Genomic DNA, 57778 nt, shown 5'->3' with positions numbered 1-57778 from the left:
TGTGCATTTAATGCACTCGTGCAATCAAATTAGTAGATAAAAAAGAGAGTGTAATATTCATAAGAGACACCAGTGTTTTTACGTGGAAACCCCTAAAAAGTAAAAAGGGGGAAAAACCCTTGGGCCTTACGAGTTAAAAATTCCACTAGTATTTGTGGTTGATTATATGTGTGCCCTCATCGAGGAATGTGTTGGCTCAGTGTAACAAATATACATTATATAAGCGCAATAAATAGTTGCAGTTGGAAGAATTTGGTGACATGAGAGTTATTCTCAGGAAAGTGTTGGTGAATAACTCAAATATGTGAAATAAATTTCTGGAAAAATATGAAAATTTAAAAGTAGAGTGCTTTATACTAATCTGACGAGCATTGTGGAGTTAGGCCGTAAATATATAACTCCATAAATATATAATATATATTATATATATATATATATATATATATATATATATTATATAGTATATATATATTCACTTACCAAAAAACAAGGCCCTTCGCAGTGTTCTTTACCTATAATATTCCACTACCATATATATTGCGCTTGGCCATGGAAGAAATTTTAAAAGACGGGAAGAAGAGAGAAGAGAGTGAAAAAAACCTTTGATCATATTTGTTTAGTCATTTCTATTACATATTTTATTTTTATTTATTGTAAAAGTGAACAAATCTCTTACTTTTGGTTTTCAAATAATCTTTGATTTCTAACTAATTTTATTTCTCCTAATTTATTAATAAATGCATTATCTTCTTGGATTTCATAAGTTTTCACCATATAAATTTGGATATATTATAGATTATCATTCTGAATGCTTCTGATATGATTTTTGTATTTTAAATTGAAGTACTGAATGATATCAAATACAAATATGCATAACTTGTTACATGATATCATTGCATACTAAGTCCGAGTGATTCAATGATTGAGAGTAATAAGGGAGCTGGAGATTGATTAAGAGTTATAAAGAATCGGGGCAGACTTATTCCATGACATTCAACGAGAGTTATAAGGAATGAATATTTGATGAGAGTTATAAGGGTGCTGATTTGAGTTTATAGTACAAGAGCAAGATACCTTTAACTTGCACTCATTGAATATCTGAATATTGATACGACCACTGCTGGCAAATACTATACTGATAATATCACTGACACTTAATATTATTTATTATCTCTACAGAAAAAATAGCTCATTTCCGACAGAATTTTTCGGTGGAAATAAATTTGTCACAAATTCCGGTGGATGTTTTCGAAGGTTTTTCCGCAAGTTTTGTTGATTCAATTTTCCGGCGAATTATTATTTCTGATGGAATTTCCCACCGAAAATTTATTCTTTTTCTTAAATACATGACTTACATAATAAAATTGGATTATATTTAATATTATTATATTATTTATTTTTTAATCATTTTATATATCTTAAGTAAATAATTATATAGTAACTGTATTATCAAAACAAATTAATTACATTAGATATTATTAAATTAAATTAATTAAAATAATAATTAATATATTCATTATTTAGTTTTTTTCTTTTTTTTTCAGCATAAAATAGTTTGTTGGAAATTTACCGACCAAAGGCGGCCTATTTTGAGACGGTATGACTTCCGACGCGTATAGTACCGTCGAAAAAAAAAAATTCACGAAATACTAATGTTCCGTATAGATTTTGAAGTGTTTTCGATGAATTATGTCTGTCGGTAACAAAATGAATTTTCTTGTAGTGTGTAGTAAAATATTATTTAATGTTATTGATCATGTTTCTAATTATGTTAATAAAGCAAAATTAGTATTATTAACAATTATTGCTACTGTGATTAATAATATGATGGATCTGATGTCATGAACTATAGAATGATAAATTAAATATGAATAATTGTGTAGGCATTTGATGCATATATATTTTTATATGATTTATTAGAATTGTTCTGCTTTTTATCTTTGCATTATTTTAGTTGTTTGCTAGACTATGTGGCTGCATTAATGTGATTTATACATATTTCATAAAAGGGTAATATCCTATGATATAAGGCTTTGGATATAACGACAAAAGATGCAAGTAATATTTTTTTTCTTTTGTGTTATTTGTAAGCTATAGTTAAATGGTTAAAATGAAAGACGTGATGCAAGTTCTTCCAATTATAGAATCATTGGAGTGTGATAGTTAGCCTACATCGTTGGTCGGTAGGACCATAGTCGAGCGACGGTGGTCGGAGGGAATTGTAGTCGGCATGCGACACGTATTTGGAGGTTCGAAGGGATCATAATCGACATGCAAATAGAGGTCAGGAGGATGTTCAGATGGGATGGTGGATCGGCAGTAGATTGTAATCCGACAGGAGATGGTGGTTGAGAGGGACCGATAATTTTCTTTTAAAGAATGAATGTAAAAAGGTTCATACTACTCTTCTTATTTATACGGAGGTCCAACTGTGCATCAATGATAGGTCCGGATGATGGGTTAGCATAAGTTTTTTGGAGATCCAGTGACTAAGCGGTGGTCTAACGATTTGTCGAGTCTAGGTGATGGTTCCAACGATGTTTAGTTGTCGTCCGACGAACTGGGAAAGGTCGATGATGGTTGAGGCAAAATTTTGGCATGAGGTCAACCGGGCCGACCTGGAAGTCCAACGGGGTCGGTGTTCAGTGTCGAAGTTAGCAGTCGGCACCGAATGGTGTACAATGATGGTCAGGTGGAAGTTCGACAAAATTAGTCAACACGAGTGATGACCTCAACATGGTTAGCAGAAGTTCTAGGGGTGATGGCGCTGGAGAGTGATCCGATAATGGTCAAGAGGAAGTCCATCGACGGTCAACAGGGTTTTCATTGGGTGGTGTTGCTTGGGTGGAGCTCAAGGATTCCTCAAAGCTGTTAACTCTTTATAGATCTCGTGTCGAGCCCCCATCATTAATAGAGAGCGGGGTTTATTGTGTATAGATTTTTGTGGAGGTCACACCCTCTAAATATGGAGAAGATCCAGAGGTAGGTCGAATGCTCAATCGAAATGCCCACCGCTTCCCCGATCATAGAGTGTTGTGAACCATTTATGTTGCCTAAATGATGTCAGAATTAGTGAACTTTAGCCTTGTTGGATTCGTCACATCTAAACGCTTGGCCGACTATAAGCAAGTATTTTTGGATATCATTTGATCATCCAATTATGCTTCTGAATCTTTTCAAATGTGCTTTCAAGCCCCTTAGTTTGGACCCATTGGGTTCAGATTGGACCGATTTTGTGTCATTGGTTGGTCTCCTTGCGATGTTGAAATTGGATATAAATTTGTTGGAATCGGAGAGAGTTTGGATGGTCCGCAAAATTTAGTTTTAAAAGATTCTAACTTTGATATGCCTCAAGATTTGTGCCGATGCAAGCTGATTTTTTATGGATTATAGTTGCCCTCTTATTTTTGTATCTCGCAGTTAACAAAGTCTAAAAATATGTGTTAGAGTCTTTCAATTTATTTTTTAGTTTTTGGATAATTATGAGTCATGACTGCTCCCTAGACATCAAACATGGATCTCCCCTAGGGTGTGAACCAAGAAAAATATATTTTATCATAATTTTAACTTTCCATGAAGTTTGGGCGTCCGATTGGTGCAAAAATGTTAAACCAAATTCGCTCTAAAACTCTTGTAGAATTGTTTAAATGATTATAAAGGCTTTTTTTACTCTTTGAAGAGTATCAATTTGATCTGAAACGTCGAAAAAAAAAATTTTTAGGGACCCCCAAAAATGTCCAAAAGAAACATCCAGGCCAAAAAAAATTGCCCAGATACAACCTGGTGGCCGAAATGGTTTGAACACCCGGATAGCGGCGCGTGGCGCACTGACCACTACCCGCGCACTGCACGTGTTTGAGCGCAAGGGATTTTTTAACTATTATTTCATTTAAATTTTTCAGGAAAGAAAAAAATCATTGAAAAAATTTTTCAAAAATAGAATAACCTGAATCATATATATATATATATATTATATTATATATATATATATAATATTATATATTATATATATATATATATATATATATATAATAATTGTATTTTGCTAAAAAATTCAAAAAAAAAAAAAAAAAAAAAAAACTAAAAAAATTAAGGAATTTTTTTTTAACGGAGATTGTCCCCCCCATTTTTATCTATTAATAACTAAGGGTGTCAATATTATTAACATGACGTGAAAACTCGAAATAAAATATTTTGGGTTATTGTCCAAACTGTTTCATAAATGGGTTCCAGGATTCGAACATGTTTAAAAAAAAAGGTGGGTCCGAGTCAAAACCGTTAAGCCGAAGTTTGATATGGTTCGACCCGCATCCTCGTTTGATAATTTTGCCCGAAGCTGCCAACCCTAATCGACCTCCTCGAACAATGACGCCTTCTTTCGACGATAGCCTCCTTCGATAGTGACGCCTTATTAACGACAGCCTCCCTGTCGGGGCTCGAAGTACTGCCGAACTCTCCTTCAAAGAGGACAAAAACCCATCCTGTCTCCTGGCTTCACATGACAATGATGCCTCCTTCGAACGACGATTGATGCCTTTTTGTGATGACAACTTGGCCTCCATCTGACAGCCCATATTGATTCCCAAATTTATAGAGCCTTTGTCAAGCCATTTATATGCCCAATAAGATGTCAGGATTAAGCAATCTTGGGCAAGTTGGTTTTGTCTCATCAAGCCCTCGATTCACAAAGCATGCTATTATTTTGATATCATTTGATCATCCAATTTGCTTTTGAATCTTCAAATGCATTTTGGCTCTAATTTGGATACATTGGGCTCAATTGAACTTTTTAGTGGTTGTTGGTGTCATCTCCTTGAGATATTCAATATTGATATTAAATTCGTGAAATCAAAGTTCGGATAGTCCCAATTTTAATTTCAGAAAATTTTTTAACTTTGATATGCCTCGAATTCATGCCCAAGGTAATTTTTTGATGTATTAGTTGGCCTCCTATTTTTGGGATTGTCACACCTAGCGAGGTCTGGAATATCAATTGCCTAATATTATCAATTGCTAAAATACCAACTGACAATTACTATTTTGTAAGTAATGAATCGTAAATTATTAACTTCTAAAATTATCAACTTTCTATAACTATCTGTTTAGCATTTTGATTTTTTAGCAAGTGTTACAGTTTGTCATTTGTTAATCCAAATTAATATTTTGTAACAGCCAAAGATAAAAAAAGAAAACCATTATTAGTGTTATGATAGAAGAAAAGAATTGTAAGTGTGAAGAATATTTTTTATATCCACCGTTGCTTCTAGCTGATTGGGGGCGGTTACGCTGTTGGAACCCCCCAACCCGTGCTCGAATCCCTCGAGCGGCAGTGCCTCTTAAGTGGGGCCTAATCAATTGCATGCCAGAGTGCTCCATCGAATGATTAGCGGACTACCGAAGCGCCTCGCTAAAGGGGTGGCCTGGTAATAACCCGTTCCCAAAAAAAAATTATATATATTTTTTATGTAAAGATTAATAATATCTAATGAGTGTGTCCATGTTTTCAAAACTATCGCTGGAATTGGTTTCGGCTGAAAGGATTGTAGCTAAATAATAAAACTATTTAGAACCATTATCTTAATTTATATATCTTTATGTGTGTGTTAAATATTATTTTGATTTAAGGCTTCAATTGGCTTGCCCGTAAATTTTCCGTTTGCCGATTGAAATCGGAGGAAATAAGTGTTTTAATGTTTGTTTGCGTCACTTTTTCAAAAGACTTTTGGGATAACTCGAATTTTCACCGAATTTTGAGAAGGAAAAAAATTCGCGCTTTCTCCGTTCTAATACCTCCGTTTAAGAATGAAAAAACGTCAGTTAAACCAAACGAAGCGCTTTAGTAGCTCCAACTATCAAAAATATTCTAAAAATGGACACAATCAAGTTAGTCCTACCTTAAGAGAGAAAGTATGTTTCGTTGTGACAACTTTTTTCATAGATTTTTCTAAAAATAGCTTTTAGTTCAAAAGTTCTAATTTCAAGCAAAAATAAAAGTGCTTTAATAAAGAAAGCTGTCTCAAACGAAGTCATAAGGATGAAATACTTGCAAACCTTGGTGATGTTGTTCAACGGTATTTAAAGGGGTAATCGCAGCTGGTAGCGTATCAATTCCCATTTGGTGGATTTTTTATATTTCATTATGAAAATATAATAAGGGGATCACCATTCACCACACAAAAGAAGAAAAAGGAAAATGAGTTACAATTCTTTCGGGCAAAGAACAAAGCTGTAGATAATGTACAAGTATATATAGGAACAGTGTCCCAGTGTTATATTATTTAAATTAATTATACTTTTTAATTATAGTTTTTGCCCTTCTATAATAGGCTTACAATGGTGGCATTTTAAGTTTTTATTTTTTATTTTTTTATAGGAATTATCTCTTGTTGATATTTACCACAGTGATTTGCATGAATGTGGCCTAAGTTTACATTCTAATGGATTCCATATATTTATTAGGGTCAAAAAAACGGTAAATTAAAGAAAAAAATTGTCAATAAATATAGGAAAACATATAAATAAGAAAAAAAACAACTAATAAATATAGGAACCTATTTAAATAGAAAACAAAAAAGTACATCAATAAATTATATAATCAATAAATATAGAAACAAAAAGAACAATCAATTAATATGAATTATTCCCTTTTTTGTTTTAAACGAGTAATATAGCCCATTAACTATTACTTAATTTATTTTTTTATTTTATAATATATATATAATATATATATATATTATATATATATATATATATGTTTTTGTTGATTTTTAAAGTTTTAGAAGTAGTTAATTAATTATAAGTTATAACTAGTTAGGCAAGTAAAAATCTTTACTATATGAATAATTTTTTTGGTTGAGTTTTTAAACTTTTTAGGTCTTAAAAAAGGACATTAACTTATTACTTAATTAACTATTGTTATTTTCTTGTCATTTTAAAAATTTTACAAGTATTTAATTATAGTTTTAATTTAATTAGGTAATTAAATTGCTATGAATATTGCGGCGGTAGAAAGATAAATGGCTTAAACTTTTAGCTTTGAGCACGTGAATAAAAATTTAAAAATAAAAAATCATATTATTAATATTTTAGTTATATTATCATTATTAAAATAAAAGAAATATTATGTTTATAACTTTTTTTTTGCATGTGCATTAAATGCAATTCATTAAAAAAATGATTTTACCAAGAAATTAAAAAAAAAAACATATTTCGCATTATGAGTCTATATAAGAAATTATTAGTAATTTTTTCAATCCAAAAACAAATAAAAAATAGAAAATACTTTTATATTTAACATACCAATCAAATAAGGAGGTGAAAACTAAATTCCATGCAAATATTTTGTTAAGTAGTTTTCAAATTCCTCATTTGGCGTTAAATTATGTAGATGCAAAATGAATGAAAACAAAGCTAGCATTTCTAAGGGATGTTTTTTTACCTAAAAATAATCAACTAAGCTTTGGTTTATATATTTAATAATTTGTGAGTTTATGCTCAAAGATTCATACCTCAAGAAATGGAAATATTTTATTTGCAATGATTCCAATTAGCAACCTCTCACAATGACCACCAAACAATACTACTTCGAAGCATGCAAACAAATAATAATATTTGAATTCGGTAACAATTTCATTTAGAAAATTATGAAAATATTCACAAGTTAAGTGCTGCCACAAAAGTAAAACATGTTATAGTTGGTATCTTGGGTGGGTGTGGAAAGAGAGTGAAAGTGTTGTGATTATTTTATCCATGACATCTTGTCTTAATCAACAACATTAAATCACATCATGAACATCCATATATGTGCATGCATTTTGAGCAAAGCTCCACAAGAATACAACCCAGATTTACTAAATCCTACTTGTAGCCAAACAACCTTTCATTCTTATAGAAAGACATCATAAAAAGCATACTAAAAATGGTCAAATCTAGCGCAATGCACTATTATAGATTGAAAATTTTTAGATGATAACAAATAGGAATTGTTGTAGCCAAAGTAATTCTTGATATAACAATATTATAGGGATTTGCACAGAGTCTTTTATTTTAATATCACTCAAAATATTGAGGACAATATAATTTGATTCCTTGTTCTCACTAATCGAACTTCAATGAAATATGATGACTATAAAACAACAAATTTTAAGATAAAATTTTTCTCAAGTTAATTTGAAAATTTCCATTCATACCAAAAAAAATTTCCTTGGAATTACAGCCAAGGAAACCTTGAGTAACATAATACCCTAAATATATAAATTATAATATTAATGACTAAAAAATTTCAAAAAATTGGAGTAAAAATGAGAGGTGATAGCCAGCATGGAAGGTTCACCTGTTGAAGAGCATGCACTTGAGTAGTTAAGGCTTAAAATAATACTCCTATCATCCATATATGCTGCATTTGGAGGCTTTGTTTGTTGAAATGGTCATACCTGTTAAAGAAGTAGCACTTTAATCTACATGCGAAATCCATAAGTTGATTGGAATATCTTTTTATAGCATTTCAAATATACTATTAAGCAAATTATATTCAAGCTTATCATTCTGAGTTTCACCTCATCAGCATCCCATGAAAAATGTACCCAGCTCATTTTAAATAATGCAAAATCTCAGAATAAAAAGGCCTTTAGGACAACTGTATCAAAAAAAATAAAAAAGTGTTAATTAACTAAAAGTAAAAGATGATTACTCATACCTGGCTTGTAATCAATGTACACTAAACTTTCACCAAATGAGCCTCAAAAGATGGCAAGAAGAAGATAGCAAGAAAAATTTAGATAAATTTGTTTCAACAAAAAAAAAAAATCCATTAGATTTTACTCTTTTTAAATCATTCCAAAAAAAAAAAAATGATCTAAGAAGAATAAGATTCAGAGTTAATGAATCACAAAGAGGTTCTATCTCCAAGCATTTTTGATCTAAGAAGAATAAGATTGAGACCTCAAACAAAAATAAAATACATATATAAGAAGAAGACGATTCAGGACATAAGAAGAAAAATATTCATACATCTCTCTTGACTGAAACAGGGTTGGGAAGCAGGATGGTTCTCACGTGAAGATCGTTCGAGAACAAAAAAAGAAACCAGAGAGTTATACACAATTAATCATTTCTTATGTGTGATAACTGCCAAGCATCCAAACAATATTATGTTTCTTCCTTTTTCTAAAGAGATAGAAAGAGAGTGAGGCGTGTAGCTGATTCGTGTCCAACATTTTATGAAATCAGAAAAATTGAAACATATAAGGTACATCGCAGAAGAACTGATCCAAATGCGCGCATCGGAGGCAAATTAAGATAAAAAATCAGCACCGCCTCGTTCTTCTCATATTTTTAATGCGAGCAAGGGAACTGGATAATTGGACAAAGGTTTGCGATTTATATAGTTGAAAGTGGGAATATGAAAGGTTGAAACTGAGAATATGAAGGGTTGCGCTTGGATAGCTTGGATTTACGTTAAATGAAATATTCGCTTGGATTTACGTTAAAATAGTTTTCGATAAAATATGTATTAAAGAAAGCACTAACTTATTAATTAATATGAAACGGATGGAGTGTAAACGAAACATTAATTAAAGAAAACACTAACTCATATCTACGTTAAATGAAACGAATAGAGCATTTAAATAAATTAAAGGGGTTTTTACATGTATAACACTTAAAATTATCATATTTACCTATTAAACACCTAAAGTTACTTATTTACTAATATATCACCTCAAAACCTTTAACTTAATCAAAAAAACCACTCCGTTCATTCCCATTCCCCCCTGTGACAGCAGACGTCGCAACTCCGCCCTCTTCGCCCTCTCCGACCTCGTTCGCCTCTGTTAATAATCTCTCAGGTGAGATCCCTGTTGAAACGCTCTCTGAGATCTCTGATCTAAGGATCCTGCAGCTCTCATTCAACAATTTCTCCGACGAGCTACCCAAATCCCTCTTTAATCTCACCAAACTAGAAGTTCTTGACTTCAGCTCCAATGCCTTATCTGGCTTCATCCCCCTTTGATTTGAAAGCAGCTTAAGGGAGATTCATTTGCAGAGCAATCTCTTCACCGGCCCCATTCCAGCAACTCTGAGCAACTGCTTGAATCTTGTTTCCATCGACCTCAGCTTTAATTACCTCACCGAGAAGATCCCTTCCTCCATCACTACTCTTCCTTTCCTCCGGGATCTTATCATGTGGCAGAACCTCCTTGAAGGTGAGATCCCTACCGATTTCGGCCGCAGCTCTGCTCTCAAAAACCTTATCCTCAACAACAATGCTTTCACCGGCTCAATCCCTTCTGGTCTCAGCAAATGCACCGATCTCAACTGGATCTCTCTCTCCAGTAACCACTTCACCGGCGAGATACCGTCATGGATCGGCCGACTTGAGAATCTCGCCATCCTTAAGCTTGGAAACAATTCTTTCTCTGGTTCCATTCCACCGGAGCTTGGTGACTGCAAGAGCCTCATATGGTTGGATCTTAACAGTAATCGGTTGAGTGGTACTATCCCATCCACTCTATCAAATATACAAGCAGAAGATGATTAATTAATTGATAAAAATCAAATATAAATTTTAGTATAATATTTTAAAAATCAAAAAGCTTTATCTTCAATTTTGATTAATTCAATAATTATTTAATAAATTATTTTACACTAATTATATTACAGGTTGAGTAAATTTCGAGCGAGCTTCTTTTCTATCACTGTATGTATACATGCGTTAATCATCTTACTAAACCAATAATTTACTTTTGTGCTAATTAAGAGTTCAGAAGGAAAGCATAATCTAAAAAAAAAACAAGAAAGCATATTCTTCTTTTTTTCACTTCATTTCCATTTTTAGAATTCAGCATTTTTTTTTTGTCATTTAATTAAGACGAATTCATACACATAAAAAAAATAAGATAAATTCATACACACCATATTCGTAAAACTCGAATTCAAAACCTCTTGATTAGTAGCCAAAGCTCCCAATCAACTAACCAAAATAATGAGCTGTGTAATTCACTATCTTTATTATCAACTACCACTACAGGAAAACCCGTAATTACCGGCGGACACAATCCGCCGGAAAACATAGATAATCCGACGGAATCATACGTTTCCGTCGGACTTTTCGGCGGAAATTCATACGCCGGTTTTGGCCGCGTCGATAAATAATTTCCGACGTATAATCCGTCGGATATATTTCGTTGAGTTTAAATAAGCCGGCGCACTATCCGCCGGTACCGTACGCAGGAATAGTTCCGCCTAAACATGCGACGGAAATGGTTCAGGCATCCCTATACCGTCGGTTTTTCCGGTGGACAAGGCGTCGGTGAATTTCCGACGTATGTTGCGCCGGAACAGTTGACGCAAACCTTACGTCGAACAAATCCGCCGGTGACTGCGCTGTTTATTACCGTCCAAAAGTTTCCGCCGGTATTCGCGTGTTTTCCCGTAGTGTACACATTCAAATTTTTTTACTAATGATAGAAATTCAGTATTGGGATGATCATCTTCCTCAACGTCGCTATGCTCGGGATGATTCTGCTAACTGTCACTCTCCTTTTTCATGGACACAAGCGCTTGATTATACTCGGGTGGATCTGTGTTGTCTTCTCTGTGAGAGTCTTTGCTGCTCCTCTCAGCGTTATGGTAATTAAAAAATTTTAATTTTAATTAGTAATATTTTTCTACAGCATATAAAGCTATATGGAATTTTATTATTGCTTAATTTTCCCTGCACTGCAGACTGCAGAGGGTGGTCATTCGCACAAAAAGTGTGGAGTTCATGCCATTCAACTTATCTCTCTTCCAAACAATTAACAGTGCCGTTTGGCTGGGCTATGGTGTACTAACGAAGGATAAATACGTTGTGGTACGGATATTTATTTTTTAAATAGCGCTATCTTATTTATATCAGATAATTATTTTCCGTATTAATAAAACTTAGTTGAAAAATACACTGCCATAATTATTTTCTTATGCTTAATATTTTACAGGAATGAATTACAAAAGTAAGATATTTTAATAAAAAGAAACCTTTAAATTATTGAATTTATTTTTAAATTAATATTAAATATGAAGAATTTTCATTTCACTAATCGTAAAGCAAATTTATTAAAATTTAAGCTTAACCTACCTAATAATTTACACTAGTAGTAGCTATTACAGGCCGAGGGGAAGAGGTAGACGGGGGTCTTGATTGATTCCTACTGTGAGAAGCAGGTTTGTTTTTGGGCTTTCTGCTGTGGCGCCTCCCCCTATTACCCGCAATTTCTTTGACATGATCAACATAAGGCAATTTTGGTTTTGACGGGCAGGAAGAGGAAAAATGCATTAGAGACTTACAGTGCTCACAGGGATTAGGACGTCATTCATATTGAACTTTCAAGGTGACAACATCACCATCAAATGAAACTTGAATTTCCTCCGGATAAGAGGCAAGGTTGTCAACCAGGACACAAATACAAGCAAAAGTGATTGGACTTTTGCTCCGTCAGCTTGTCCGCCCCCGCTATCGGAATTCCGATCTTGCTGGCAATACGCAAGATACCCTCCGAATTCTAGCAAGCAAGCGGGAGGTCGTGAATTTTCACCCAGATAGGAACAGAGGAAAATTCTTCTTTAATAGGTTTGAACTTCGGGTGCCACTTCTGAAGCACAAAAGGCTTACCCAACAAGAACCAGACACCCCTCGACCACGCCATGTCAAAGTCTTCTTGGCAGGAGAAGCGAAGAAGGAAGAATCCATCATTTAGGGAAAGTAGCTGCAACGAACCCTTTAGGGTCCAAGTCTTGTTGATAGCCCCCAACAAAGCTTCATAAAATGGTCTACGCCCAATAGAGTAGCCGACAAGGCATAGCTTCCAATCCTCACCACCCTCGCTCAACTTTTTTTTTAATTAGGTTTTGTCAACACAAAATATTTCATTTAGTTCGTATAATAATGAGTCATAAACGTCTCTTTTATAACATTAATTATGAATTTAAATTAGATGTTAAGCTGAGTGGTTAACAACTTAACATCAAATTTAAATTCATAATTAATGTTATAAAAGAGACATTTATGACTCATTAATATACGAACTAAATGAAATATTTTGTGTTGACAAAACCTAATTAAAAAAAGTTTATATTAATGACTTTTTTTCTATTATTTGTAGCTACCAAACATTTATGGACTGTTGTTCGGTATTATACAAATTGTGCTCTACTGTATCTACAAGGATGCCAAGCAAGAAGGCAGTGGTGATTCCTGAAATTACACTTGTGGTCTCTGAGGCCGTGAAAGTTGTGTGCCATTTTAAGTCTAGAGAGAGAAAAGTTTGATATATATTGTAATGAGAATTAAAATGGCTGTATAAGTGGAGGCTTTCTCACGACTTTTTTTACTTCTTGACTCATGTGAAAGGTGACTTATTAGCTCTGATTTTATTAAAAATTAGGCTAATTGGCGGCTTTCTGACGAGAAATATGTTAATGAACTAGTTAGTCAATCATCTAAAGGTGATGAATTTTAAATTTTTTAGAGGATTTACATACATACCACTCTATATCATTTTACTTATATATCTAACACTTAAAACTTTAATATTACATACATACTACCCAATATTATTTTAATATCAAATATGTCACCCATATTTCATTCCTATCACACATATATTTCATTTCTCCCGTCATATTTGCTATGAAAGTGAACTATATGTGGTATGTATGTAATATGAAAATTTTGAGTGTCAGATATGTAAATAGAGTGGTCACTACTAAAAATTTAGACTTTCGCAACACTTTTTGGGACCTATCTGTGTTCACAAGAAAGGCTATAGCAGCGGTTTTATAAGTGTTGCGTAGGAAGGCTTTATGGGATGGTATGTATATAAATATCATTTTTTTATTTAGGCTTTCTTTGAAATCACGTTTATTTTTATTTTTATATTATTATTTTATTTTAAAAAGATTTTCAATTTTCTTTTTATTATTTTAAAAACCAAAATTATTGTTTAAAAAAAATTGAGAAACTTCTTGAATCGTGGAAGGAATATAAAAATATGATGAAGCATAAACGTGATGATATTTTCACAAGAAACTAAAAAAGATGATAACAATTGTTGTTGGTGGTGGGTAGTGGTGTTGTTTGGAAAATACTATAGAGTTTTTTAGTTCACTCAGCTCTTTTTTCCCCTCCTTATGTAGAGAATGATGCCCTATTTATAATTTTTGTGAGAAGGGTATTTTGGTAAATTTGATCGGAATCAAAAGCTCTCCATTGTACCATTCATATTAATCCTCTTGATCATAGATCATTTCTTAAACATTTAAAACACCTTAATGATGTCAGAATCAAGTGATCCTAGGCTCATTAGACTCATCTCATCGAGCCGCTCGATTTGACTATAATCATATTAGAATTTGAGATTATTTGGTCTTCACTTTATGTTCAAAAGTTTCAAATATACTATATATGTTTGATTTGAGCTCCTTCGGAGTTGAATTGAGTCACCTGTGATGTTTATGGGTTCGTCTTGTCAATATACTCAATTCAATTATAAACTTGTTGAAATTTATGTTTAGACGATCACGGATTTAATTCCATAAACCTTCACAGTTCAAATATTTCTAAGAGATTCATATCTGTCAAGCAACATTTTGAAATTATTTAGTGCTGCAAATAATATTGTTGCGGGTTAGAAATTACGCGGCGATACAGATTTGATTCTACGTCTTAGCGTTGTACGTATAACTAGCACACACAGAGAACACAAGATTTTTTACGTGGAAAACCCTTAAAAGGGAAAAAACCACGAGGCCTAGCCCAGTTGAAAATGATTCAACTAGACTTTGAGTTGGTTACAAAGGACTGAATCACCTCCAAGGGTGATCAGGTTACAATCAGTTACTTAAGTAAGACGTCAGGTCTTTGGGAGGACGTAGGGACTGAATGTCGGGTCCTGAGTAAGACGTCGGGTCTTCGGCAGGACGTAGGGACTGAGTGTCGGGCCTTGAACAGGACGTAGGGACCGAGTGTCGGGCCTTGAACAGGATTTTGGAGGCCTTAATGATGTCGGAATTCAGTGATCTTGGGCTCGTTGGATTCGTCTCGTCAAGCCGTTCGATTCGAGTATAAGCTCGTCAAAATCGGAGACCGTTTGGTAACTCAAATTGCGGTTTGAACCTTCCGACAGCGCTTTGAACTCTTGATTAGGACTTATTTGGGCTCGGATTGGGTCGATCTTGGTGTTGTTGGGTTCGTATTTCCGAGACGCTCTGTTTGATTATAAGCTCGTTGAAATCGGAGTTCGGATGCTCCTGGATTTAATTTTTGAAGTCTCCAACTAGTTTTTGCCTCGAGATTCGTGTCTGATCAAGCTAATTTTGTGATGACGTATCAAATATAATATGTATAAATATTTTCAAACGTATTTAAATTTACTGAATTATATTCAAGTGAATTACTTCCAGATCTAAATTTTCAGCACAAAGTCGACTGAAGGCGGTGCTGCAATTTGAATTCTTAGCCCTGCATTGGGCCATCAGCTGTTTAATAATAAATAATAGTAAAAAAAAGTAATCTCTTACGGAATCACTTCTTCCCTGTTTTCCCGCTGCTTCCTCACGGCCAACCGTTTGCTTCGACCTTTTAGATAATAATAGTATGCTTGTAAGGTCAAATCGCTCAGCAGCAAAAAAATCCCAATTTCATCTCCGGTCTCTCTATCGCGATCGCTTCATTTTCCTCGCCCCTTCATCTTTGAATGCGAGGGGACGAGTGTGGGGAGAGATTTTCTTCAGGGTTACGCACTCCATTAGGGAAGAAACTTATTAGGGTTTAGTTTCTGCGGGAAGACAGGGAGACGGAGAGAGATGAGGCCGAACTGTTGTCGAAGCTGCCTTGTTTTCCTTCTTAAGATGCTCAATTTCCTGCAGACCTTCGTTGGCGTTTCGATACTGATTTACTCGGTTTGGGTCCTGAATCAGACGATAAAGCATGGTCTTTCCTTTAGCCTGGATCTGGATAGGCTTCCGGCTCCCTGGTAAGCGTTAGGTTATCCTTCTTTTCATTACCTGGAGTGCTTCCAATATATTTTGTTCTTGTACTGGATGGGTTTGTTTTGATGTTGTATCGGTTGGTTTCTCGATTAGGTTCGTCTGCGCGCTTATGGGAGTTGGGATCATGCTGTGTTTGGTGGCTTTTACTGGACATATTGCGGCGGAAGCCGTCAGTAGCTGCTGCCTGTGCTTTGTATCCTAATTAAGACCTCATATGTTGTTTTTCCTTTGTTTTTTTTTTCTCCACTCCGTTGGCTTGGTTTATAATTAATTTATGCCGTCTGTAGTTTCAACATTTTATTTTTATAATCTTTAGTTAAATTTTAAATGTTTTAAGTTGATATGGAAATGATAATTACCGAAATCATAAAATTGATTTGAGAGAGTGGTGCATATTTGGAGGGCAACTTTAATGGAATATATTATTTGTGAATTTTGCTAGTACAGACACCCTTGGACGAACAGCTAAAGTAAATAATTCAACTTCACTATTTTGGCAGTTCATTCATTCTTTCAGAATGCCACTTCGGCTCCTATTGGATTATCGTTTTCAAACATTATCTATTGTGTGGGATTGGAAGGTGACTTAAATGCATTTGATTTGCTTCAGTTATCATGGGGTTTTTTGTGAGATTTCCCTTGCATGGATTGACATTGAGCCTATATTTCTCAAAAACTCTTGTTGAATCTATTTTAGCTTCAGTTTTCAGGTTTCGATTATCTGATGAGTACTTTTTGTGGTTGAATTCTTGAGGAGAATGTCATGCTGAAGTCATTGGTTGAGGTTTAAGAGACCATCAAACTTACTGACATGAAATTAAACATCCTGAAGCAAAGTAATGTGTGGCTTATGGAGAGAGTGGAACTTGGAAAAATGTTTCAACCATAAAAAAATGTGGTTGGATACTTGATGCAATTTCCTGGTAATCAGATGATCTTATTCAATGCCAAGATTAGACAAGATGGTCTTAGAAGATGCCTGCAAGAGTGTTAAGTTTAGATATTAACTTCATTAATTATTCCGTGAATAATCCGTGGAAAATTTTAGATAAGTTTGAGTTTAAAACTTTGTTCAAATTTGGCTGCTGCAAATAAATTTTGTTTTAGTTTTTCCTAGTAGTGCGACTACCAAATCTTATTGTATTTTCAACAATTTTGGCTCCTATTTTGCTTGTTGATCACAAATTCTTGACTTTACCTATTAACCCATCTCTATTAAAAACCCCCATAAAAACTTGCATTCAGATCAATCAAAGCTTCTTTATTATCTTCTTTGAGCTTCATTGCGAAGATTGGAGAAGAGGTAGTGAGCACAGTCCATACTCAATTGCTAAGGGCTGGTTAAGAGGCAGTTATGAGCATGTGTTTGATAGTGGGTCACTATGGTGGCTGACAATGTCAAATGATTGGTAGCATCAAGGATTGAAAACCTTTATAAAGTAATTGTGCAAAGCATAAGGAAGAAGGTATAGGAGGATAAGGGTGATTTGCTTTATTATTTATATATATTATATGCATACATACGTATATCTCATTTGAGTTTTTGTCTTTTTTAATTGGTTGTTTGAGTTTGCTATTAAGAATGAAGTTGGCTATGAGTGAAGTTGCCCATGAGGAATTAGAGGGAGAAAGTGGAGAAAGTGGGAGAATAATTTTGAGAGTTAATTTTGTACTTTCTCCAACTTTGATGGAAACCATACCACTCTGTGCAGTTATGGACATATGGACATAGGATTGCTTATGTCAATGCACATGAATTTTTGTGTTTTGTTTTGATGCTTGATTATAATTACTCTTGGGTCGACACTTCCAATTTTGGCATGCTTTGTCTAACTGATATCATAGGAGAATTTATGAGGAACATGGTGATCATGGAGTTTGGGATTGAGAAATTTGATTTTTCAAAAAAAAAAAAAAGGGGGGATATATGTTGCTTTAGTCCATAAAGTCCTTGATGTCAGTTATATGGTTCACCAATATGCCTATAACCATGAGTAATTAATCTAAGATAGAGTTGGTAAAAAGGCTTTCTCTGCAATTCAACTGTGATAGAGGAGATTTTGATAGAGATGTAAGAAACAATAAAAATAATATGGCTCTAGAAAATTTTATAAAAAATTAAAAAAAATTTGGCTCAAGCAAAAAAATATGAGTCCTCATAAATGACAAAACTCTTCTCTAACAATTTTTTTTTAAAACCGAAGATTTTACTTACATCCCATGCAAGAAAGTGTGCCTATTAAATCATATTTAATTGGATTTATTGCATGAATAAAAATTTGAGGAATATTGATGTAATTATTGATTATGAGATCAAGCTTTATTGTTGTCATACTTTTTTACTTTCCTCTTATAAGCATTTTCATGACACTGTATTATTTAGGGAGAAAACAATCAACTTAGTAGATGCTAATAATTAATTTCTTTTTCAAAATTTGAATGCTAAGCTTGAAGGTGTAGCCGTGTAGGAATAAAAAGCCATTTAAGTGGTTTTTTTATTGAAGGAAATCTTTTGAGATAGTGTTTATTTCTAACCATGGTAGGTGCAAGTCTCATGGTAGGTTCAAAGATGTTATTTCTATTATGAGAAAAAAGGGCCTATTAAGGGTATGTTGGTGCTTTGAACAAGGAGGAAGGTGGTGTGGATACGATCGCAAGTGAGGATAGGTTAGCAGATGCAAGTGGAGTTGTAAATTATTTTGTTTAGGACATGAGTGATGGTCGTTTGATGATTGATAGAGATATAAGCAAAGAGCATTGGATTCTTAAATTAATTTGTCCATATTGCAGATTTTTTAATAAAGATATTTCTTTCGGTTATGATCCATATAGTGGTTGTCTATATAGAAAGCAAAGAGGTGTGCAATTTTGCTGGTGTTGGCATCGTGAAGTTGAGGTCACTTGATGGAGTGACTAGGAGATTGGTTTGAATGAGGCATGCACTTGATTTGAGAAAGAGTATGATATCTTTGAGTGCTCTCAATGTTGCAATATGTCTATTCTATAGAGATGCTTAAGTTTTTTAGCAAGGTTGTATTCATTGTCTTAAAGGCTAATAATGTTGATGGACTCCGTATGTTGTGAGGTGCAACTTTGAATGTTGATGCTTCATGCTCATCAGCTTTAGTGGTGTAATATGATTTGAATAAATTGAAAATATTTAGCTTATTGTCTACAGAAAGGATATCATGACGAATGAGACATGCAACAACAACAACATCAAACCTTTATCCCACTACTTGGGATCAGCTACATGATTCTTTTTTCTCCATTGTGTCATTTTACGAGTTTAATTCTTATTTAAATATAATAAAAAAGTCTTTTCAATATTTTGTAGCCAAGTCTTTTTAGGTCTACATTCACCTTTCTTAACATATGTCAAATTCAATATATCTACTATCCTAAAAGGTCATCAGAAGATCGACGTTTTGTGTGTGCAAGCCATCTAAGATGACTATCTTTAATCTTATCTACCACTGGAGGTACTCCGACCTTTTCACGTATATACTCGTTTTGCATTCTGTCTCTAAAAGTGAAGCCACTCATCCACCTGAGCATCCTCATCTCTGCAACACTTAACTTTATGCTACTCTTTTAATAACCAACATTCAGTGCCATAAAGAATTGCTGGTCTCACCACCATCTTATAGAATTTTTATTTTTCTATCACACAACAGATCCGATGCATTCCTCCACTTCAACCATAACTAAAAAAATGAGACATGTTGAGATGAAATTTTTTGAAGATGATCAAGAAGATTACCTTATGTATCACAATCTATCTCAGTATTAGATTATATCATTGCAACATTTAGATCAAGTAGACTACCATTTTGAGGATACAAAAATTTAGTGGTAGGTGTATGCTCAATTTCATTGGATCTATCTTGATGTATAATAATTATACTTCAAAGATCTCTTGCGGGTGTTAGGTTCAAGTGTAGTTAGATTTTATTGAGGTTGCATGGTGTTGACCCTTTGAGATTTTAAGGCTTAAGGTGCTCTTTATGGTATTGCATAAAGTTGATCCATTTGTGATTGTACATTACTAAATTATTCTCTAAGGGGGGATTATTAAGTTTGTATATTCATTTTTTGTTTTTGTTTTCAAAATATTTCTTGGAGAAGTCTAGATAAGTTTGAGTTTGCAAAATTTGTTCAAACTTGTTTGTTGCTAACAATTCTGGTTTCATTTTTTTTATATACATCCCAAAGGAGTTCTCATCTTTTTGGATGGGCTTTAAAGAAGTAAACATTTATTTGAGTTTGTTTTTAGTACTAGGGATGACTCTGAGGAATTAAAGAAAGTGAGGCAGTAATTTTCTGAGCAAAATTTTATGTTTTATTTGATATAGTTGAAACCACCACCTCTCTTTGCTGTTGTGGTATGAGCACGCTTCGGCTGAACAATATAAATTTTGGTATTCTTTTTTGTGATGGTTGATATCTTTTGTAGTTAATTTCTGGTTAATCGCATTTGCTCTTGGGTTGACTTTGTTTCACCTCAAGGGATAAAAAAAAGTAAACATCAGCAACGCAGGAGATGATGAAGATGAATCCTAAGAGCTAAAATCAAGCAAAATAGCTTTATCAAAAGAAAATGATTCATACATAAATATTTGCGAGAAAAAATCTATAATCATAAAATTTATTATAAAATTTTATCGAATCAATAGAATTTTTAAGAGTCTTTTATCAAGGAAAAATTAAAACATAAAAGGATTCAACTAAATTAACAAAACTTATCCGGAATCAATTTTTCTAAATAAAGAACTATTATTGAAGGAATAAAAACTGATCACAATGAATAATTATTGCTGAAAATTTATTTCTATGATGATGAACAACCAAATAATCTTGTATGATCTGTTAAATGAAGAATTAGCAATGAATGAGTTTGTCAGGTGAATTCCATATATAATTTCTTTTTATTAAATCATATGTAGCTAGAAATAAGGCGTACAGTACGATCAAAATAGGGCAGCAATAGTACCAATGAAAGTGAGAATAAACATTATAATATTATATTATAATAATTATAATTGGCATACCAATAAAGTCCCTATTTGCATGCAAAGGTTTTTTTATGTATAAACACTTCAATGGTTATTAATTATTATAAACTGTTGAGTTTACAATAAAACACGTGCAAAGTAACAATTACTATATTCATATTCTCAATTATTCATGTGCGTGTTTATCATTTATATACATTAAAAAATGATCAAATACACTAATCCTTTGACCCCTTGTATTCCGAATCTTGCTTTCGCAAAGGTTTTCAAAAATACTTTATCTATCAATTAATAGATGTGGGCTCCAAAAATTCGTGCCCCGAATTTGCTGCAAGAATTTTGGTGGTTCCAACTTGAATTTTGCAGAAAGCATGTTAGATAGAAGATATAAGGCAATTCACAGAGATTTTGTCCACATGTTCATGAGAATTTTATCATGTGGTTATAGGTTTCTCATTGACACAAGCTTGTATGGACAATTACCTATCCTGGTGAATGGAAAGAACTTTCGATTAAGGTTAGTTGTTAGAAGCTAAGTGGTTAGCTTATGATAGCAACAAATTGATTTAGGACAATAATTTACCAACATGAACATATAGGGGATGTTGGGGGGAATAATGACAATCCTCATAAGATCTCATGGTTCGGTCATCTCGGGTTGTCACAATCTATAATATATTTTGTCAGAGGAGATAGTCGATTCAATCTAACCGAAAGATCTTTGTCAATAACCATGTATTGATTTGTCTAAGAGAACATTGTAGACCTAGGGTGGATATTTGTCTAAGGGGATAAATTCAAATCAACTTTAGCTAACAAAGTGCCATACTATATCAAGTGCAATTTATGATTCATTACTAAAGAATTTGTATCCATTGGAGAATTTGCAGGCTCTAGCCATGGTCGTAATTCAATAGTGTCATTTTGCTACAAAATCACCCAAAGGGTCTGGTCATAATCGTTTACCTGCTATGCTATTTAGTGGCAAAGTCATTAGTTAGAGGACAAACTTTGCTAAGAAGAGATCATTTGAGAATGAATCGTAGCTATATATTCTTCAAGTTATTGGCCATTTGTGAGCTAAAGATTATTCTCAAATGTATCACTATTGACAAATAGTTTTGAAGGGTTGATAGATTTTGCTTTAAGTTATAAGGGTTAGATTATATTTGAATAATTTAGATAAATGTTAGTTTTTTTAATTTTATTATATTTCAAACCTAATAATTAACCTCAAATTTATCACCTTTAACAAACAATTGTGGAGGTTAGATGGATTTTATTATAAGTTATAATAGATAGATTTCATTTGAAAATTTTCAGACTTAAGCAAGTGTTGGGATTTTGAATTTCATTATAGTTCATATCCCAAATGATAACTTCAAAATTTGGGGGTATTTTAACAGTGAAGTAATGTAAGACTACAATGCTTAAAGTAATTTGATAAGAGTTTGCACAACTTATTGATTAGAATAATAATATTTAGAACTATTAGCAAATAAAAAACGACAAAATAAAAAGTAAGAGCGATCACTTCCGTTTAGGCTAAGTTGCACAATAAGCACTTGAATTATCAAAATAACAAGAGGTTCAACGACATACAAATGTAATAGCTTTCAACCAAAAATCCCTAATCTAACAATAAGATTAGAAATAAATGAAGTGCACTCAATCCCTACGTTTACTAAGCTCAGCGGAGTTCGGTGAATAAGATCTTCATGAATCTATCAAGTCACAAGAGCAAGTTAGACAATGGAAATATGCAAAAAGGAAGATTGGCAAACCCTTGTCACGGTTGAGAAGTGATCCTCCACTGAACGGTGCCGAGTTGTTCTTCAATAGGCTCAACAAGGGTGTCCAGAATGCGCTCCACGTACTCTTCGACGGTGTTGTCGATCCTCGGGTTGATGTCGAAGAAGGTTGAGTGGAGGATGTGAATGAAGCCTTGTTCATCGTATACAATGCCGTAATCTCGTTCCGGGTCAGCCATCCATGCGAGAAGTCGTTGTTTTTGACTCTGTGAAGTGCTGGACGACAAATAGAAGCTTCTCCGATGGTGCTACAATGAAAGGAGCCGACAGGAACTGATGGACAGCAAGCTGTCCCTCTTGGACAGCAGTTTGTGAACCTTCGAGTTGATGGAAAGACCAAGGACAGGTGCAGGAAATTCTAGCAGCAGACTTGGACAGTAGCCAAGCACAAACCGGGTGGAGTTTAGGACGAATTTGGTGAAGGTAGACCTAGCAAAGTTGCTAGGGAGGAGGCGGATAGGTATTGGCCAGATTTTGGAATTATTTCCAACTTGAGGGGGCTGAATTTTGTGGACAGAAATTGTGGTGGGCCTTGGAGATTTCGGCCAAGAGAAAAGGGAGGGAGTTTGAATTGTTTCCAAGAGAGGAGGTGGACTTTAGGAAACAAATCCAATTCAAACTCCTAAGGGGCCAGCAGCTTATAGAGGGAGGGAGGGATTTAATTTAATAATTAATGCTTACTTAAATTATTAAATCAAGTTTGGAAAGAAATATTACATCCTCTCTTAATTTAAAATTTAAATAGGTGTTGATTGAGTAGGTTTCCTAAAATAAGACTTATAAATTAGGTAACTATTTTAAATTCAAATTGTTTTGAATTTAATCAATAAAAGTGTTACCAAATTTATGAAATCTAATTTAGGAAAGATTTGATGGCAAGTGGGGATGGAGGGAGGGGCTAAGGGGAGGCCGGCGGTGGGGATTGGACGAGGATGGGCCATGGGGTGGCGAGTTGGGGTTTAGGTGGTTAAGGATTTGGGGAAAGGGAAAGTAGTGTCGGCGGTGGTGGTGGGAGGAGGAAGGGGAAGAGATAGAAAGTAGAACCACGAACCCGACTCATCTAGGTTGGTGGGTGATGCGCAATTCTTCCCTCTCCTAGGGATCTCTCTCCGATTCCTCAGGCTCTCAAGAGAACTCAAAAGATTTGTGAAAACTTTTCTTTCAATTATTCATTAACTTGAAAAGAAGAACAATATGACTATAAATAGCCTCGTACAAAGACTCAAAAAAAATGAAAGGACGACAATGCCCCTAGGGCTTATATACGACCTCCCTTAATTAAAGGGTATAACGGGAAAGCAAAAAACACATAAATAATAAAATCTACATAACATAATAAAGAAAAACAATACATGAAATGACTCAAAAATACATAGACTCGATCGTGGCCGTAGATCGACGGCCATGCCTCTGATATACTTTTCATGAAGTCCCTTCAATTGAAATGTTTTGTCAATGTGGCCTTCATTGGGCTTATCAACATAATCAGTTCATTGACAAAGGATCTAGTTTAAGCATTAACTTTGTGAGTTATCATACGAGTGGTGAACTCTAGAGTTTGCATTTTGTAATTTTTTTTTCCAAATGGCATTGAAATGTGAACATGAAACAAAATATTTTTGTGGATTTAGCAACCGTTTATTCATTCATTAAAATAAGATCTAAAATTTTCCTTCCATGGTGAGCTAATTGAAATTTATTTCTTGTATATTTTTCATGAGATTCAAGTCTTTGTCAACTCCAGTCCTTGTAAGAAGGATTGAAATTAAAATGCAAGACTTATGATTCTTCCCTATAGGCAGAGTGAGTTGCTTGAGAGCATCCTGCAATGAAAATTTTAATTTTTAAAATAGAGCTTCTAAATTTTTTTAGTGATTGCACGATCATTTCTAGGATGATTGCAAGCTTTTCAATGCTTGGTCAATTTTAAGTTCACTTTTATTTTATTCCGTGAAGTGAAGTGTTCTCGGATCTCAAATTTAAGAATTTGATGCATTTCGTTGGAGCACATAAGGATATATTGATTTTTATGGTTTGATATGTCACACATGTCTTTTGATGTATTTGCAAGGTGTACTTGCATGTTTCATGATGCATTTGTACAATGCACTTATATATTTCTTAGCACTGTTACCCGATACACTTTGACTTTTCTTGATACACTTATGTGATGCCCTCCATACTTGCACAATCTTTTGTGCACTTACATAATGCATTTTCACGTTCATCAGTACCCTAACACATTTTTAATACATTTAATGAACACATGTATAAGATTGCTTATGGTGATTTGATGCGTTTTGCACATTTTGCCAAAAGGGGCTTGTGGCTTCTGGCTTGTGACCATTATAGGGCACAACTTTATTCATTTAGAAAAGTTTCATCTATAGGATGCATTATTTATTCATGAGACACACTGCATGTTCATTGGACGTACTTCTTGTTTATGTGACATGCACAAACTTTCTTTTTAGTATTTAATTTATGTGCCACTTAGGACACTCGTACATCGATTACTTGTGACAGATTGGGTTTCTTTGCTTATTTGAAAATCATTCAAGTGAATATAGCTGTTTGAGATGTGCGAGTATCTGACACAATAGTTGTTCACAAGAATGGTATTGTCATTGGAGCATGCTCATGACTTTACATTTTAATTTATAATTACTCATAATCTATTTGCTTGTGCGTGTATTGTTGATTCGATAGAGAATGTTGTGCGTCAATTTACACTAATAGGAGACTCCCTGTCACTACATAAACACTTGGAAACCTAAAATTGGACAAAAATAAAAGGAATCATGAACATAAATTGAAAATAAAAAAGATGTTAAGTCAAATCTTAAATCACAAAAATAATAAAAAGATAATAAAATTACAAAAAATGAGAATAATATAAAATTTGCAATAACTTACAGAGGTCCTATAACGAGCTTAAAAACACCCTTATGAGCATAGAACCCCCAGTCACTACTAAGAATGCACTTGAACACTTGGAATCCTTAAAGAAAATACTTGGTGAGTTGAATTTGAAATAAAAATGAACTAGGATGAGCTCTTATTTATAGATAGAAGAAACAACCTCCCGTCGTCTTCCCCAAATGAGGGGCATCTTCGATAGTTTGGGCTTGCACACCATGCCAAGAAAAACGTGCATGGTTGGTGTCAGAGATACTATAGTTGGGGGTCTTCTATCCCACTTTGCCAATAAAAACGGTCATGAATCTTCATGTACTTATTTTGAAATTTGTCATATTTCTCCGCTGCATCAAAGAAACGCCCATGGATACTTAAATTTGAATTTACCCGCCATGCTAGGAAAATAGACATATGATTTATCCGGTGTGTCGTAAACATCCCTTATTAGTTACCTAACTACAATAAGAAAAACACAAAATGTTTTATTTGTTGTGCAAAACTTGTCAAGTGTTAGGGATTTTAGGGATTTTTTAAGAGTGCTGGTTTATACCTTCGCACATTAGGTGATGACAATAATGATGTGGAGAGGTGAGCACATTCTTGTGCCACTCTTCTTCTTCCAGCTCCCAAATGTCATCAAGTACACAAGTAAAATATTTTTGGACATCACCTTGAACTTAAGTTCCTTTGAAATGCATCAAATGACTCTAAATCACGTCTATTCATTTTAAGAGATTCATCATTTCTGCAATGATTTTGTTCACATCAAAGCAGTTGGAAACACAAGCCCACATTCTTATATCAAATTCCTTTGTCTTTTCATTTTCATAGAGAAGCTGCAAGAGGGTTGCTCCCCTTTGCATTGTGAGAGTCTTCAACATATATGTAATGACTCTTTTCACGTCAAAGTTGTTGGAAAACACAAGCCCACATTTAATATCAAATTCCTTTTTCAGTTCATCTTCTTAGACATGCTGCAAGTGGGCTAGGTGGCGTGATGATTATTAGAATGCTCGGGTGGTAATAAGTGGAGAGGGAAGTAATTGAGTGTGGTTTGAGGTAGCTGTAAGAATGAATAGGGGAAGTATGGGAGACGACATGGGAGAATATGCCAGCAATTACTATTACTTCTGATCTTCTTTTTATAGGGATCATTCTTTTTGAAAGGGAAAACTGTGCAGCATATCATGATATAAATTGTATCAGAATTGGTTTGAAAATTGTTTGATTTGTTTTGAGATTAGTGTAATAAAATTATTTATATACTTTATTAATCTCAAAGCAAATCCTATAATGTGCAAGTCTATCCTAATACAATTTATATCAGGAAATTTTGACATATATATATATATTTTTCATTTTTATCGTGCTTTGGCTTTGAGGTCTGTATTTTGGGTTTTCTCTTTTTTGTTTTAACCTTTCTACTTTCAGGCTTCTATAAGTTCCAAGGTTTTCTTTGTTCACGCTACCATTCTCAGTTGTTTTATGCCTTGTTTTTAGTAGCAACAATATCGACAATCCTAGTGAATTGCATTTAAATTGTTAACATTCAGTATAAATCTGGCTTACATATCAAACAATCAACTGTGTAGAAAGGAAAAAAAATCTCACTCGTGATTGCATAAGCCATAGTAACCACATTTTATGTTGGGTATTGGCATTTTATTGATTTTTTGCACTTTATGGCCTGACTATCTGGTTTGTATCTCTGTTAGACTAGTATTCTATTAAAATTTGTGATAAGACATATGAAGGAAAAAATTTTATTCAATTAACTCAAATAGTAGGAGAGCAATATATTTATAGGTACTAAATAATATCAATTAGTAATCCATAAAATAAGAAATAATTAATATAAATTTAACGTAGAATTATTGGGATATAAATGAGGAATATGAGAATTGAGGAATGTTTAGGTGGAGAATCATTTAGCGGTTGATTTAATCCGCACACAGAGATTGCTTGATGAGAATTTGATGTGGGCCATGATTTTGCTTTTATAGACTTTCAACGCTAGCCCTAGAGTTGGAAATATGTGTTGTTGATCATTCTTAACTTGGAAGTTAGGTTTTAGAATTGTGATTGATTAAAGGCTTTGGTCAGGATATATGCCATTTGAAGTCTTATCAGATTGTACTGCATTTGAATGATCCCTTGATCAATTTTCTTATAAAATGTTTATCAATTTTACATGCATCATGATGGACTAGATCTTTGACAATGCTACTTGTAGCTTGGTTGTCTCATATCATAATCATTGGATCCTTAATGTGGATATTTGGGCCTTTTAACAAACCTTCTCAGCCACATTCCTTTATAAATTCAATGAGCCATGGCCCTAAATTTGCTTCAGTGCTGCTTCCAATAGCCACCACTTGTTTTTAACTTCTCGAGGTGGCAAGATTTTTTCCATAGGAATGAACAATAACTAGAGGTTGATTTTCGATCAGTTTTAGACCTATCCATCAACTTCAGTAAAAAAATTTATAATCTCATACATTTCTTTAGTAAAAAATAGACCTTTCCAAGGAGTTCTTTTTTAGGTACCTTAATATTCTATAGAGTTCATCAAGGTAATCCTCAGCATTGCTAATCATTCTCCCTGTGCCGCATCTTAGAATTTATAGTGAGTAGAAAAAATTAATATTACAATTTATGATGTGGAACGTACATGCGATGATGGGTTTCATAATGAAAGCTTGCACGCTTAATTTTAGATAGAACACATAATTATATCTTTATAATAATTTGAACGACGAGATAAAACATTAAGAACGGAAAAACGAGCTTACGGTTGAATCACACGGGTAAGAGTTAAGATCATATAACAATCAAGTCAATCTAACGTTGCGTACATGAATGGTTTTCCACAAATATCCCTAGACTAACAATAAGATTAGTTGCAATACCTCTTGGAATTTGAATTTCAAATTCATAACCAAGGGGAGAGAGGGAGAAGAGTTTTCCAAATTTAGGTGGATGATGTGGACAAGGATTTGAAAACTCCAAATTAAAGTAAATTGAAATTTGATTCAATCATGCAAACTTTCCTAATTTGGAATTCCAAATTTGGAAAGAATTCAAAATTTGAATTCTAAATTTCAAATTCAACATTGGATGAGGGAGGGGAGTGGGCCGGATGGGGGGAAAGGAGCGTCGGGGAGGTGGTTGGCCGGGATGGTGGTGGTGGCCGGCGGCAAGATCCAAGGAAGGGCCGGCGGTGGGGTTAGGGGAAGGAGATTTTTGTGGAGCTTCTAATGAGAGGGAGATGATGAACAAGCAAAATAAAATAAAACTAGAGAACTCACTAAGAGATCTCAGAGGAAGAACTCACTAAGAGATCTTTTCATGCACTCACAAAGAGAACAAAGAGAGCAAATTTTCATTCATTCAAAACTAACTCTTACATGAGAAATGGGCCATATAAATAGGCCTCAAAATGACAAAGAAAGTAAAGTACTAAAATGCCCCTTGGGCTACAATAGCTATCAAATACCCATAAGGGTAAAAACGGAAAAACATAAAATAAACATAAACTACTACATAAAATGATGAAAATACAAAACATGATCGTGGCCGTCGATCTCCGGCATCTCCTGAAGGTACATGTGTCGAAATCGCTGCTGATGTCCCCATCATTCTCCCCAGGTGGGAGAATGATATATTATGTGAAATAGATATATATCTTTGATCATACGATCTGATGCTTCTGAGTCTACAATTCATAATTGAGTCTTATCAATATTTGAATTAAAGGCATTTATAACTATACATTTTTAGCGATTAATATAAGAGAAATGGCTGCACCTAGGAGATTATTATAATTTTCCTTTCCACCTATGAACTTCATGCATGATTGAGCCCCTTAGAGATAGTTTAGCTTATTAACTTTGTGCTGTATGAGTGGTTGATTTTATGAGAAGCTTTTGTTGGAGGCCATTCCATGTTTAACCTTTATTATGATTAAGAGAGAATAATTCATCATGTTGGCAAGACTTGACCGAAGGCAATGGGCAAGCTGAACTCAAGGTAAGTTCGGTGATTTTGATGATGTGAGCTATCATTGAGGTGAGTTCGGTGAGCTGAGACTTGTTCGGCTAGGAGGGCTTTCAATGAGCTGGGATGAACTCTTGCAAGCTCTTGACTCTTGCTATTGTGAATCATGTGAGCTTAGTGAGGTGCAGACGGGCGGTGAGATGGCTCAATTGAAGTAGAGTGCAAAGCAACAATGCTCAATCAATAATTAGAATCGTTTCACTTAGTGAGCTTTAGTATGATTTTGTGGAAGTGAGAGGTCAGGTGAAGCTTAGACTTGCAAGCCTTGACTTGGAGTTGCATAAGGTAATGCATGAGATTGAGTTTGTGGTAAATGTGTTGTTGGATTGTGAGTAGATATCCTTGGTGTCGCTGAGGTAGATCAGGAACTGGATTGCTAAGGTGGATCCCAAACTCGTATTATATGTGTTGAAAAGTTCCAGTAGAGGCAGATAGATGTAGATCAATCACATAGGGTGCATGATAAGATCACTCAGATCTCTTTAGCTACGTCACGAACATCTTTGGTTATGGAGGAAATAAAGGGAGATCGCACGAGCTCTGAGCGGTGAAAGAGCGAGGAGCTTGTGGCGTGAAGGAAATATCCTGCAATGAGTAGGAACGAGTTGCTGGCGATGAACCTTTGACTAGGTATGAGGTTGGCGGACAACGGTCTTGATTTGAGCGAGAAAGACTTGGAGAGTTGTCTGTGATATCATATTAAAAATGGAGATAAGACATGAGAAAAGAATTTTATTTAATTAATTCAAATTAAAGGAGAGGTACATGTTTATAGGTGCTAAATGATATCAATTAATGCATAATTGATGAATTACTGAGATAAATAAGAAAGATGATAATTGATAGATTAGTAAGGTGGACAATCATCCTGCAGACTTGCTATTGATTTAATCAGAGCACATATATGTGTGCTATGGTGGTGCTTTTATGAGTTCCATAGTTTCACTTCCATATTTTTATATTTCACCATTTTATTTTCTAAGCCTTTAGCTTCTCCGATCTCATGATTTCATTAACCTGAACCCCGTGTTAAATTTGTGCTTCACCTTCTTGTTTATGTGTGTACCCTGCGCTATTTCCTTATTATTTTCCTTTTTTAAACCCTTAGCTTTCTCAATTGCTTGATTTCCTTAACATGATGAACCCACAGTATGCTTCATTGATTACAATGATGATTTTATTAGAAGCAGCTCTAGTTGGCGATCTCTTTTTCAACAAAGAGTGGAAGAAGGTATGCCTATGTCGAAATTCTTCATTTTTAACCAAATAGCAAGTTCTGTTCCCAAGCATGCTTTTATCATGTCATTTATAAGTATCATGATATACAGGATCTTCCGAAAGACTCCACTGGAGAACTAAAAAATCTCATAGCCTTTATTGAAGATAATATAGATATATGCAAGTGGGCTGGAGTTTCTATTGTTGTTATTCAGGTATACTATTTGTCTTGAATAAGAGGTTATTTTATGTTGAGATAGTTCATCATCAGTATTTTCTCATTTATACCTTATCATTGCTATCAGTTATGACCGAATGAGTCATAGAATTCATCATGGGTTACAGGAAACCATTCAATTCCGCAAATTCAAGGCTACTAATGTTAGGTTTTATTATATGAAGGTCAATTGTCTTTCCCCCCAGAAGGTGATACATAAAAAATTCAAATATTATGTTATCCTCACTACAAGGTTTTATGTTCTGCGACTCCTGTATAATCTTTGTTATAATTGGGAAGTACTTATAGATGATTTTCGATTTATGCAACAGACCATAAATCTAGGGGTGACTACATTAAAGAGTAATAGCGGCATTTGTTGGGAGCCTTTTGAATTATAAATTTTAATAGAAAGAAAAATCGTATATTTTTACTTACTGTTTTTTATCCCTATGCAGGCATTGTCCCTTTTGCTGGCAGTGCTAATCCGGGCTATGATACCAAGCAGAAGTATGGACTATGACAGTGATGAGGACTATTTTGTTATCAGGAGGCCCCTTCTAAACCAACAGGGTGGCCATGGTACTACTTCTGGATTTCACTCGGATATTTGGAGTTCACGAATGAAACAAAAGGTATTTTGCTTTGACTTGTAATTTCGTGCTATTTCCCTATAATTTTAGAGCTTAATGGTCATTTGCCTGGATTGCAATAATTCGATATGAGAATGTGGAATAATGACTTGCTTCGTTCATTTTGTTCTTGAGTACTTTAATATAGGTGTGCAAGACTGTAAAAGGGAGGTTTCCCATTTTCAAATGTACGTGGCAAACTCCATAATTAAACTAAAATAAATGTACAGAGAAGAATATGACAACAATAATGGCGGACACACAATAATTATAATAATTGCACGTAATGCTGCATGGATGTATTTCTTCTAATATAGCCCTCAATATGGCAATACTCCATTGGAGATGCCTATCTTGATCTTCAGTGCATGAAATCTGGTGCTTACTACAAGTTTAGTGTCATGACCCTGACCAGATGCTTGAATTAAGGAGGCTTGAATAAATGGTCAAACGATTATTTAAAATTTTATTTACTAACTATTTCCAATACGCTGAAAGAGCCACTAAATTTTCAAATGCATTTTAATGAAAATAACATTATAACTATTTCGGCAAATACATTTCTCAATGAGCATCATGCCTATGATATACGTTCTCTTTACTTTCACTTATTTAATTTTTTTGGATAATACCTGTGAACTCTTGAAAACATGGTGTGGGTCATAAATATAATTCAATGGGTACGTCATGCTTCTAAATTATAGTAATATAAGATATTTTGATCAGCATTCATGCTTGTTGTAAAGTAACTCTATTTTATAAAATTAAAATTTGGAAATGACCATCAATTATATCTTATGCGCATATGTAATACTCATTCTTCCATAAAAAGTTTTTCTATAACTAATATAATAGCCACAGGAGATACCGTTTAAATAGTATCAATGAAGGTACTTTCATTTACATTTTCTCCATAACCTGCCAACCACGCATATGTTATTGTTGTTCCTTTTTCATAACATTTTCTAAAAAAAAATCATTTCAGTGCACAGATATATTATATCTCCAGCCAATACCTTAATGAAGTTTACACCATCAATCAACTATATCTCCAGCCAATACCATAATGAAGTTTACACCATCAATCAACATGCACATACACACATTCATATCTAGTTATTTCAATCATATATCATTCATTAACTTTATATTTTAATGTAAAACACAACATGATAATAATTGTATATTTGAAGGTAATGAATTATTGAATATAAGAAACATAAATCATGATTTACATGTAACTAAACAAGCATGTGTCAAAATCATGTTTATATATTGGAGCAACATAAAGTTCGATGTTTGAGAATTGGGGGGAAAATAATTTAAGAAAATCCAATTTGATCAGCAAGAATCATAATGCAATATTTGAAAACCTTTAGAATTAAATTTAGAATCATCTAAAGATTGACTTAAACAAATATATAGTCAAATTGAGCATCTTGATGAAACAAAACCAACAATGCTAAAGATGATCCAATTCAAATCCATAGAAGCCCATACGAAGCACTTGAAGGATAGTTAGAAACTTTGGAACATTAATTGAATGATCAAATGGCCTTCGAATTTGCATGCTTATAGTAAAAAATGAGTAGCTTGATAAGATAAATCTAACTAGCATAAGATTATTTGATTTTGAAGTTATTAAAACACTTAAATTTTAAATATATAGTTTATGATCAAAGGATTTAATATGAGCCCATTGTGAACTTAAATTTAAATACCTCAGTAGATTTTATGGTTGTATATTTGTTCGTTGATCCAACTCATGTCGACTCTAGTCCTTTTAAGTAGGAGTGTCGGATTTGGAATTTAGATTGATTTTTAACCCCAAACTGCATTCTAGGACATGGGTGTTTGCAAACAGCACGTTTATTGAATCACATGTGGGGAATTAGAGTTTATTTTCAAATGATGTGTATGCTTTTCAGTATGCTTGCGCACTACACTTGCTCGTATTTGTATGCATTTGCATTACGTGCACACGCTTTTGATGTAGTATGTACCATTGGGTTGTTGAGTATTTCTCGAGGTAGTGTTTTGCTTCTCGAGGAGGTAGCACTCTTCTCAGCCATGTCGCACTCTGCTCGAGGTTACTACCCGTTTCTCGTGGCAATGACACTCTTTTTGAGACAATAACATATTCCATGGGGCTATCATATGCTCCTTGAGGCTACTTAATGCTTCTCGAGGCTATGACACACTTTTTGAGGCAACATGCTTAAGTTTGGAAACTTGCATTTTGATGAGTGATGAGGCTTTTATATATTCAAATTTAATTATTTTTGCGTGGATATTTGTTGTTGAAAGGTGCAGAAAATTTTATTTTAGGGTCTTGAGTATGCCTTTTGTCCTCTTGTATGTGTGTTGTGGATTCGATGACATTCATTTCCATTTTATATTTTAAAGGGGAATTGTCTTCTTCGTTATGTTCGCTTGTACATTAGTGTTCGAACATGAGCAAGAGGATGTGTTGGGGTCGGTTGCTCGTGGAAGAGAAGGGGAGGTGAGGGAGCAACGAGTGGGTTTGAGAATTGAGATGAAAATGAGAGTGCAGGAGTGAGAGTTGCGTGAGAGGGAAGACATGAGGTAGAGGAGCTGGAGTTGGTTACATATAGGGACGGGAGGAAGGCCAGGGAGATGTTGTGCATGGATGTGAGGAGAATGGCGGTTGGTTAGGTATGAAGCTACTTTCAACCTGGAGGAAAAGTTGGGTTGGGTGAGAGGAAAACAAATGAAAGAGTTGTGGAAGAGATCTTAGGGATGTTTGTGTGAGTTTAGTTTAGATATTGTTATTATTTATTCTTTTTTTTATATCTTCTACCTAATAGCTATTTATGAGACCACTCGATGGGCGACTGTGCAGGTATGGTGGCAGAGGATTTGTTGGCTGATTGGATTGAAATAGATTAGGATAATACATATATATAATTATTTATTATTGTTTTATTAAAAACAATTTATGAAAATACACATTTGACAACTCTAGCAATTTTTGTTCCCCGTTTACTTTGATTTTTGTGTCATTAAGTTGATTGAAGGCATTTTTCGAAATTGGACCTGTGTTGGAACTGGGTAATATGGTTCTCCATTTCAGGTACTTTCGACATTCTCGACACAATGGCAATTTTGTTTTATGAATGGATAATGTTTGGGTAACATCATGCATTGTCATGTCCATAGACCGTCATCTTCGACCGTCTTTGCTCGACTCGTGTGAAAATTCCTCCCATAGGTAAACTTAATGTCCCGAATACGTTAGCACATTCCATTTTGCAATCGAAGGTCATTTGAGTAATTTTGTGTAGCGGCACTCTCGCCAATAGTCGCACTCATCATTTTTTTATCAAGTTGCGCACAAATGACTCTTCTTTGGCAAATCTGATGTCCTGAGTGCATCAGTGTGATCCATTTCATAAGCAAATGCCATTTGAGTGATTTAGACACTGATCAAGACGCTTTGATTGTTTTTCTGAGCAACTTCTTGTCTACCAACTATGATCCTTCTATTTGCTTGCCTGATTGAAATGTTTATGGAGGTCAACTATTTTAAAATCTCATATTCTCCAATTAAGGAAGGGGGGGGACTCTTGTAACTTATTTATTGAGTAGAATATTTCACCTAGCACATGCCTCAGAATTTTTTCTCTTTATTATTTTTTTATGCAAAAAATTTGGTGCATACTGAATTCTTTTTTATGTGTATTAGATCTTTGTGAAAGCTAAGATATTAAAACTTATTACTCTTTATAGCCACAAATTTTCTTACACGTAACAAATATTAATTAGTACACAAGCTACTTTTTCAATTTTAAATTTACATATATTAAATCTTTTGTGCTAGTCATCACACATTTTTAGGAATTTCTTGTATCCCTGAATCAATATCCATCGATGAAGTACAAGTACCTCTGGTTTGTAACATTAATGTTGATACGTCATGAATGCTAGGGTCATAGGTGTTGTAGGATCACCAAGTCGTGTATTTTTTTTAAAAAAAGTTTGAATTGTAAATCAAATAGTATACCCATTTTGCTATGTATTTATTTTTTTCCGTGGGATCCAAAAATTCGCGTCCCAGCCTTTTCTCTTTTAGGAGAGTTTTAACATATTAAGTTCTCGGATAATTTTTTAGAAGACGGATTGGTTTGAAGCAATATGCTACCCAGATATTTTGCTCTCATTTTGTGAGGACTTTATGATTTGTGGTCAGGTTTCCTATAGGCGTAGGCCCCTATAGTTAATTACCCCTCCTAATAACGAGAGAGAACTTTTGATTAAGGCTAGTCTCAAATAGATTTGTAGTATCCGATATATAATAACAACATGATTTGTATTTGAAAATTTGATATTTAAAATTAGAAATTTCATTATCTTGCACCTAAAGCGGATGGTGGGGGAATGGATGATGGACCCAATCAAGATCCCATGGTTACATCATCCCGGACCATCGTGGTCCCAGGTCTACTTAATTAGAGGAGGCAGTTGACCCAACCTGACAGGAGAATTCTTTCGGCAGTCATAAGTTGCTTCGTCCAAGGGTACCTTGTAGACCTTGTGTGAGTATTTGTCTAAGGGGACAAATTTAAATCCATCTTAGCTTGCAAAGAGCTTTCTGCCCTATCGATTATATATCCTATTGATTCATATCTCATGAATTTGATGTCATTGGGGAACATACAGGCTATGACCGTAATCGTAATATAGTGAAGTCGTTGAACCAAGCCACTAGGTCAAAGGGTTGCGGTCGTAATCGTTAACTACGTGGATCTGATCTAGCCATGCCACAGGTTCTTTACGGAGCCATCCGGTCAAACTACCAATTAGATGTCTAATGCCACGTCCTTGTTGGCAGAAGACAATTTGAAAATGAATCTTAGTGATATTATCGACAAGACATTAGCTCTTTGTGAACTAAAGTAGTTTTCAAACTTATCCACCTCGACAAACTGTTGTGGAAGCTGAATGGATTTTGCTTTAAGCGTTTTAATGATTACTTTCAATTTTATATTTTTTGGAGTTTTGGGTTTTTTATGGACATTTGGTAAGCCTTTTAAGTGTTTGTAGTCACCTTTGGTTGAGATTTTCTATCAACACGTCCATCATCAGGGTTTATTGTAATTGTTAAATCTCAACCTTACGATCCCGAAGACATCCACGGCTGTGAACAGTAATCCGTGGGAGGACTACAAGGATTGCATTAATTCCTCCCATTGATTTAGGAATAATTATATTCATATTATTATAAGAGTTATTTGTTTCCTTATTGATATACCTTGTATAGATCTATAAATAGGGAGTAGATTGCTTAATAAAATTCAAGCTTTTCCCTCTCAAATTCTCTGTTTTCACAGTAATCATTTGACAATATTTGTATTTCATAAGCATTTGGGGGCATTTGAAATTGTAGAGTCCCCTCCGGTTGATATAAACATTCAACACGGCCATCATCGTGGTATTCATAGATGATTTTTATTTTATCAGTTGAATCTTGTCGACTCTGTCATCTTGTCGACAGAGGATCGAATTCGTTGTCAGCTTTATGTTTTTATTGGTGAATTTTCTTTATTATAGACCTTGAAGGCCTAACATGAACGTATTAAAACAAATATCTCGGTCGACGTCGTGATCATATTTTTATTTAATAGTTCGAGCTATGTCGACTATTATCTATCTACATAAAAGGATTGGGCTCGAACTTGAGTTCTTTTCTTGACTCGCGCAGCATCCTCAGACGTTACGTGTGTTAATACAACACACTCGTTGAGGCCCATGCAAGTATTTAGGGGGTATTTTTATAATTATCCATTGAACCTTGTCGATTTTGTCTAATTGTTGATAGATGATCTGGTTCATTGTCAGCTTTGTGCCTTTTTTGGTGAATTTTCTTTGTTATAGACCTTCAAGGCCTAATGTGAGCGTATAAAACAAATATCCTGGTCGGTGCCATAAACATATATGTGTTCGATAATTTGAACCATGTCGACTCCTATTAAGTAGAAGGATCGGGTTCGAACTTGATTTCACTTATTGACCCTCGCAGCATCCTCAGACGTCACATGTGTACTCATAACACGCTCGTCGGGGCCCATGCGATTATATGATTTTGCATTCAGTTTATACGATGCAGTTATACGATTGTCATACATATACAACGGATATGTAAGTCATATATGCATATGTGTATACACATTTCCACAAGTGTTTTCATGTTTATGTAATAAGCTCTACATGTTGCAATGCATGCAAGAGGGCATTTTAAAATATTTGGCACTGACCAGTTGTGCTGGCGGTTATTGTTTAAATGTGCGTAACGTTCTACTTGAAAGCCTGTAGATGCCTTCTGTTCCCTCATATGATTGTTGTGGATCCGGTGGCGTGATGCTACTTCATAAGTTGTTTGCTGCTTCATGTAGATGAGTTGTTGTTGAGAAATGCATAAGGCTCCACTTGAGAATTTGCACGCGGTTTCTGTTAGTTGTATGCATGTTGCGTATCCTGGCATGGCGTCATGCTACGGTCATTAGTTGCTTCGTGCAGGTAGATATCTGTATTCACCACAAGCTTCTATGCTGGCTTATAGTTAGCTTGTTCTTGCTACTATTTTTTTATTTGCATCGTAAGTAGTGTATTGTGCAAGATATGGGTCTCCTACCATGGCTCGTAGGAGCTTACATTTGCTATTTGTCTCTCATTCTTGCTTGCAGAGGGATCAATGTATTTGCCTAATGGTCACCTATTATTGATTGCAAGGATAATCTAGAGTTTACCGCATGTTATCCATCATCACCTACAGGTGAATCGTTGTATGCATGGTAATCCTTTTGCAGTCACTTGTAGACAAGTTGTAGTGTCCTCTGCCATCTAAAATCTTTCATAAATATCTACAGGTGGATATAATAGAGACTACTACGTCTCCTTGCAAGGCTTGTGTGAATAGTACACTTTGTTTGTCGTCATTTGCATGCGAGTCGATATATTCATTTATGAGTGGTTATTGACTACTAATTGGGCGTCCACTAGTAACTTTTTTTATTGCTCGTCGACTGTCGAGTTGTCATGTTCATTGCTCATCCTTGTAGTTATTGCAGTTATTTAAAGTCACCCAATGCATGGAATTTCGAGTGAGTTGTGTTTGCAAGAGTTTGGTATATCGACTTGCAAGTTCGTGTTTGAAGATTTGTTCACTGCAAGTTCTTTGTCGCCTTTGAGAGTGATCTGCAACATGCATAATGAATTTGTTAACTTTAATTATATTGTTCCTTTAATGAATTATAACATTCCTCCGGAGCTCTTTATTGGATTATCACATTCATTAGTAGCTTCTTTCGTTGGTGCTGGTATATCAACACCGTTTGCGTGGTGTTCAATCCCACCACGCTAAGAAAAACATACATGTGTCTTCGGAGGTACCTGTTTGAAGGCTCACAATTCTTCCCCCGCCTGCACTGAGGCGCATACGGGTATTTATAGTCCCACCATGCTAAAAAAAACGTGCATAAGGCTCGTCAGCTTCGTCGTAAACGATGCATCGAGTTCCCTCCCACGACGCCAAGAAAAGCGTGCATGGGGGATCTCCGGCGCATCGCAAACGCCGAATGCAGGATTACGAGTTGTAAAAATTATACCTTCGTGAGGACTGGCAGTGACGACGATGATGCTGATGAAGTCAAAAAGTATACAAAGTCCTCTCTTTTTTTAAATTATTTTCCTCCCCTCTTTCTTTTATTTTATTTTATTTTTTTTGAATTTTTTTTAGATACAAATAGATATAAACACACACACACACATACATACACACACATATATATATATATATATAATACACACTTGCACATGCATGCACACAAATTTTAGACGGCATGAACAATGATCAAGTTATCTCTAGCATATTCTTGAGTTGTCATTAAAGAATCTTACTGCCTGGGCTTTGGATCTAGTTAAGTGGGTTGTTGATGAGTTGGAGAGGATTGAATGGAGTGGACTTTGGGCCACTGATGTGTAGGTGGAATGGGCTTTAGGTCTGTGGTAGAGAGAAGAGGTTTAGTGGGTTTTTAAAATGGGCTGATGTTTGGGCTATTTGGGTGTGAAACGAAGCAGCAGGTGTGGAGGTGGAGTGCACGTAGGATAGATTATGTTTGCTTTAGCGACAAGAGGAAGAGGAATCGACCTCAAGGAAAGTTCGAAGGGTCCGCTTGCTATGGAGTTCGGACGGGTCAGGGTCACGGCTAGGAGGAAATTGGGTTGTTGGCACTGGCAGCATTGGCTAGGTTGTGGGTTGGGTCGATTGGAGTTGATGAGAGGTGTTGTGTAGGAGATCGGGGCTAGAGCAGGTGTAGACGACAAATCCAGGCATTGTTGGTGTCAGGTTCGAACGATCGGTACAACAATGTGAGGGGGGAGGAAGTATTTGATTGATATATGCAAATGAAGGGGAGAGATCAGGCTGGCTTCGGCGTCATAGTAGGTGTTGGAGACGAACAAAGAGAAAGAGATGAGAGCGGGTTGTTCAACTACGAGGAAGGGAAATAACAGGAAGCTCGTTTAGCATGGAAGAAAAACCGAAGAACATAACACAAAGCTTCAGCTCCGTTTTAACGACGAGGGTGGCATTTGATCGAGGTGAGCTACAGGATTTATAGGAACAGACCCGAGTAGACGTCCGAGGATTTAATTGGATTTCAGGGATTTGATCAGAGCTAGCATCAAGGCGGAAACGAGGTAATATTTTTTTTGTTTGATTTTATTTTAACTAATTTATATAAATAAAATAATAATAATAATAATAATAATAATAATAATAATAATAAAATATTAATATTAATATTAATATTATTATTACAATATTAATGATATTATCACTATTAAAATTATAGGAATGAAACATAAATTTGCACGCCTTGAAAATTGCATGTTGATTTATCGATTTGTGCACTGTTGATTCAAAATTTTCCAATTTTGCTGGTAATTCACTTTGGGTATTGATGACGCCCCAAATGCAACGAGGAAGTCCGTTTTTCGATCGGAGTCGTTTAGGCAACATCGTGCGTCAATTTTCTCGATTTGCGATTCGTTGCTTCATAATGCGCGCGGATTTCTTCGCGCGACTTTAAATGTACAAATAAATAGTGATTTTTGAGAATTGATAACGTTCTGAGTGCAACGACGAAGTCCGTTTTGTGATCGAACGTCGTTAGGGCAATGTCGCACATCAATTTCGGGTGCCTCTTTGTCCCTTTTGATCGATCTCGTTCGATTTGATTGCGAGGGATTCTCCCGTATGGGAATTTGACATCCTAATTACAATGGCACAGTCCATTCGGCAATTAGAGATTATTTGGCCCTTCAAGTAATACGCCGGCCGACGCACGGGTCGCTTAATTTGCCGGTTTCTGCCTCTTTTTGTGTGTTCTGATGTGCAAGGGTCAACATTTTTCAAAGAAGTATTTAAGTTTCAAAGTTTAACAAATGGGATTAGTCAATTTATCATATTTTTTTATTATTTAAAATGTTAAATATGAAAACATCAACGAAAGTTGAAATGAAAAATGTTATGTTAAAAAAAATTATTATGTTATATTTTAATGACTAAGTACTTTTAAGAAAGCATTACGAATTAGAATCTTGAAATATATTGTAAGATTGATCTAAACAAGTTTAAGTTGCATAAACTTTAAAAAGATCTTTAAAGATAAAGTTTTTTGTACGGATGAATACTTTTTAAGATTTTAGCGTTCTGGGATGTACTGGAGTAGTTTTGTTAACAAATTTTTTTCAATAGAGTATTTAAAACTTGTGTAAAGGAGAAGAAAATTGTGTGTACTGATATTTAAGAGTAAATTAGAAATTTATGATTATAATAATTATAAGAAATTCAAACTTATTAGTCATATAATAAAATTTTGGGGGATAATCAGCGGCGGAGTCACAATCAGGGCACTGGGTGCACGTGCCCCCGCTGGCCTGAATTTTTTTTAGTTCATGTTAAATTATGATATTTTTATTTGTATAAAAAAAAATGTAGTACATACATTGGCCCAAGTCCCGTCTTTTCCCACTCTCCACTCTAATCTCCTTCTTTTCTACTACCCCACTTCTCTATTATTAACTTCTCTGGCAATCCACCATCCTCCATTTGTCACTCTCTCTCTCTCTCTCTCTTCTTTGCATTAGCTTTACACAGACCAGGAAGACAAGGGTTGAAGAAGTTAAATGTTTGGAATGCCCTTCATATTTAAAATCAACAAGATAGGTTGAATTGAAACTTGTTTCTGCCATAAAAATAGGATATGGAAATGAATAGTTGGCTAATTCAAAGATTAAACTAGACCCCTTCGATTTGAAAAATCAATTAGGATTATGTTAAGAAGATCAAATTTGGAGCCAATTTTTGAACGAAGGTAATCAGTTGAAAGTATAAAAAAGAGAAATTTCATACGATGCTTTTCCTTCCTGTGAGATTTATTGAGCGCTGCAAGAGCCGATTTCATGCACATTAAGAAAAAATGGTGTTATGTTAAGCTATTTTAAAGGTCCTATAGCTATGTATGATGGAACAATAAGTTAAGTGAAGGCGAAATAAGAATGTTAAAATGAATGTTCGAAAAAGCTAGAAAATATGAATTGTGAAACTGTCAATGAAGGAAGTTATATGAGTTAATGGAAGTCAATGTAGTAAAAAATAGATTTTGGTGATATTTTGCATGTTAATGGAGGATAAAAAATGCACAATTAAGTTGGGTGGATAAAATGAGACTGGAAGGTCTAGAAAGAAGGAAGAGTAGATTGAAGATAACAGGATTAGAACTTATGGAACCCTTGAAGTAGCTTCAACAAGATTGAATAGAGATTGAGAAATTCACAAAATCAGTCAAATTAGTCTCAATAAGGCTAGCAATTAGTGATGATATTGTGTGCTGCTGTAGCATTGTAACTATTTATTTTTTTCTGCAGTATTATTTTAAATTATGCATGGAAACTTATTTGGGATAAAATTGATTTTAAATATGTATAAGAATGGATACATCATCCTGTTAATTTTATAATTTTTTTTAATCCAATTGGCATGAATGTATGCATCCTTGCACACAAGCATTACCATTCCACGCACATGCATAAATTTGTATGCGTCAATATATTCATACATACATACATGCAAGTGAAGATCTTTAATGTTTTAGTATATTTTAACAAGCAACTACAAACTTTTCCATCATATTTCAACCATAGAACTTATTGGTTGGAAAATATTATTTGAACTCTAGTGTTATATGCGCTCATTCTGAAGAATCTAGATTTTGCCTGCCATCTTTCAACTCTTAATAGATTGATTTATCAACTCTTGTTTAGTTTGGGTTGGCTTTCTTTCTGTTTCTTAAAGCAGCTTCCCAATACAAAAATTAAAATTTTTGTACTAGGAACCTGATTTAAGAAGCAATAAGAAAGCAGTCTCAAACAAAGCTTCTATCTTGATTTTTCTCTTTTATATTAGGCTGCCCGCTCATTCGCTGAAGTTATGGTCCTCATGCAATTTAGGTTTTGTTTGGAATTGCTTTCTTACTGCTTTTTAAAACAGTTTTTTATTGTGTTAGAAAGTTGTTTTAGAAGACAAGAAGAAAGTTGTCCCAAAGGAAGCATTAGAAGTTCAACGTAAACAAAAATAAAAATATGCACAGCTTTTTTTACTTATTTTCCAAAACCAGAAATTTTATGACCGCATAATTTAGTTTGAGCCCCCGACCTATTTACTGCAATAGTTATAAGCAGTACTAATATTTCTTCAATGTGTAGCACAAATCAACCCAGCTGGTCCTATGAATCCTTTATCAATACCTCTCCTTTTCATCCTCTCCTACCTTCTATTTTGGTTGCAGTATGGACTGAACCCAAATCATATCACGTACAATGCTGGGGACCCAAAGTTGGCAGTACACCAACAGCAGCTGTGTTGATCGAATGCCATTCTCTATTTGGTTAGTTTAACTGCTTTATCTCTGTAATATATGCGATGGTAATATATAATCGTGGTGGGAAATGGTGTTGTGGCTTCTTGTGAAAACTATTCTATTTACGTGCAAGCATTGTATTTCTGCATGTTTGGTGAGTTGATTTGGTTTGGTGTATGAACGAAGAATCGTAAATGTTTTCGGTGAAAGCCATTGTGATTGATTCTTTGATTCATCATTTCGTGGGAGAAAACAGAGTTCTACATCAATGGCAGCCAAGCTTGGTTGTCAGTCTTAGGACCACTGTGGAAGCCTAACTATCTCGATCTGCTTTTGGACCACAGCTCCTTAGGCTGCTGCATTCATGGCCCCGCGGATAGCTCCCTTGTCTTTTTGATGTGGTTTGTAGCTTTGTATTGATGAGATCACTTATGTCCGTCCAGACAATTTTGGAGTAGAACATTATTATCAAATTTTGGTTAGCTGAATATTAAAATTATTGAATCAACGAATATTTATATAATATTCATCTTAAAATAAATCTAATAATTAAAATTGATACCCACTGAGGCTTAGGGTTGTTGGGGGGCGAGCTCGGCTGGGAATCTTCCATCCCGGGTTCGAATCTCCTCTACTACGGCTTTGTCTTTTCAGCAGGGCAAAGCAAGTGTGGGTCCGATGACGGTGGGTGGCCTCGCTAGGTTCCGCCAAATGATTAGTTACGCTGTCAAACGCTCCCTTTGGAGGAGTGTCAACAAGTAGATATCCCTATTCCATAATAATAATAATAATTATTATTATTATTATTATTTGATCATCTATTTTTTTTCTCCTATGCACTCACACATCAAATTTTTTTGTGCCATGATGGATTCGTGTACTTTGTTTGCTATTGTCATTAAATTTGTATTGCCATCAGTTAATTATAAAGTTGTTGAAGATAGATATGTTTATTTTTCGCATAAAACAAATAGTTATATGACCAAATGTTAAGTTCAGGATTTTTTTTTTTTTTGTCATATGGCTATTTTGTCTGAGTAATTTCAAGCTGCCTATTACTTTTTCAAAGATATAATCCAAAAGAATTGACATAAGTTAAATTACAACATTCTTCTTTATAAAACATTTGTTTATGTGGTTACTTCGTAATATATATTATGCCATTCATTTAAATTACATCTGAGGACAAAACAGTGCATAACTGACATAAAACAAATAGTGGTTTCATTTGAGACGGTTTTCTTTCTGCTTTTTAAAGCAGTTTTTTAGTTTTTGAACTCAAAATTTAGTTTAAGAAGCAGAAAGAAAGTCATCCCAAATGAAACCTTAGTCATATTTAGGGGTGTCAATTTCGGGTCACGGTCGGGTTCAGGTCGAATTTGGAACTCAAATAGCACTATTCGAGTTAACCTGAGCCTAACCCGTTTTAAAAAACGAGTCAAATTTTTTCAGATTCGAACACAACCTGATTCGGGTTTGGGTCAACCTGACCCAACACAAATGACCCGGTGTTGACCCAAAATTGCTAGTTTTCGGGTCAAAATCAGGTCAGTCTTCAATTTTTGGGAAAAAAAACGAGTCAATCTCGGATTTTCATGTCAAAAATGAGTTTTCAAGTCAATTTCGAATTGTTGGGTCAACTCGAACCCGACCCAATTTTTGAAACGGGTTGATTTGTTTAACCCGAACCTGACTCGTTTCAGGTTCAGGTTCGGGTTGACCCTAACCCGGATTTTTTCGGGTCGAGTCCTGATCGGGTTTTGAGTTGTGTCAAAAATTGACACCCCTAGTTACCTGAACCAAGCTTCCAAAAGATGGCGTTAAAAATATTTGGGCATGTCAACGACGCAATTTAAATTATGTTAACCACTATTCGTTGTACTCGCAGCTCCCACCAACTCATTCTTTTCATAAAATTACCAAAGAACGTTATCTTTATTTCACGTTAATAAAAGTTTTATATTGGCCAACTGCTTTTGCGTACATTGTTTTCTTACATATAATAACGACCGTATTATTAAATAAATCGCTTGGAGATAAATTATTCTATCCTCAAATAAAATAAATGGGTAAAATATACAAATCAAATATGTTATTTTGTCGTGTGTGAATCAATAGCCACATTTTAATTTACAGAATTAAAAATATTCCGATAGAAATAATTGAAGTAGTTCATCAAATCAGCATACAGCTGCAGCTGTAAAGCTACTTATATACATTAAAAACCAAGGCAAATGCCAAATAATTTCAAGTAAAACAATAGAAAGCCAAACGGATACACATGCATTACAGCTAGACAAATCTAACATACTATAAACTCAGAGTATATATATGGGCAAATTATTTGGTGCGAAGAAGTCCGGACGTAGCACTACGTCCGGACTCCAATTGAATTTGTACACATGTAGTAGACACGTGGAGATTTAATTGGATTTCATTTTTTAGATCATTTTATTTTTCGTCGAATGGAAGTAAAAATAAAAGCACTGCAAATGCGCATCAAAGTGAAAGCGCAGCAAAAATGCAAGGACTGCAAAAACGCAATAAAAGTGAAAGTGCAACAAAATGATAGCAAATTACATGTTTTAAATTTCTAAAAAAATTTCCTTACAAAAAGCACAATAAATATCCACGTGTCCGTATACACGTGTACAAATTTAATTGGAGTCCGAACTCCCCACCAAATAATTTGCCCTATATATGGCAATATTAAGAGGTACCAAACTATCACTATGTACAAGAGGACAAAAAATTTGAGAAAACTCAGCTCAAACAACACCCAATTAGGTCAGCTAATGCATCATCAAACAACTCGTCAAGCATCTTTTCACCAATCTCTTTGCCAAAATCATCCATTTCCAACCATATGGGTTCAGCCAATCCACTTCTTATCACCTCTTTCTTCACCAAATAATCCACAAATTGCTTATTATTTTCAGCTGATGTGCAAATTTCTTCCTCAGAAAAGCAGTCCTTCACACGGCACAAAACTGCATCTGTCACTGTAGGATTAGTTTTCATCCGAGCCATAGTAGTTGTTGTGTTCCATGGATATGCATTAACTAAACTAGAATATCCAATTTCTTTGAGGGAGAAACTGACATAATCGAATAATAGCTTCTGGTTTGAACGCTTTTCTCTGTATTTGGTTTCTTCTCCTTCCCTTTCCAATAAGTTATCAAGCAGAATTGGATTTAATGGACAATCCAGAGAGTGTGATTTGGCTAATACTGTGGTGGAGCTTTCATTTGCTAAGTTTGAAGATGAAATTAACTTATGGATGAAACCAAGTTGTTCTTCCTCTTTGTCTTCTTTGGAGAAAAGCTTGGAAAGCTTTAGGGAGTTTGGTGCTGCCAGAGTTGCGGAGTGTGCGTTCTCTGAATAAGTTGAACGGCTCACTGAACCAATGAGTGGGGATCTGGAGAGTGTTTCTGCAACTCAGGGAAAGAGAGATTAGAAGGTGGAAGGATAAGAACCTCTAAATTTAAAGCTCGGGTAATCAATCTACTAATGCTTACCCGTGCGGTCAGTGATTGCATGTTGAGAAGAATGAGAGAAACTAATGGAAAATTCTTCTTGGAATGGCCTTTCTAGGACTGAAATGGGGCTATGTTGACTGAAATTTTCTCTGGAGATTTCAGATTTCCAAACTTTCTCAATCGAGCGAATGCCCTGAAAAAAAAAAACAGAAGCAGCAGCAGCAGTTAAAGTCATGATCAAAGGCTCATTTATGAAAAGAAATTATTCGGTTTTAACAGAAACAAGTACAAAATTCTAAAATTAAAGTGGTGAATATGGCTCACCTTCCCATGCCTTTCTGTACAATGGACTGAGACAGGAGGAGATGAAACCTGGAAAACATCTTCCTCCAAAGTTTTTGAAGTATCCTCAACAGATATACCATCATGGGAAGATTTTGATAGCCTGCTATCTTTTATAGATGAATAACTGGCTGAATGGAAACTAACATCAGAACTCACTGAAGTATATAGTTTGGGCTTGTCCTTCACTAATTTCTTCATCCTTGAGAAGAATAAACTTGAAACTTTCTCCTTAAAAGATTTCCCTTTTTTCAAATTTGAAGACTCTTCGAGAAGAATAGATTTGCTTGATGATGTACACGAAATTTCGTCATTCTCACAAATTTTTTTCTGGCATTCAGAAGCAGGAAGAGTCTTCAACCTTGTAATGTTCTTAAGACAGTCCTCACTGGATTCCTGCATCCAAGTTGTAGGTAAACATGTCCCTGCAATCCTCGTGTCCTGTACTTGACCACTGGAAACCCAAGGTGAAATGGCAAGCCTATCAACCACCTCTTCTTCTTTCTTCACCTCAGGATTGGCAAGTATATCACCCAAGGTACTTGAGATCTTTTTTACGTCTGCTTGTTCATGACTATTTTCACTCGATGTTGCTATCTCCCATCTTTCTGAGAGTCTTTTCTTGGCTTCCTGTCTCTGTATTGACTCAGCTGAGTAGGATTGATTGCTACAGGATGTCACAGTGGTTGGATTGATTGATTTTACATGGGCATAAGAATTCGGTGAAGTTGGAGTCACCAACTCAGAATCACTGTAGTTACTGCCCCTTTCTTCTCTGCAATCATTTTCAAGCATCATAAGTTTACTGTCATCAGCTAGATATAAAGTAGAGGAAAATACGGTTGACGGGTACTCATCCTTCTGCATACTTTTCATATCTTTTTGTATTTGCCGAGTGATTTCCATAGCTAGTTCTCTTGATCTTATATCATCATCAGTTCTCAAATTTCGACTTCTGTGTCTACTTTCTTGAGCTGATACGGCAACATTAGAGGCCATATTAGCTTTTGTTTCATGAATCGCTGTAGGACTGGGCTTTAGAACCACAATCCTTGTGGGCTGAGATCTAGTTTCAGCCTTGGGAATAGACAAGCTAGAGCTCCAGCCGTGTACATCAATGTTTCTTTTGATCTCTTCACCACATGCGCATCTGTCTTTGCTCATAGATTTGTCATGATCTGAATCAAATGATGTGGTTGGCTTCAAAACATTAATGCGCTTGGTCTGGGATCCCAAAGAAATAATTTGTTGAATTTCCTTAAGTTGTTTGGAAATTAAAGAGTTTGGTTCTTCAAGAAATCTGAGAAATAAATCTCTATTTGAACTAAAAACCTCAAGAGCATCTTTGAACTCTTTTGATTGGATAAACTTTTTATTAGTAGCTAGTCTTTTTGCTATAATGAACTTTTCGTGCACAAGAGCCATTCTCTTGTCCATCAAATTATCATGACGGTCTTCATGTTGTAGATAATGATTCTTGGCTTGACCATTTGATGAAAGATGTTGCTTTACCTTATACAAATCCTTGCACTTCTCATGCATGCAACATTCACTCCTATAGTTCATCTGATGATTACAAGAACATTCTTTCAGCAGCCAATAGTCTTGGGGAGATCTATTCAAATAGTCATGTGTGTCAATCTCTTGCAATTTTCTTTTTGGAGTTTGAACTTTTTGTTGAATTGGCAGTTTACTCAGACCCATCAACTTTGCAACAACACCAGGAGATGTCTCCTTCGACTCAAATGCACTAGACCACTCCTGTGCTATTAGCATCTTAATAGGAGCCTCACTTGGCTTCTTCCTAGCACTCTTCCATGACTTAATAGTTACCTATCATCAAATTGATCACAAAATATATATAAAGCCTTTTGGATGACATTTCACAGTTCTGAACTAAGATAAATGTGCAGCTAACTGAAAACCAAGTAAATAAATTACTTTCTTCACAAAATCTCACATCCTTTCTATATTAAAACTTAAAAGTCTTCTATCTACATAGTAAGAGTGCGTCATAAAAATTTAGTTGAAAAAAAATCAAACGATTTCAAATTTAACAACTATAATTATTGCATTAGTTTATTGTGTATAACTGCATTAAAATAAAGATGGAAAGAACTAGGAAATTCGCAAAATGAAAAGAAAATATAGGATTACAATTACCATGAGTTTAATTCAGGAGTCGCTTTTTTTTTTTTCTTTTTTTTGCAGAAAAGATATAGTGCTTACAAAAAAAAACCACGAGCAGCTTTGTTCTAACCACACTTATGCTCAAGTCAAATGTATTGATCCATCTTCCTTTACAAACAATGGCTTCTTTCCATTCATCTTTCAACCTGGAGAATAATCAGAAAATAGATCAACAGTAATGGTGTATTCCAACCCAAAATTAATAGTTTAATCAGAAGATATCACTAATTAGCATCTCCCAACAAGCTTACAATGGAAAGCATCTTCATATTAAAGACTTCAGAAGAGCTCTACAGTTGTAGCATATCAACCTAACTGAAATCACGATATGAATCAGACTGCAATTCCTCATTGAGATGCTTTGATAGCGCATAAAGTGATGTTGAGAGAGGAAACTCGGCATAAGATAATAGTTATACTGTAAAGTTACAAAAATTGAAAGAACTTGAGGAAACAGGATCGGTTATCTTCATTTATGTTTTCCTCGTTTCCTCTCTCTTAGCGGGGTAAAAAAACGAACAAATTATACGGAAAGCATAGTTAGGTTTTGATTGGACAAATTTAGGAAAATTATCGCAACAAATTATGTATAAATAACAAAAGGCAATCCGAGAAAAATACGCACCCGTGGAAGCCCAAAGCTCAATACCTTTTCCAAAGTTAAAAAATTAGGAGAAATCCTAGCTTTCCATAAAGAAAGATAGATAAAAAAGATAGAAGGAACACTATCCCCAAGTGAAGAAATCTACAAGGAACCATCACTCCACAAAGCTACGGATCTCATTATCCCTCAGAAAATTCAAATTCATTTACAAAACACATTGGATTCCTAGAAATAAGAATAAAATGCAGTCGCTTGAACATTTAATCGCGATTGGGAAAAAGCAATAATTTATATTATATTTCAAGAGACTGTGAGAGAAAAAGAGATTTCGACCTTGTACCAATAGCTGCGAATCGGCTCCCTCCAAAATCCCGCACGCCGTGTGAGATAGCGATCCGGCTGTCGCCGTAGCTAAGCAACCTCGCCGTAGAGTTGGTCGTTGTTAGTATTTAAAGAACGTCCGAACGCGATATCGGTGGGCGGGGCGGAGCGGGGCGAGGCGAGAGGGCAATGTGCTGTAGCTTTTAAGGCAAAAATAAACAGAGGGAGCGGAGATGGATTTCCACTTCAGCTTCTCAGAGTTTAAAATTTAAAAACCTTTACAGTGGATAAATTTCAGGTCTTTCGAATTTTCAGCTATTCATGAACCATGATTGGTCTGTTCACATGCTATTGCGTGATCGAAATTGTTATTCAAAATTTATATACTAATAAAAAAATTTATTATTTTAAAATTATCGAGGCATGTGCAATGCTATTGAGTTAACAGAATGATTCAAATAAACTATTAGTTTCGCATAATTTTAATAGTAAGATATATACATTTGTACTGTTGAAGTTTTAAGTATTTACGGTTCAAAATTAACCACTGAATATACTAATAAATTATACCATTAAATTATTAAATCTAAGATTTTATTTGGGATAATTTTTTTATTGTTTTACTTTAATATCAATCATACTTTCTATTTGATTGTACTTTTTCTGTGCTTTAAAAAAAAAATTGTCTTAGGTTTTATTTGGGATGGCTTTCTTATCGCTTTCTAAAATAAATTTTTAGTACAAAAATTCTAAATTTTGTATTAGAAAGCTATTTTAAGAAACAATAAGGAAGTTGCCCCAAACAAAGCCTTAGAAATTTGCTTTCTACAACTGCTCTTAAGGGTGCGGGGGCATTTAGGTCAATTATGACAAAGTTAAGCTTCGTTTGGGACAGCTTTTGCATTGTTTTTTAAAATAGCTTTCTAGTACAAAAATTTCAAGAATTTTATGTACTAGAAAGTCATTTTAGAAAGCAAGAAGAAAGTCGTCCCAAACAAAGCCTTATGCATATCAATTATGCAAGGCTCGAATCCAATACCTTTTGGTTAGTAGCCGAAGCTCCTAACCAACATATCAAGGTGAGCTGCATATTGGTGTTTAATCCTAATACAAGTATGAGTTCTATAGGGCTTATCATCCTTCTTCCACTTAAATGTCTAATTAATATTGATAAAATTGGATTGTCCTATTTAAGGAGTGAATGATATTAATTTTTATTTATAATTCATGGGATATGTTATTTTATTGGTGGTTTTTTATGATTCTACTCATTTAGTTAATTGGTGGATTTTTTATTGATATTTCTCATGCCTTCTTTGATATGGTTCTTTGCTGGTTGGGTGATATATATGTGATTATTTGAATCAAGGATAGCTGTGATGATATGGGATTCTATGTTGGATATACAAGCTGAACCAGCTAGTAATCCAATCATTCGATCTATAAGCTGATTTTGAGCCGGTACTAAATTAGCTCAAAATCAGATTTTACTATCCCTGCTAATTAACTAGAGTATTATGAAGAACTTCCAGCATTTAGTAGCTTGACTCCTAATTAGGGGTGTAATAAATGGCACAACCCGCCAAATTCATCTGAAACAGGGCAAATTATTACATCTGATGTTCGGATTCGTCCGGACACCAATCCAGATGCGCCACGTTATCAAAATACACTGGGTTCAAGTGTATTTAGGTGACGTGGCGCATCTGGATTGGATGTCCGGATGTCCGGTGACCGGACGTAATAATTCGCCATGAAATATACCCAAAAAATTATGGCTTAGGTTTACCTGTTTAATAAATGAGTTGGGTTGGGTCCAAAATACTGACCTGGGTTGGGCTTGGGTTAACCCGCCAACCCGAAATGACTCGTTTAAATTATTTTTTCTTTAATTTTATTTATTTAATGGTATGAATGTTTTATTTTTATTAGTTAATCTAAAATCTATTATTAAAAAATTATTAAAAAAATTTTAGAATCAAAACAAGTTATCGGGCCATATTTGAGTTATTCAAATTGTTAACATGTTGGGTTCTATATTTTTCCATGTTTATTAAACATGTTGGGTTCAGACTTATATTTTTTATCTATTTATTAAATAGGTCGGATTAGGATGGATCGGATTCAAGACAGGTTAATTTTGGGTCGGACCCGAACTCAAGATATTAACCTATTTTGACACCTCTACTCCTAAATGCTAATGTTGTTGTGAATGATAGTTCTTTTTTTTTCCGTCATTGCATTTCAAATGAAAACATCAAATATTATTAAAAAAAATTATCCTCACTGAGCCAGAAACAAAGATGAATAAAATTGCATGTGAGCCAAGTTAAAATTAATTAAAAAGTTTAATTATTATTTACTAACTGAGGATTTTTTTTTTTTTTTTTTGGTAATAAAATGTTGTAGCTATTATGAATTATTTTTATACAAAAAGAAGCCACAGTTACTCACATGGAGATGGATGACCTTGCTCAACCAACTCCCTTATTTGCGTGCTGCTCAGTATTTTCAATTCATTAAAGAAACAAACAGATAATGTACATCGCATATTGGATGCAGCCTAACAATAAATGCAAGTGAATATCTTTAATATATTGGGCTGCCCACTCATTTGCTGAAGTTATGATCCTCAGTTCCGGGTTTGACCTGAACCTGACCCGTTACCCGAAATTGATACCACTAGATGCAGCCTAAGAGCATCTCCAACCGAAAATCTTATTTTTCACTCCAAAATGTCATGAAACTACAAAATACCGCGATTAATCTACAATCGAACTCCACTTTTCACACTTTTGCAGGTAACGGTCCTCTCTTTTTTCCCACGCCAAGTTCGGTAGTGAGGTAAAAATGGCGGAGATGAACAGTGCAATGCCAATATTGGCGTCCCACTGTTTACCCGCAGCCAAATAGAGGGAAATTTATGTTTCGGCTAGTGCTAGCCAGTGACACCATTCAAGCGGTTGGAGTTCGATTGGAGATGCCCTAAGGAGCCGTTGTCCAAAAGCAGATAGAGGTAGTTCGACTTCCACAGTGGTTTTAAGACTCACAACCAAAGGTGGCAGTACACCAACAGCAGCTGAGTTGATCGAATTTCATTCTCTATTTGGTTAGTTTAAACTGCTTTATCTCTTGTAATATATGCGATGGTAATATATAATCGTGGTTGGAATGGTGTTGTGGCTTCTTGTGAATACTATACTATATATTTACGTGCAGCATTGTATTTCTGCATGTTTGGTGAGTTGGTTTGGTTTGATGTATGATCAAAGAATCATAAATGTTTTCGGTGAAAGCCATTGTGATTGATTCTTTGAATTATGTAGTGGTTAACATAATTTAAAGTTACGTCGTTGACATGCCCAAATATTTTTAACGCCATCTTTTGGAATCATAAATGTGCGCCGCCTTGCCCTTCCCCCTTGGCCCGAACTAAATTATGCGGTCATAAAATTTCTGATTTTAGAAAATAAGCAAAAAAAGCTACGCATATATTTTTGTTTACGTAATTACGTTGAACTTCTAAATTGCATGAGGACCATAACTTCAGCGAATGAGTGGGCCGCCCAATATGTTAAAGATCTTCACTTGCATTTATTGTTAGGCTGCAACCAATATGCAATGTACATTATCTGTTCGTCTCTTTAATGAATTGAAAATACTGAGCAGCACGCAAATTAGGTAGTTGGTGGAGCAGGTCATCCATCTCCATGTGAGTAACTGTGGCTTCTTTTTGTATAAAAATAATACATAATAGCAACAAAATTCTATTACAAAAAAAAAAGATTTTAATTAATTTTAACTTGGTTCGCATACAATTTTATTCATCTATGTTTCTGGCTCGGTCAGGAGAATTTTTTTTAATAATATTTGAGGTTTTTATTGGAATGAATTGGCAGAAAAAAAAAAGTTATTGACAACAACAATAGGAGTAGGGGTGACAACATCACGGGTTCGGGTCCAACCCAAAATCGATCTAATCTAAATTCAATCAACATAAATCTGACCCATTTAATAAACTGGTAAAAAATGCATACTGAACTTGACCTGCTAACAACCTGAATAACTCGAACTTGATCCAATATCCTATTTTTTATTTATTTTTTTAATATCTTTTTAATAATAGGTTTTAGATTAAGTAATATAATAATAAAGTAATCATACTAACAAATAGAAAAAAACAAAAAACAAAATAATTTAAACGAGTCGTTTAAGGTCAAATTGGGTTAGCGGGTCAACCCGAGCTTGACCCAAGTTGGAATTCGGACCCAAACCCAACCCCCTTATTAAACAGGTCAATCTGAACCATATTTTTTTGGGTTGGGTTCAGGACACCATTTTTTGACACCTCTAATTAGGAGTCAAGCTACTAAATGCTGAGAGTTCTTCATAATACTCTAGTTAATTAGCAGGGATAGAAAAATTTGATTTTGAGCTAATTTAGTGCTGGCTCAAAATCAACTCATAGATCTAATGATTGGATTACTAGCTGGTTCAGCTGGTATATCCAACATAGAACCCCCTATCATCACAGCTATCCTTGATTCAAATAATCACATATATATCACCCAACCAACAAAGAACCATATCAAAGAAGGCATGAGAAATATCAATAAAAAATCCACCAATTAACTAAACGAGTAGAATCATAAAAAACCACCAATAAAATAACATATCCCATGAATTATAAAAAAAAAATTAATATCAATCACTCCTTAAATAGGACAATCCAATTTTATCAATATTAATTAGACATTTAAGTGGAAGAAGGATGTTAAGCCATATAAAACTCATACTTGTATTCAGATTAAACATCAATATGCAACTCACTTTGGTATGTTGGTTAGGAGCTTCGGCCACCAACCAAAAGGTGTTGGGTTCGAGCTTTGCATAATTGATGTGTATAAGGCTTAGTTTGGGATGGATTTCTTCTTGCTTTCTAAAATGGATTTCTAGTACACAAATTTCTTGAATTTGAAATTTTTGTACTAGAAAACCGTTTTAAAAAACAGTACAAAAGCTGTCACAAACGTAGCTTAAATTTGTCATAATTGGCTTAAATGCCCCAGCACCCTTAAAAGGTATAAAGCAAATTTCTAAGGCTTTGTTTGGGACTACTTTCTTATTTTTTTCTTAAAATAGCATTCTAATACAAAATTTAAATTTTTTTACTAAAACAATGCTTTAAAAATCCATAACAAAGCCTCCCCAAATAAAACCTAAGACAAAAAATTATTGAAAGCAGAGAAAAAGTTATAACCAGATAGAAAATATGATTGATATTAAAAGAAAAACAGTAAAAAAATTATCCCAAATAAAATTTTCTCTTTAATAATTTAATTGTATAATTTATTCGTATATTCAGTGCTTAATTTTGAACTGTAAATACTTAAACTTCAACAGTACAAAATGCATATATATACTATTAAAAATATATGATTTCCGCAGCATTTATGTAGCAGCAAATTAAAATACTATGACTGGTGTCTAAAACCGCCCTTTTATGTTATTAATTCGCGCCAAATGAAAAATAAGGCGCCAAAAATCGGAAATAACCGCGATTGCGAAATAAGCCCTAGCCCCTCAATACCTCGTCCCGACTTCTCGCTCTCTCCAAGTGTGACATTTCTCTAGCGATCTCCTCTAAGTGCGACATCTCTCTAGCGATCTCCTCCGAGCACGATCTGCCTCCTTCCTAGCCGCCTCCTCTCCAACTGTGGACGACGGCGATGCTGAAGCCCAAGCCAAAGCCGACGTTGAATCCCTAGCTCATTTTGTACGTCGTCTAGACCTCTCGCGATCTCCTCCGAGAGCCCATATCGGACGTTGACGATGAAGCCTACGCCGACACCGACACCAATGCAGACGCATCTGCTTCCCTTCTAACAGAACTTCGCCGTTCTGTCGTTCGCCGCTCTCTTCTTAACCTTTTACTTCTTGAATCATACCTAAAATTAAGCAAACATTGGGTAAGATTTATATTAGTTTGTTATTTTATTTTGTTTGCTAATCTTCTTGTTTTTTTTTTTATCCTGTAATAACCTGCATTTTTAGTTCTTCTTCTTGATTTATTTTTACTAGGAATCTCAATCTCATCTCAGAATTTTCTAAAACAAGAAAAAACCACAGGCCCTAAAATCCCTCAATTATGTCCCCTCATAAACTTCCCTCAATTGCAATTTTTAAGTATCCAATAATTTGGTATTTTTAGGTTTTTGTTATTTGGTCAAGCAAAAATCAAATGCACCTGTTGAGTATTGTAAATTCAAGATAGCTATTAATAGCATTCAGTTGTTAAAATTTAACTTGATATGATGACTTATATTTATTGTCAATGGTTTCTTAATTATTTTCAATGGTTAAACACTGCAATTGAATTTTAAAATGAATAAGAGTTGGATAACCAAGTCAAGATGGTGGCTATGAAGTGCAAAAGAGAAATTAGGTGATCATTGATGCTTAAAAGGGCATGTGGAAGCCATGACAGTCAAAATGCCTATGCTTTATTTTTTTACTATTTCAGAGAGCTTCACATCTTTGATTACACACCTATTTCAGAGAATTCTTACTATAGCAATAAAATTTTGGTTATCTTTATTTTTTGTGTTTTCAGTTTCATGTTTATTTCTTCTTTGACTTAATAAGCTATCACAGTATCATTTGGTTTGAGATTTTGTTATTTTTTCAAGTTTACATATAAAGAACCGAGTTCTTATTTAATTGGTTGTCTTTGATCTACATGATCATTGTCATCATGATTACTTAGTATCACTGAAAGAATTATTTTTAAAGGGTTATATTTTACAATTTTTTGGCCGGCATTAGCTTATTCACATGGTATTATAATTTTATTTCATGAGGTTTTCAATTTGCTTTTGCTTTTGGTTTTTAATGAAGATTTTTCTATGTAGCTAACATCTATTGATATTCCTTGCTAGAAATTCTGCTTCAGCATTAGTTAGGCAAAAGCTGCTGTTATTATGTTATGGGATGAACTTTTTTCCTC

The 57778-nt window shown here is 34.6% G+C and overlaps 2 protein-coding genes across 10 annotated transcripts; one reads left to right on the top strand and one right to left on the bottom strand.

The window, feature by feature from the left end:
• Positions 1 to 15575: 15575 nt before the first annotated feature.
• Positions 15576 to 44067, top strand: LOC110097355 (tetraspanin-18). 2 transcript variants are annotated; one of them, XM_028699855.1, is made up of 7 exons: positions 15576 to 16010; positions 16120 to 16219; positions 30978 to 31058; positions 31156 to 31260; positions 31391 to 31471; positions 31721 to 31897; positions 43765 to 44067. In XM_028699855.1, the coding sequence occupies exons 1-7, from the start codon at positions 15841 to 15843 to the stop codon at positions 43840 to 43842; spliced, it is 792 nt and encodes a 263-aa protein (XP_028555688.1). In that variant the 5' UTR covers positions 15576 to 15840; the 3' UTR covers positions 43843 to 44067. The 2 variants fall into 2 exon arrangements, with proteins under 2 accessions (XP_028555688.1, XP_020679343.1); XM_020823684.2 differs by lacking the exon at positions 31391 to 31471 and having other exon boundaries at positions 15584 to 16010.
• A 2335-nt stretch (positions 44068 to 46402) lies between these two features.
• Positions 46403 to 51009, bottom strand: LOC110097362. 8 transcript variants are annotated; one of them, XM_028699852.1, is made up of 7 exons: positions 50473 to 51009; positions 50099 to 50162; positions 49887 to 49993; positions 49716 to 49717; positions 47640 to 49490; positions 47355 to 47508; positions 46403 to 47267 (listed from the first exon to the last, which is right to left on the bottom strand). In XM_028699852.1, the coding sequence occupies exons 5-7, from the start codon at positions 49431 to 49433 to the stop codon at positions 46600 to 46602; spliced, it is 2616 nt and encodes an 871-aa protein (XP_028555685.1). In that variant the 5' UTR covers positions 49434 to 49490; positions 49716 to 49717; positions 49887 to 49993; positions 50099 to 50162; positions 50473 to 51009; the 3' UTR covers positions 46403 to 46599. The 8 variants fall into 8 exon arrangements, with proteins under 8 accessions (XP_028555685.1, XP_028555680.1, XP_028555681.1 ...); XM_028699847.1 differs by lacking the exon at positions 49716 to 49717 and having other exon boundaries at positions 49821 to 49993; XM_028699848.1 differs by lacking the exon at positions 49716 to 49717 and having other exon boundaries at positions 49821 to 49993; positions 50785 to 51009.
• Positions 51010 to 57778: the final 6769 nt, after the last annotated feature.

This window comes from Dendrobium catenatum, unplaced genomic scaffold (assembly GCF_001605985.2).
Source record: "Dendrobium catenatum unplaced genomic scaffold, ASM160598v2 fragScaff_scaffold_1398, whole genome shotgun sequence".
Classification (NCBI taxonomy): Eukaryota; Viridiplantae; Streptophyta; class Magnoliopsida; order Asparagales; family Orchidaceae; genus Dendrobium; species Dendrobium catenatum.
Note: the sequence above shows the minus strand (reverse complement) of the source record. Positions and strands in the feature narration are given on the sequence as shown.

Excerpts from the sequence above, each read along its gene's own strand:
- LOC110097355 (XM_028699855.1), top strand. The coding sequence starts at position 15,841 with ATGAGGCCGAACTGTTGTCGAAGCTGCCTTGTTTTCCTTCTTAAGATG. Across the intron at positions 16,220-30,977 it reads GTAGCTGCTGCCTGTGCTTT|TATGCTTCATTGATTACAAT; the intron begins GTATCCTAATTA and ends ATGAACCCACAG. Across the intron at positions 31,261-31,390 it reads TTTCTATTGTTGTTATTCAG|GAAACCATTCAATTCCGCAA; the intron begins GTATACTATTTG and ends CATGGGTTACAG.
- LOC110097362 (XM_028699847.1), bottom strand. Across the intron at positions 47,509-47,639 it reads GTACAGAAAGGCATGGGAAG|GGCATTCGCTCGATTGAGAA; the intron begins GTGAGCCATATT and ends TTTTTTTTTCAG. Across the intron at positions 47,268-47,354 it reads TGCAATCACTGACCGCACGG|AAACACTCTCCAGATCCCCA; the intron begins GTAAGCATTAGT and ends CCTGAGTTGCAG.